At 45.7% G+C, this 72,089-nt stretch overlaps 1 protein-coding gene across 1 annotated transcript; it reads right to left on the bottom strand.

Moving 5' to 3' along the window:
• Positions 1 to 26,174: 26,174 nt before the first annotated feature.
• On the bottom strand, positions 26,175 to 52,310 carry LOC138568729 (olfactory receptor 1f45-like). Its single transcript, XM_069646513.1, has 3 exons — positions 52,070 to 52,310; positions 48,322 to 48,455; positions 26,175 to 27,134 (listed from the first exon to the last, which is right to left on the bottom strand). Exons 1-3 carry the CDS (start codon positions 52,308 to 52,310, stop codon positions 26,175 to 26,177), a joined length of 1,335 nt encoding a protein of 444 aa, XP_069502614.1.
• Positions 52,311 to 72,089: the final 19,779 nt, after the last annotated feature.

The following is a 72,089-nucleotide window of genomic DNA, read 5'->3' as shown; positions in this document are numbered from 1 at the left end:
CGTGGGTCGCCTGAGAACCTTTCTGGTGGTCCCAGGGGCACTGTTCCAGGTAACGTGATCTGTACCGGAGTGGGTGGTATGGCTGGGTTTTGCATCATTGGATTGCTTCCAGGTAGAGGTGTCTGTTCTGCCTGTGATTCCAAGTATTGCCTGCTAATCTCTTCAGTGCGTTCTTTGGTCACTATTAGGTCTCTCCGGAGGGCATTAGTCTCTTGTTGGACAGAATGAACCTCAGCACGAAGCTCTCCTAGTAATTGGGCCAATTGGTCCATTTTTGATGTCTCCATGGTGCCCAGGTGGATTTGCTATGGTAGGCTTCGCGTTCTGTTATACTCACCTGGTATCCACAGGGACGCCACCCAGCCAGGTTACTCGCTGGTATGCTTCTCAGCTTTGCCCTGATGTGGTCTGCGGGGAAGGTTCTTGGGTGTGGTAGTCTAGGGACTACTTTGTCTGGACTATTTTGTTGGGGCTATTTAAACCACACCCGAGCAAGACAACACACGTCACGTTACTTTGCAGCTTGCAACGTGACGCTCACCGTGTCCAGCTATTCCCTCGAACCTCAGAGAAGCAGAACCTGCAAGGAGACAAAAGGAACATCATTAGCAGCAGGATGGGACAGAAATCGCTCCCGGACCAGTAACCCAGTGCACAGCCAGGGTAACCTGCTGTGCCAGGATGTACATCAGGAGTCTATTTCATTTGATCTCATCAAGGCACCTCAGTTTAGGCTAATACTAGGGATGCCATGGTTGGTTGCTCACAACCCTTTGATAGACTGGCAGGCAGTAAAATGAACCTTCCCTGGTGACTGCTCCCCTGCCTGCTATTACCAAGAGATTTCCAAATACATTGCCGCCGCACAGGCCCTATGACTGTCAGATCGACCTTGTTCCTGGTGCACAAATCCCTTGCGGCAGGATCTACGCTCTCACAGAACCAGAAAACCTTCATTTGAAATCCTATTTAGAAAAGTTCCTTGCAAACCGATTTATCCGTCCTTCAAAGTCCCCCGCAGCCAGTCCTTTGTTCTTCGTACCGAAAAAGGAAGGAGACTTGAGAACCTGTATTGACTACCGCGCATTGAACCAGATCACCTGGAAGAACCGCTACCCCTTGCCACTTATCCCTGAGATGCTAGACCAAGTTAAAGATGCCCAGATTTATACCAAATTGGACCTTCAAGGAGCGTACCACCTGGTCTGAGTCAGAAAAGGAGATGAATGGAAAACCACCTGCCGTACTAAGTATGGCTTGTTTGAAAATCAAGTCATGCCCTTCAGGTTATGCAACGCTCCTGCGGCATTCCAGTGTTTCATGAATGACGTCTTAAGGGAGTTAATTGATGTGAGCGCCTTAGTGGACATAGACGACATCTTAGTATACTCAGCCTTGGAACAAGATCATGTCAGGCACGTTCATTCAGTCCGCACCAAGCTCTGTCAACATCGCTTTTTTGCAAAGCTTGAAAAATGCTTTTTTCACGTCACCGAAGTAGAATTTCTTGGTTTTGTCCTTACTCGAGGAGGCATCAGAATGGACGTGCACAAGGTAGATGCCATTCTAAAATGGCCTTCACCGACGTCTCTGAAAGGGGTACAAAGCCTTCCTTTGCTTTTACAAAAAAATAATAAAAAGTTTGCTTTGTCTGAAGAAGCAGAAGAAGCCTTTCAGGAACTTAAACAAAGGTTTACCTCCACCCCAATCTTACGACATCCTCCTCCAAACCTCCCTTATGTTGTTGAAACTGATGCGTCCAGTCTCGTAATGGGGGCTGTCCTTTCACAGAGAGACCCGGAAACCGGCCAGCTACATCCTGTGGCCTTCTGGTCAAAAAAGTTCTGACCTCCGGAGATGAATTATGCCATCACGGACAAGGAACTCCTGGCTATCAAATCTGCCTTTAAAGCCTGGCGGCACTACCTTCTGGGGGCCAGACACACCATTACAGTCATCACAAACCACCAAAATCTGCAATATCTCAAAACAGCCAAGGCCCAGTCCTCGCGCCAATTACGGTGGACCCTTTTCTTCACCGGATATGATTATGTAATCACATTTCGACCAGGAGTCAGAAATGGAAAGGCGGATGCCTTATCTCGCATGGGCATAGATGAACTAGTATATACAACTCCAGACCCAGTACTTATTATACCGGAAGACAAACTCTTGGGTATCACGACAGCCTTAACACAAGCAGAACTATGAAAAGAAATCCAACTGACTATGAATCCTGATAACTACCTCGCATGGCAAACTCAAGGAGAACAATAAACCATCAAGGACCCTCTACCCTTTTCAGGGATCGCCTATATGTACCCAAGAAGGAATTACAACAGCATATTATTTCAAACTATCATGATTCACTGATTCATGATTCACTGATCGAAGGGCATCCTGGGATCATCAAAACTCTAGCTAAGGTGAAAGAGAAATTTTGGTGGCCTACCTGGCGTAAGGACATCATTCAGTATATTCAGTCCTGCGGTGTCTGCGCACAAAATAAATCACAGAAACAAAAACCATCTGGTCTCCTACAACCATTGGACATTCCTCCAGTTCCATGGCACACTCTTTCCCTTGACTTCATCACTGATCTACCTCCAAGCCAAGGGTTCAACACCATCCTTGTAGTTGTGGACTTATTCTCGACGATGGCCCATGTTATTCCTCTCAAAGGCCTCTCATACGCAGCCACTTTAGCAAAAGTGTTCCTGGAGGGCGTGGTTCAGCTATATGGCTTCCCTTTGGTTCGTTCTGATCTCTGATTGAGGCAGCCAGTTTGTTTCAAACTTCTGGAACAAATGGTGTGCTATGGCGCAGATCGATGTTCGGCTATCTATCAATCACCATCCCCAAACGAACGGGCAAACCGAGAGAACCAATCAGTCGCTCGAGCAATATTTACGGTGCATGCTGCACTACGAACAAAGGAATTGGAAAGACCTACTATGGATAGCCGAATATACATCTAAAAATTCTTTGCATTCAAGAACAGGACAAACGCCCTTCTATACCATTTATGGCAGACATCCACAAACCTCTGAACTAGACCTTCCAGCCAGCTTGGAAATGCCAGCTGTAAAGACTCTATGCACAACCGTTACTCAGGCTTTCAAAAGGGCAGAGGAACACCTTATTCATGCCAAAGAAAACCAAAAAAGATTCGCCGACCAACACCAGAAAAAGGCCCCTGATTATCAAGTAGGAGACAAGGTTTGGTTAGCCGCTAAATTCGTACCCATCAAGGGAACCCGGACCTTTCATCTCAGATTCTTAGGACCCTATACCATTAAGGCAATTATCAACTCAGCAGCCGTGAAACTGGATTTACCACCTAATCTACACATCCACGTGTCCCTCCTGAAACCAATGCAACCCAGCACACGGATTGGGACACCACCTAAGCCCATACTTGTTGACAGAGAACCAGAATTCAAAGTCAAAGATATCTTGGACTCTAAATACTCTAGGACCAAGCTATATTATCTCATCAATTGGAAAGGATTTGGACCACAAGATAGATCCTGGGAGCCCGTGTGAATATCCACACACCACGACTAATCAGGAAATTGCATCGGAACTTCCCAACCAAACCTGGGCCAGACAGAAGGAACACCATGGGAGGGGCTTTAGTGCTGTCACCACCCTCACCCAAAACCCGCTCTGGCAAACCCATTGGCCAGGTGGAGTCAGGACCCGGGCCTCTAGAACCTGGCATCCTCTTCAAAAGCCCTCATGGGGCCAGTCCTGGCGCCTATGGCACAGGCTCATACACCATGGAAAACAATGTGCTTGGGAACTACTTTATTGTATTGTCACCCTAAGGTACCAGGGGAATCCAGGCGTAGACCCCTTGCTAACTGTTCTTATAGAGGCACAGCTCCAGCTCACTGATGAGGCCCGACTAGGCTGAAACACGTGTTTGGGTTTGCTGTTGGTACTCTTGATCAGAAAAGAATTTCCTAGCATTTACCGCCACCGTTGTTTCCATACCGGGTGAGTTGCAATGAGGCCCTATGCAGGGATATTTCTCCTCTGTGAAAGGGACAGTGAGTTAAAGACTTGGTTGAGACTCTCCCGGGGGCCATCCACCCAAGAACAGATTAATGGCCCATGTTCATGCCACTAGAGGGACTCCCATAACCCCCCTTGTTTTGCATATTTAGAAACTTTGGTTTTCACCCTAAGTTACCAGGAGAATCCAGACATGGGCCCCTTGCTCACTGTTCTTAGAAAGGAACAGCTCTACCTCACTGATGATGCCCGACTGGGCCAAAATACATATCTGGGTTTGCTTTTGGTACTCTTGTTCAGAGGAGAATTGCCCAGCATTTCGCTGCTGGACTGCCCCTTGGCATGTCAGTGACTGATATGCAGGGATATTTCTCCTCTGTGAAAGGGACAGTGAATTGAAGACTTGGTTGAGACTCTGCCCTTGTTTTGTACATTTATTTTAAAATGTTTTTATTTGCATTTATATTATACAACAAGTAGCCCTTTCAAAGCAACCTGTTACAGTTATCATTCATGGTATTTCAGAGTGACAGCAGTCCAAACATATAACACTAACAACAAAAACTGTCTTCAGTTCCCAGGTGAGATCTCTACTAGACTCATAGATAGGAAGTGCAAGAGTGGTTTGCTCAGTCTTGGGGTGGGGGGGCAGCAAGGGAGTGATTCCGTAAGTAGGTTTGCTCCGCAGCTCTTTTGCGATGGGCTCAGTTTATAGATTCAAGGTGGTTTGTCATCGGCCGGCAGGAACATGTCTCTTAGTAGGGCTTTCCGTGCTTCGAACGTGACACTGATGTCACCCTCTGATCTATCCATTTCCTTTTCCCAGGCTGTGGTCTCCGCCCTTGCCCATCGTTGCAGTTCTTTGCTCCATTTCTCGTAGCTCAGGCCTGCAGGCGATTTCCACGTCATTGCTGTTGCCCTTTTGGCCAGTATGCAAACCAGGTCCATCAGTTTGACCAGGTGTCTGTGTTTGCACAAACAAGGGTATGTTCCCAGGAGGCATTCGGTAGGAGTCCAGGTGTATCTGGTCATACCCGTGCTTCTGCAGGTATTTTCTATTTTTGTCCAGAAGGTCTTTATCTTGTTGCACTCCCAGAACATGTGTAGTAGGCCAGCACCTTCCTTACTGCATCGTGGGCATTTTGAATTTGTGTGTTTTCCAAACCCAGATAATCGCTTCGGGGTCATGTAGGTCCTTTAAAGGATGTTCAGTTGGATTAGTTTGAATCTAGTGTTCCTAGGCACCTCTTTCGGATATGTCAGCGCCCTTTCTCATTCTTTTTCAGGTATGCTAGTCGTCAGGTCTTTCTCCCATTTCTCTTTCAAGATGAGGCTGCGAGGGTTAGGTCTATCCGTTAGTTGGCTATATAATCGGGATATGTGCCTCCATCCATCGCTCAAGTTGTACATTTCGGTGAGCAGTGGATTCTGTGTTGGTTCTTCCAGCCATTCACCCCACTTTTTCTTGGCTACGTGTTTAATCCTCTGGTACCATAGGAATTGTCCCTTGGCGAGGCCTTCTTTTGTGCAAAGTGCGTCAAATTCTCTGTATGTGCCTTCTTCGTACATGTCTCCCCAGGTATATAGTCCAGTTCTCTCCCAGCGTTGGGCTATTGAGATGTCGGCCTGGGTTTTGCAAACATCCGTGAGTATTGGGATATCAGGTGAGTAGGGGTGTGGCAGCTTGGTCAGAAATGTGGTCCTGGTCCATTCCCGCCTACCTAAGTTGACTATCATAGGCGTGCTGGGTGGGCTGTTGGTGGGTTCCAGAGTATTTCTTTAACATGCAAAGGTGCGATCAGCTGCTGCCGGAGGCCAGTTTCGGCTGTGGTTTCATCTGATAGCCATTTAGTCACGTGGCTTAGTCGTGCTGCCAGGTAATATCTTTCTAGGTCAGGCATTTGTATGCCCCCTGCCTTGTAGGGTAGTGTCAGCGTTGCCAGTGATATCCTATGCCTGTTCGGGCCCCACAAGAATTCCCTGAGCACCTTGTCTAGTTTTCTGAAGAATGGTGGCATAATGTAATGGCATATGTTATGGAAGTGGTGCAGGATCCTTGGCAGCATGATCATCTTGGTGATAGCTGCTCTACCCATCATTGGCAACCTGGACCATTTCATTGAGTTGTGCAGGTTCTGCACCGTTACTTCCGTGTTGCGTTCATGTTTGAGCTCTGGAGTGCACATGATGTTGATTCCCAAGTATCTAAACTCGTTTGTTTGCCATCTTACCCCCACCTCAGGCAAGTCCTCGGTATTCGCCTCCTTGAGCCCCGCTATCGGAAAAGTGCTAGACTTTTGTCTGCTAAATCTTATCCCCGAGACTCGTGCATAGTTTTCAAGCACGTCTAATACCACTGAAGCGTTTATATGTGGGTCCCTCAGGTACAAGAGCACGTCGTCAGCATATAATGAAATTATGTTGTAACTCCCCCAACTTTTATCCCCGCGTCAAAGAGTTGTTTCCTGAAGTATATTGCTGCAGGTTCAAGCCCAAGTATGTATAACATAGGAGACAGGTGGCAAACCTGCCTTGTGCCTCTTTGAATTGCCAGGCCTCTGATACCCATTTCCCCATCTTTACCCTTGCTATAGGGGCATTGTACAGTACCTTTATCCATCGTTTGAAGCCCTCTCCAAACCCAAATTCTCTCAGTATATGGAATCAAATGCTTTGATAGCATCTAGTGATAGTATCGCCATGTGTTCCTTGCTCCCAGATGAATGTGCTATGATGTGTTGGAGTCGGCGTAGATTGCCGTTGTGTTGCGTCATGGTACAAATCCGTTCTGGTCCTTGTGTACCAGAGTCCCTATCACTCTGGCCAATATTTTGGCCAGTATGATGGTCAGTATTTTACTATCATAATTTAGCATCGCTAATGGGCGAAAGGAATCACAGTCCTCCGCAGGTTCATTAGGCTTACGTATCGGTACTATTAGTGTTTCTCTCATACTAGCTGGGAGCGTGCCCATCTCATACACTTCTTTAAATACTTCATATAGTACTGGGGTCAGGGTTGACTCGTAGTTCTTGTAGAACTCCAGGGGTCTTGCCCGTGGCTAGGGATTTGATAGCATCTGTCACATCTTCTGTTGTAACGGCTTCATCTAACGCCTCTTGTTGTGTCTTGGCCAGTTTCAGTAGACCTATTTCAGTTTCGGTAGACCAATCTCCTCTAGTGTGTCACAGATTTCTGTCAGTGGTACAGGGGCACTATGTGCATATAGTGTGGAGTAAAAGGCTGCAAAGGGGTCGTTAATTGCCTTTTGTGTCTTATGTGTCATCCCACTTTCTTCTTTTATGCTAGTTATGGTGTGTCTTGGGTGTTCCCACTTGCATAAACATGCTAGTAATCAGATAGGTCTATCTGCCTCCATGTGTGCTCTGGCAGTGTGTGTAGCATAGTCAAATTTAGATAGCCTCCCCATGAGTCTTGGCAAGTGTTTCTTACTTCTCTCAAGTGTAATTCCTCCTCCTTAGTACCCATGGTGTTAGTTTCTAGCTGTCTAATTTCTTCTTCTTCTTTGCGCTCTAATTGTGCTTTCAGCTGTTTTCGCATGCCTGCTGCACTCGCTATCGTTTCCCCTCTAGTGACCACCTTCAGTGTTTCCCATACCGTACCCCAGCTTTTCACGCTGCCCTGATTGATGTTCAAAAATTCAGCTAGTTTATCATTGAGGTCTTTTCAGAATATTGGGTCAGTGAGTGCCGCGGCGGGCATCCTCCACATAGGTATAGGGCGTCTAAGGCCTCTGATCGAACAATTCATCAGTAGGGGTGAATGGTCCAATATTGACCTGCCCAGATATTGTACAGATTCCACTTGTGACATCTGGGCCTTGTCTATGAAAAAGCAGTCAATCCTAGTGTATACGTTATGCAGAGATGAATAGTGTGGGGTGCATGGCTCGCCATATATCCACCAAGTCTAGATGTACCATGGTTGTCGTGAGGGACTGGGTGGAGGTGTTTGCTGGGTGTTGCATTGGCACTGATCTATCTAGTGTTGTGTCCTTTGTGCAATTAAAATCTCCCCCCAGATGAGGAAGTCATCTCTGTGATGTATTACTTTTGCACATATCTGTCTAAGGTGCGCAGGGATTCCATGATTGGGGAAATAGGAATTGACTATGCAAATTTTGGTTTGTTCTATGACACCCCAAAGTATCACGTATCTGCCGTCCCTGTCGATGTCTGTACCTAGGATCTGGAGTGGTAACTCTGGGTTCACCCACGTGTAGACTCCTCTTCCGTATTTAGAGTATGTTGCCCCTTGACCCTGCCCTCTCCAGCAATCTTTCAGCTTTGCCATTGCCTCTGCCGTGAGGTGTGTTTCCTGTAGTAGGGCTACCAACACTTTCTTCCTTTGTAGGAATGATTTAATGCGGTTTCTTCTCAGGTATGTACCCAGCCCTCTCACATTCCAGGTCAGGACTTTAAGCGGTGTCGACATCTTAGCGTTGGCACCCTCCTTTTAGTTCGTATAGGATCCCAATTCGCTGTGTCTTGTGTAGTCAGTATCAACACAGCTTGGCTTGGTCGTGTTCCCTTCTCTCCCTCCTGTTTAATGCTGTTCCCATCTCTAGTTCTCTCATGGTGTTTTGGTATGAAAACATTGTTACAAATAAAACAAACAACTTGAACCAAACAGCTGCACCCAGCAGCTGCTTTCAACATGCAGCGCTCAGATGCTCTCTCGCTATCGCTATCTGATTCGATCTCCGGTTTCCAGCGGGAGTGTTTTAGTGCTAGCAACAGGCTCGCACTAGTCGTTTCGTGGGTTAGGTCTTAGTGCTCCCACGGCCATGTGTTTTCCCATCTTGTTCTCGCGATACACCGCTTCCGTGATACGTTACTACTATGATGGTTTTGTGAGATGGCATCTTCTCTGATTTAGGTGCTGCAATTCCGGGATGCTTTAGGGAGTTGCTTCTGCATCATCCGCTAGGTTATTATGCTCCATCCACATAGTGGCGGCTGCTGGAGTTTCTAGGCACACAGCTCGTCCCTTATGTATCACTTTCAGTCTGGAAGGATAGAGTAACATATTCTTCAGGTTCAGTTGCCGGAGTCGCGCTTTAATTGGAACAAAAGAGTTCCGTGCCTTCTGCACTGCTGGTGTGTAATCAGGATATATTGTAATGTTTGAGTTATCTCGTTCTATCACTCCGCCCTCCCTTGAGTGTTTGAGTATCACCTCTCTATCTTGAATGTTGTCTATTTTCGCTATTATCGGACGGGTATATGAACTCGGTGGTGGTCTTTTTTGGAGGGATCAGTGAGCTCTTTCCACTGTGAATTCATGTGACAGCCGGCCCCCCTTGCTTTGCACATATACATGTGTGCAGTAGTCTTATAAAGATTTCTTTCAGGATACAATGTGTGTAGTCTTTGTACACAGTTAATGGGACAGTACATATACATGTAAACACTTAAAAATGTAGTACATTTGCAAGCTAAATATTTTAAGAACAGGTTTATTCGAGGGGAATGTGGTTGGACAGTTTCTTATTATTTGACTTTCTACACATGTATGATACATCGTTTTCATTAGCCCAATTGTATGTTGTATTATTGTCAATTGTTTATGGAATAGCAAAACCCTTGATATTCAAAGAAACTACTTTAGTTGCAGGGACCTTAAGGTGATCAATACATTGTAACCAAACCTTTGACATTCAAAGAAAAAACTTTAGTTGCAGGGATGTTAAGTTGAGAACAAAATCCCTGAAATTCAGCTAAAGCCACCGTAACTTTGCACAACTTATGACCACAATGATGACATCACAGATCATATCACTCATGACATCACTAATTGCATTAAAACAGTAACTGGCAGTAAGGATGGCCTTCAGCCATGGTCAGTGTGCATGGCCAAATATATTTTAAAACATTAATGCATACTAATCATAGCCTTCAGTCATGGACACTGGCCACAGCCATCACCCATGTGCACTGCATTTTTTAAAACTCTAAGTCATAATGTTTAGTAAATGTAAATAAAATGTATTATCAATAATTATGTTTCTTATAATGTGAAAAGTTTTAATTAATTCAAACACATTAATAAATAAAATAAGTAAATAATACATATTTTACAAATTCTAACATGCCACCAACTGTGGATTTTTGCCTTCACCAGTGGCTACAGCTTTCCACTGTGTCCACTGTATCATACGTTCACTAATCAAGCCGGGAGAAGAAGGCTGCAGAAAAAGGCCAGCGCTCCTCTTTGCAGCTCTGCTGCGAGTGCATCTGCAAGCTGAGGTCCTAACAGCTGATCTCCTTTCTTTCGGATCAGCTGCTACAGAATTGTTGTTTCCCGCGAGCCACGTGGCTTCTAAGATGGCCGCCGCCATCCCCATGACGACCGGAACGTCCCTGCAGCCCGTGAACATCACCGTTGCAGGCCCGGATCCTGATTTGCTCCCCCGACACGCCTGCCCCTCCCCTCCTGTTTTAAATGGAGCTGGAGGGTGCCGTGAGGCGAAGCCGGGAGAAGAAGGCCACAGAAAAAGGCCAGCGCTCCTCTTTGCAGCTCTTCGCTGCTCGCAGCCTGCCGTCTGCCGTGGAACTCTGTTTGAACTACAAAAACCAAATGGACGACGCAAGGGACCAAGGGAAACCTGTCCTGCTCCTTCTCCTCGATCTCTCTGCTGCTTTTGATCTTGTAGATCACGACATCCTCTGCCATCACCTACCTCACCTCCACAGCCAACTTCTCCCAAGAAGCCACCACCTGCATCACCTCCTTCCTCCAAGGCAGGACCATGCAGGTCTTCTCTGACCCAGCCACTGCCTCACCCATCATCATGCTATGTGGTGTGCCCCAAGGCTCCTGCCTCTCCCCCACCCTCTACAACATCTTTACCCGCCCCCTCTTCCTCATCCTTGATGCCATGGGCATCTCTTACACCAACTACGCTGACGACACTCAGATCCTTCTCACATTAACAGGCGACTATGACACTGACTGTGCAACTCTCAATAACATATATAACACAATCCAAATGTGGATGGCTATCAACGGCCTCTGTCTTAACTCTGATAAAACTGAGCTCCTACTCGTAGGATCCCCTGACACCCTCAAGAAACTTGATGCCAAGTTTAGCCACTTTACTATTGACTCAATAAGAATTCCAGTACTAGACACGGTAAAAACATTAGGCGTCTATCTAGACTCCAACTTATCCATGACCAGGCAAGTAAACGCAATCGCCTCCTCTGCTGCTTACTGTTGCATGGCACCCCTGTGAGGGGCCATGGTACATTCCATGGAGTTATGTGGTCACATGGTTACCCATGTGACCAACCTAATAAAAGGTCCGAGCCGCTTCCGGCTCGGGAGTCACGAGTGAACCTGACTCCGCGTGGTGTGTTGTGTTGGTGCCTGGGGGGGTGCCTCGCCACGTGTGCTGGGCCCAAGGTCGGGGCCCAGCTGGAGGACGGTGCCCCTGCCGGGCAACGCCGTCCGGACGGTGCCCCTGCCGGGCAACGCCGTCCCTGTGGGTCCCCCAACCATGTGAGGCGGGTTGGGGTGCGACCCCGGCCTGGGTGCCCCCAGAGCCGGGGCCGCGGTGGCCAGGTGGACCTGGCCACGTGTGTGGAGCTCCGGTGTCCCGGAGCGGGTGGGATGAACCCCCACCCTTCATCAAGGAGGCGTGATCGCCGCACTGCAGCGTGTGTCGTCGGGTGCTGCCCGACCCGAGTACGGGGCTGCCCGGTGATCCGGGACAGCCCCCAACAATGGCGACGAGGTCGGCCCTGCGTGCCCCGAGGATCGAGTGCACGGGTGGGCCCATCATCAACTGGGCCCACAATGCAGATGGGTGCGGCGGTGGCCGCGCGGGCTGCCCCCCCTCCCATCTGGGGGAAGTATGATCTGCGGCGTCGGCCACAGTGAGGAGGCGACGCCACGCCCGCGATCCGCGGGCCGAAATGGGAGCGGCGAGGGACGCCGCATGAAGGAGGCGGGCCCAACACCAGCTGGGCCCGCAAGGAAAACATGGTGGGCGAGCGGCCCGCCCGTCCCCCGAGGGACCCGGAAAATGTTCGCGGCATAGGCCGCGTGGGTGGCTGTACCCCTCCCCCACCACCAACAGGAAGGCAGAGGGCGCCCGCGAGCGGTGCAGTGGAGGACAAGCACACGCGGTGTCGCCGGATGGAGAGGTGAGCGGCCCCTCCCCCAGCATGCCAGCTGGCCGCCCACCACCGCGCGGCGGCCCCATCGGCCCGCGGTAAAGGGAGACATGAGGCGGGCCCAAAACCAGCTGGGCCCGCGATGAAAAAAAAAAAAAAATGTGCTGCAGGCCCGAATCCAACTGGGCCTGCAAAAGGAACGAAGGAGGCGGGCCCAGCACCAGCTGGGCTCGCAAGCACAATAGAGTGCTCGCCCCGAGGAGCGGGCGGAGAGCTGCCTGCCCCCCCCCCCACCCGCAGGCCGCGGCAAACATCGCCGCCGAAAAAAAAAAAAGAGGCGGGCCCATCATCAGCTGGGCCCGCGATGAGAAAAAAACAGGGGAGTGCTCGCTCTGAGGAGCGGGCAGAGGAGCTGCCCGCCCTGCCCCTACTGGCAATGGAGCGGCATCCGCCGCAGTGGGGAAGTCAGCTGCCCCTCCGCTGTCCCCACTCCCATCTGAAGGGGGACGGCCCGCGAGGGTGTGTGTGTGTGCCCACTCCGAGGAGCAAGGAAAAGAGGAGTGGTGGCGGCTGCAGCGGCAACAACGAAGGGGGGCTACCGGCTTTCCCCCAACGGCAAATAAACGGCAGGCATGAAGGAGAGGAAGGGAGGCGTGCGGAGGGGGCCTCCTCCGAAGACTTTGGACTTGGCCGATGTGGCCCCTGGGCCTACCCAGGTGCGGCTTTGCCGGTGTTGTGTGTAATCGTAGTAACTGTCCTAAATGAACTCTGGTGAGGGTGCGAGCTGGTTTCCGGCGACTCCATACTGAAGATGGACATCATAAGTGACATTCCCCGGAAGACTGTGAGCCGGCAGACATGGACTTGCTTAAAATGGTCCAGTTAGTGGGCAATGTTGTGTGGTGCGCACCTGTAGGCTCCGAGTGCTTTATGTGGTGCCAGTAGCCCTCACTGGTGCCGTTCAGGGACATGAGAGCCACTCACCCAGGTTAATAAAGGGTGTGTAAAGTAGTAGAGTGGCTCCAGTAGTAGTAGTGGTAGTCGTGGTGGAATTTTGGAGTTTTTGCATTGTGTTATGAAAAAGGAGGAGTGTTGCATGGCACCCCTGTGAGGGGCCATGGTACATTCCATGGAGTTATGTGGTCACATGGTTACCCATGTGACCAACCTAATAAAAGGTCCGAGCCGCTTCCGGCTCGGGAGTCACGAGTGAACCTGACTCCGCGTGGTGTGTTGTGTTGGTGCCTGGGGGGGTGCCTCGCCACGTGTGCTGGGCCCAAGGTCGGGGCCCAGCTGGAGGACGGTGCCCCTGCCGGGCAACGCCGTCCGGACGGTGCCCCTGCCGGGCAACGCCGTCCCTGTGGGTCCCCCAACCATGTGAGGCGGGTTGGGGTGCGACCCCGGCCTGGGTGCCCCCAGAGCCGGGGCCGCGGTGGCCAGGTGGACCTGGCCACGTGTGTGGAGCTCCGGTGTCCCGGAGCGGGTGGGATGAACCCCCACCCTTCATCAAGGAGGCGTGATCGCCGCACTGCAGCGTGTGTCGTCGGGTGCTGCCCGACCCGAGTACGGGGCTGCCCGGTGATCCGGGACAGCCCCCAACACTTACCATGCTAAATTCTCAACGCAATCAGACCTTATCTGTCAAAAGACACATGCACCAACATAGCCAGAGCCATAACTGGCTCGCGGCTAGACTACTGCAATGTTCTTTTCCTAGGGACCTCCAACAAAAACCTTGAGAAGTTGCAAGTAATCCAGAACAGCGCCCTGCGTGCTGCACAAGGCTTTGCCAAGAGAGAGCACATCACTGCCGCCAGAAAAGCATCCCATTGGCTCCCCATAAAGGAAAGGATCATATTCAAAGCGCTAAGTATCACCCACAAATGCATCCACCTCTCGGCCCCAGTGTACCTATCCCAGAGAATCCACCTGGTCTCCTCCATGAGACCCACTAGGACACCAAATGCCAATATGCTTTCTGTACCTAGGGTAAAAAGAGCTAGAGCAGAGGGCGCCAGCTTCCCTTACCTTGCTGCCTTACACTGGAGCACCCTTCCCACCTCTCTGCGAGCTGAACCTTCACTGACTGCTTTCCGCAAAGCCATGAAAACTTCCTTGTTCACCTAACCAACACCATATGTTCAAGCTCTCATCACTAACATGTATGATGTATTATGCTGTATGATACCTCCCATCGCTGAACACAGGATCCTGCCACACTGTAACCCAAAGCACAACCTGTACCCATTGTAACTAAGTTCCTCTACAAGTAACAGCGCCACAATGCCCCTGGGCTGCTTGCGTGCTATATAAATGTAATAAATAAATAAATAAATAAATGAATAATCAGCCACTAGCCATGGGCTTTAGCACAATACTGGCCAGTGGCCACAATATTAAGCTGTGTCCACTATATATGCTAATATATAAATGGGACACTAGCCATGGCCTTTGACCATGAGCAGTTTGACCATGTCCACTGTATATTTCAAAATACTAACATGCCATAAGAGATGGACTTCGAACGTGCCCACTGTGGATTATACAACACTAACCAGACTCTATATATGTCCTTCGGCCGTGCCCAATGCATATTATATACACTAACCAGCCACTAACCTTAGTCCTCAACACAATACTAGCCAGTGGCTAGGGCCTTTGGTCGTGCTGACTGTATATTCTAACATATTAATGGGCACTAGCTATGGCCTTTAGCTATGGCCACTGACTACAGCTTTTAACGTTGCCCACTGTATATTTTAAAACAGTGACGGGCCACTAGTCATGGCTTTTAACAAGCCGCATTGGCAATTTGCAACACTAACTGACCACTAATACTACCTATGGTGTTAGGTGATGGCCAGTGACCACAGCCTTTGTCATGGCCAAGCCCATGGCCTAATATGTTATTAAGAAAAGCAAAGGTTTTATGAGCTAACTTATTAATCATGTTATGTCTAATGACATTATTGATGTAATCTGTTATATACAATGTAATTAGTGTTCTCACCAGTGATGTCATCAGTGATGCAATGTGTGATGTTATCAGTGTTCTACAACATGTAATTAGTGATGTCATCAATGATGTGATCTATGATGTCATCATTGTGGTCATAGGCTGCTCAAATGGGGGCGCAAAAAAGTTAAGGTGGCTTTGGCTGAATTACAGGGGTTTTGTTGCAATAAGTTCGCACCTTAACATCCCTGCAACTAAATCATTTTCTTGAATATATATATGTATATTCACACTTTGCAGATTTTGAATATGTGAATACTCAAGTAATGATGGAGTTTCTTTAGGAAAAGAACTGAAAACAGTGACCTTCGTAGTGTGGCTACCAGGATCCATTGGCTCAAAAATTGATATGCAAAGCTAGATGGTGCAGGGAAATGATGATTGGATCTCGGATACGATGATGTGTTGGAATGAGTATATTTTACAACTGGATGTAAAGTTTGATGCATTATATTACTTTAACAACTCACTACAGTGCTGCACACCCTGAATGTGTTGCCATGCAAATAGCTGTGCCAGTAGCCACTATGGACTCCACAATCTGAGAATAACCCAAGGCACGTCCAATGTGTACAAGGTTTAGTTCCTTCGTGTGCCACAGCCTCGCATTCTTGTACACAAAAAGGTCAGTAATGGCTCGAGCAGGTCCAGCTTAATCGTGACACTCCCCAGCTGGATCAGTAAGTTGTTGAGTGGGTGGATTGACAGCCAAACAGAGGAGAAAGTGTGCCCCTTGATGGCCTGACCTGCAGTTTTCAGCAGGAGGTGAGGCTCTTGAGGAGGCTCGTCCTCAGCTTCTCTGTGAGTGCTGATTTATTCAATCAGTATGTGATGTTGTCACCTGATACTTTGAGGTTGGCATTAAAAGGTTACTATATGCAACAGTGAAAACAAAATGTACTTAATTTGTATTTTTATTGTTTTATATAGCGCCTTAATCCAAGGCGCTTTACAGTTAACAATAAGTAACACATAAAACATGGAACAGTAGAAGCAAAACAGTAAACATGAATCAAACCATAAAATCGGTATTTAGAACAATTTGCAAGTAAGAAGGGAGAGGCGAGGAAAGGGGTCGAGAAGGATCAAGAGGGAGAGAGTAATGAGTGAAGTGAGCAACAAAAGAGAATAGATCATAGGAGAGACGTGGACAGAAAAAGATAAGGAGAACAGAGAGAGGATAATAGAAGGAGGGAGGGGATAGAGAGAGGGGGAAGGTATATTGGAGGGAAGTGAAGAAGAATTTCTTTCAGTGAGGAGCGGAAAGAGGAATAGGTGGGGGAGGAGCGGATATAGAGAGGTAGGGAGTTCCAGTGTAAGGGGGCAAGAAGCTGAAAGGAGTGGAAACGAGAAAAAGCACATGGTGGTGGAGGAACAGAAAGTAAGAAGAGATCAGCAGAACGAACAGAGCGAGAGGGGTTATAGAATGAGAGGAGAGAAGAGAGGTAAAGAGGAGCAAGGTCATGAAGAGATTTAAAGACAAGACAAAGGAAGTGAAATTTAAGCTAGGAGTGGAAAGGAAGCCATCCTAGGTAAGAAAGTGAGTTGGAAATAGAGTCATGAGAAGAGAGTAGACAGAGAGTACACATGGCAGAGTGATAAAGGGATTTGAGGGGGGCAAGATGGGACGCAGGAAGACCGAAGAAGAGAGAAGAACAATAGAAAAGGCAAAAGAAGACGTGGGAGGAAATTAAGAGTTTGGTAGCATGGAAGGTGAGAGAGGGACAGACTTAACGGATGTTGAAGAGATTATAGCGACATGCCAGAGCAGTGAGGAAGATATGATGAGAGAAGGAGAGGGAAGAGTCAAAATATATGCCTAGATTATGAGCATGGTTGGAGATTGGAAGATTAGAAGGGGGAAAATGGATGGATGGAGGGGGAAATGGAAAGGTTAGGGAGTTGGAAGGAAAGAACAAGACTTCAGTCTTGTCAGTGTTAAGAGAGAGATAGTGAGATGACGTCCAGTCTTTAATGGCAGTAAGACATGAAGAGAGGTTGAGATGTAAGTCAGAGGTGAAGGAGGAAAAGGACAGGAACAGCTGGGTGTCATCGGCGTAGAAATGGTGAGAAATCCAGAAGGAAGAGATAATAGGGGCAAGGAGAGAGGTGGAAAGAGAGAATAAGACGGTCCGAGGACTGAGCCTTGGGGGACACCGTAGTTAAGAGGGAAGGTAGTAGAGGTTTTTACTCCGCCAAGAGACTGCGAAGGAGCGGTGGGAGAGGTAAGACGAGAGCCAGTTAAGAACAGATCCTTTGAATCCAAGAGAGGAAAGAGTGTTGAGAAGTAAGGGGTTATTGACAGTGTCAAAAGCAGCAGAGAGGTCAAGGAGGATGAGGATCGAAGAATGTTTAGAATAGCGAGCGGTAAAGAGGGAGTTAAGAATGTAGGTAAGAGCGGACTCAGTGGAGTGTTTTGGGCAGAAGCCAGATTGAGAGGGGGGAAGGAAAGAGTGGGTAGTGACGAAAGTTGAGAGCTGAGAATAAACTAAGCGTTTGAGTAATTTAGAGAGAAAAGGTAAAAGTGAGATTGGATGAAAGTTGGAGGTGAGAAGAGGATTTGCAGAAGGTTTTTTTAGTATAGGGATGATAGTGGCATGCTTAAAGGCAGAGGAGAAGTTGGCCATGGATAAACAAGTGTTGAAGAAGGAGGTTAAGTAGGGAATGAGAGGAGGGTAAATCTTGGGAATAAGAAGGGTACGAATAGGGTCAGAAGGGGTGGCATTATGATGGGATTTAGGAGAGAGACATCAGAGGGAGTAATAGGAGGGGGTGTAAGGAGGGGGGAGGAGGTGAAAAAGAAGGAGTGCAGACAATTTTTTGGCGAAGAGAAAAACTTTTTTCAGAGAAGAAGTACGCAAAGTCAGAAGGTTAAAGAGGAGAAGTAGAAGAGGGTTTGGGAGCTGGAGGGGAGAGGAGACGAGAGCGAGTTTGAAAGATGCAACAAGGATGAGAGACTTGGGAGTGAAGGAGGTTTAGACAAGTACGCACATTTGGCAGAGTTTGTCAGTACACACAATAATGGGGAAGAGATGTCGACACTCTCCCCCGAACCACAGAAGCCGAATGATGTCGACCCTCCCACCGTGGTTGGCATAGGTACCTGATATAGAATAGACAGGACACCACGTGGCAGCCAGTGGGGGGAAGAGGGTTAGGGAGAGGTTGTGGACGGGGTAAGGGAGTTTAGGAACACCAGATAGATGGTGAGGGAGAACCTAGTTTGGATAGGAATGGGGAAACAACAGGGAAAATCCCTACACTGCTTATACCTAATAACATTTGGGAACACTCACCACTGTGTGTTCTCTATAACATAGTCACCTTGATACACACATAACCTGCACACTTAGCATTCTGGTGATTTGCATAACATGATTAGTTATTACATCTTGATACATGCACCCCCTCTCATTCGCTCCTAGGACAAAATATATACATAGCAAGCATGGCAAGCAAAATGGAAAGTACACTGGGGATTGCTCCCACTATGAAAGACAAGACTCATGGCCCCCTGGGCTGGCGTAAGCATTGCTGACAAACAATGAACATAAACTGAGAATGACCAGTGAAACACACATATGGGTGTCTTGCAATAGTTCATCCCAACCTGCCTCTACCCCGTTCTCAGAACGTGGAGAGCCTAAACGTTGAAAATCTTTCGCAACCATAGGAAATGCGTCTTCATCCCAACAACTCTAACTGAATCAGTTCTTAGCTCAACAAACGGGCATCCTTGTACATAAAACAGTGTTCATTTAGATCTAAGAACCATGCCCGTAAGTAACGTGTTTTGTGCCATTTCATGAACACTCCCTCCGAGCCCCTGCCCGTACTTATCTTTGGTCCGGGAAGCTCCTGAGCCTTCCCGGACTTAGAAGATGTCGCTCGTAGCAGCCTCGTAGCAGCTGCAGAAAACCTCCTTCACTGCTGCTGCAGAATCACGCCCGCAGCCTCCGAGTCCTTGCAGCGTCCATCAGCGGGCAGAGGCTCCTTTCTCCCTTGTACACAGCAACCTCCGGAAACAAAATAAGCCACAGCTGCTATGCGCCGTGGGCCTCTTCAAAAACCGTTGCCAATCAAGATCAGCTGGCCACACGCGCGCACAGCAATTGACTACACAAATTCCCAAGTACTGCTGGGAATTGTAGTTTTACTGTGTTTACCTAATTACAGCCTTTTTCTAGGTCCATGCCATCCGCACCTACCCTTATTCCTGACATTACCTCCTCTCCCAGGGCCCTTCCCAGGACCTGGCTTACCCGGGTGTCGTAGATGAAATTGTCTGACCAACCTCGGGGCATGTACAGCTTCCTCCGGTTCCCAAGAACAGTCCTCAGGGCCATAGCGTTTCCACTGAATCAAATACCATAGTTGTTGATTCCTTTTCCTGGCGTCTTGAATGCCTTTAACTTCATACTCCATTTGACCTTCCTTCAGGATCGCTGGAGGTCTCTTAGCAGTCATTCCCGGAGCTGTGGGTTTAAGTAAAGATACATGGAATACCCGGTGTATAGGTAATGTTTTGGGTAGATGCAATTTCATGGCAGTGGCAGACACACATTTATTAATCGTATAAGGACCAATGAAGCGAGGCAAACATTTCCGTGGACCTATCAAGGATACATTTTGTGTTGATAACCACACTCTGTCCCCCACTTCATATTTAGGACTTTCCTGTCGATGCTTATCTGCTTGGACTTTATACTGTCTTTTGGCTCTTTCCAAATTTGCCCGTACCCTTTGCCTGACCTCAAGAAGCAACTGTTTGCGCTCCTGTAACACTGGCAGGTTTTCAACTTCGGGTAAATGTTCCGGGATCATGTTCTGCTCTTGGCCATATAAACATTCATTTGGTGCCATTCCCAGAGAAGTGTGGTATGTGTTGTTATAGGTAAACTCCGCCAACCATAAGGCCTGCACCCAAGAGTCTCTGCCATCCCCCAAATACCCTTATAAGTATTGCTCAAGTGTTTGGTTCATGCGCTCCGTCTGTCCGTCTGTTTGAGGATGTTAACTGGTGAAGAGCACACAGTTGATTCCTAACATCTGGCAAAAAAGCACACCAAAATCGGGATGTGAATTGCGAGCCTCTGTCTGAGACAATACTTTTTGACAACCCATGCAACCTTACCAGATGTTGTAAAAACAACTCTGCTAACTTCCCTGTCCCAGGTATTCCAACACAAGGAACAAAGTGAGCTTGTTTTGACAAGAAGTCCACCACTACCCAAATTGTATCAAATTGCTTATCGGGGAGGCAAATCCTTGATAAAATCCATAGAAATATGGGTCCAGGGTTTAACAGGGGTGTGTAATGGTTGTAGCAACCCTCTCGTCTTCACATGCTCTGCTTTGTTATGGGCACAATTTTCACACAACCCCAAATAAATCTCCATATCTTGTCTTAATGTAGGCCACCAAAAATATTTGTCCAACATTTTTTGCATTTTTCTCAAACCTGCATGTCCTGCTAATGGAGACTTGTGGCACAAGTACAGTGCTTTGTCCTGTAATTCTTTAGTTGGTAAATACAATCTCCCCTGATGATAAGAAAGTCCTTCCCGGACTGTTCGTGCAGGATGACCTTCCAGCCACTCCTTTAATTGTTGGGAAGGTAAAGCTTTCTTGACTAGCTCAATAACCTGCTTAGTGCTAGCACCAATCATTTTTTCTAATGGAATGATGGCCTTTACTTCACCTACTGCATTCTCCATATTTTGTTGCCTGGATAGAGCATCCGCCTTTCCATTCTTACTACCTGGTCTGAATGTCACAACAAAATCAAATTCATTGAAGTACTGAGACCATCGCAGTTGTCTAGGACTGAGGGATTGGGCCGTTTTGAAATACTGCAGATTTTTGTGGTCAGTTACCACCACTACCTGATGCATTGCTCCTAATAGATAATGGGCCTCAGTCGGGCGGTAAGGGTTAACGGTCACCGGTAACGAGACCGGTGCCGTTAAACCCTTACCACCCTATTCCGAGTTCCCTTTGCGGGTTGGAACTTAACACCTGCTTTTTGCAGGCGTTAAAAAACCAACCCGCAAAGGGACCTTGGAGCTAATTACGGCACCGTAATTTACGGTGCCGTAATTAGCACCTTCCCCATTCCCATTGAGCCCTATGGGGCAAAAATGGGAATGGGGAAGGGCCCATGGTGAATGGGGAATTACCGACCCCGCCAACCTTGGAACGGGGCGGTAATTCCGCCATTCACCATGGCGGAGTCGGAAAGATAACGGCGCCAACCAAGGCGCTAATAGCGCCTTGGTTAACACCAGGGTCGGAATGAGGCCCAATGTCTCCACTCCAGAAATGCTGCCCTAATGGCCAACAATTCCTTGTCAGTGATCGAATAATTCTGTTCACAACTAGACAATTTTCTGGAGTAAAATGCCACTGGGTGCCAAATTCCTTTCTCATCTTTCTGCGATAAAATCACTCCTACTGCAACATTACTGGCATCCTTCTCAACTTGAAACTCTTTGTCTGTATTAGGATCTTTTAGCACAGGGACATTAGTGAAGGCAATCTTTAACTTCTGAAAGGCTTTCTCTGCCTCAACACTCCAAGTAAATCGCACCGCTTTTTTTAGAAGTTGTGTAATAGGAGTGACAATTTTGGAGAAATGACTGATAAATCGCCTATAGAAATTGGCAAACCCCAAAAAAGATTGTATGTCTTTTATGCACTGCGGAGACGGCCAATCCATCACTGCCTGAACCTTTTTTGGATCCATCACAATCCCTGTGTTAGTGAGTATGAATCCCAAAAACTCCACTTGCGACACATGGAATGCACACTTTGTCAATTTAACACATAATTGATACTCCTGTAACCTCTTCAACACCGCCCTCATGTGTTGAAGAGGTTACAGGAGTATCAATTATGTGTTAACATGTTGTTCTAGGGAATCTGAATAAATCAAAATATCATCGATGTAAACAATAACAAAAACATCAATAAACCCATGCAATACCTCTTGCATAAAAAACTGAAAAGCTGCTGGAGCATTACATAAACCAAAAGGCATCACCAGATACTCAAACAATCCGAACTTGGTTCTAAATGCAGTGTTCCACTCATCTCCTTTTTTACTCGTATTAGATGGTATGCACCCCTTAAATCCAACTTAGTATAAATCTTGGCAGCCCTCACTTGATCTAATAGGACCGAAATCAAAGGTAATGGGAATCTGTTCTTAATTGTGACTTTGTTTAATGCACAATAATCAATGCATGTGCGTAAGGTCCCTTCCTTCTTAGGGACAAAAAATAATGGTGAGGAAACTGGAGAAGTAGAGTGTCTAATAAATCCCTTACACAAGATCTCGTCTAGATACTCTCGCGGGTGCACATTTTCCTTTTCTGTGAGGGCATGAATTCTACTGCATGGTAATTTTGCTCCCACTTCTAAATCAATCTCACAGTCATAGGTCCGATGAGGGGGAAGTTGCTCAGCCACTTTTTTGTCAAACACTCTAGCAAATTCCAGGTAGTGCGCAGGAATTCCTTCTCCCACTGCTCCCACCACATGATCCACTGCACCCTTCTCAATTAACAGTGCAGCTGGACCTACCTCTGTTAATATGTGCTCTTGACACCTTTGCTCATCGAACCATACTGCCTGTTTTTCCCAATCAATCCGAGGATTATGTCTTTTTAACCATGGCATTCCCAGAATCAAACCAAACTGAGGGGCTGCAATTAAATCAAAAGTAATTTCCTCGTGATGACCACCCACACAAATCATTTCCAATCTTTGAGTCTGCTTCCTTATGGGTCCTGATACCAATGGTGAACCATCTACTGACTATACTCCTTCCACCTTTTGCTTATCCACTAATGGTGAACTGTGCAGAAAGTGTAATGTCCACAAAATTGCCTCTAGCCCCTGAATCCACCATCGCCATCAGTTCCCGTTTTGTCAATGCAAAACATAATGTTACCAGAATGTATAAATGAGAAATCTTACCCCCTACAGTATTTGCAATCCATCTGGGGAACGACACTTCACTCGGGCCTGTCACCTGTGTTCCCCCTAAGGCCGGCCCAATTCTTTTCCCGCTTCCTTCGTACTCTTCTGTCCTCCCCCACTTTTCTGAGGAGTATTGGGGCATGTTCGAATAAAGTGTCCTGCTTGCCCACAATACAAACAAAACGTATTCATCTTGTGTTGCTCTCTCTCTGCCACCAACAATGGTCCCCTTACACTCCCAATCTGCATGGGTTCCACTTCACTTGTCTGTCCTCCTCTACTCCTACCTAGCCACACAAATGGCACTGCTTCTGGTCTTTTCTTATCGCCCTTCCTCTCATTAATTCGAGGATCCAACTGCAAAGCCAGATCTATCATGGCAGTGCAAGTTCTTGGCTGCGGTTCTACTTGAGCAATCGCATCTTTCAGTTCCTCCTGTAAGCCTTGATAAAATAACACTGTTTGTTTGGCCACCGGCCTCTCCGTCTCAATTACCAATCTGTTAAACTGTGTTACATACGTTACCAAATCCCGGGCTCCTTGCTTTAATCCCAATAACTCCTTATCCTGTGCTAGGGACACCTCCCGTCGGTCAAATAGCCTACCAAATTCTGCTAAAAACCCATCCCAATTATACAATAGAGGGTCATCTCTTTGTACCAATGGCATTGCCCATGCTGCTGCATCTGCTGTCAAATAAGAAATCACAAAAGCCGTCCTAGCCTGAATAGTCTCAAACGCTGTAGGCTTGCACAAAATATGTAATCTACATTGCGTAAGGAACATCATGTACTTCCTCGGATCCCCTGAGAAGCGTTCTGGAGCTGCTAGCGGTACACTACTGGGATGTTGTACAATTACTGTAGAATTCTGACTTGCTGAAGCTCCCATACCACTGACCCCTTCCAACAGAGTCTTTTGTGCAATCAAACTTTGTACTTGTGTTTTTAAGTTATCAGATTCTTGTCTAGCATGCGCTAATTCTACCTGAATGTCTTGGAGTGCCTTAAGCACACTGGCCAAAGGCAGAGGTGTCACTTCCATTTGGCGTGGGTGGTGGAAAGTATCCCAATATGGGGGTGGCTTATTTTGTCAGTACACACAATAATGGGGAAGAGATGTCAACACTCTCCCCTGAACCACAGAAGCCGAATGAAGTTGACCCTCCCATCGTGGTTGGCACAGGTACCTGATATAGAATAGACAGGACACCACGTGGCAGCCAATAGGGGGAAGAGGGTTAGGGAGAGGTTGTGGACAGGGTAAGGGAGTTTAGGAACACTGGATAGAGGGTGAGGGAGAACCTAGTTTGGATAGGAATGGGGAAGCAACAGGAAAATCCCTACACTGCCTATACCTAATACCATCTGGGAAACTCACCACTGTGTGTGTGTTCTCTATAACATAGTCACCTTTATACACACATAACCTGCACACTTAGCATTCTGGTGATTTGCATAACATGATTAGTTAGTACATCTTGATACATGTACCCCCTCTCATTCGCTCCTAGGATAAAACATACACATCGCAAGCATGGCAAGTAAAATGGAACGTACACTGGGGATTGCTCCCACTATGAAAGAAAAGACTCATGGCCCCCTGGGCTGGCGTCAGCATTGCTGACAAACAATGAACATAAACTGAGAATGACCAGTGAAACACACATATGGGCGTCTTGCAATAGTTCATCCCAACCTGCCTCCCCCCCCGTTCTCAGCACGTGGATAGCCTAAACGTTGAAAATCTTTTGCAACCATAGGAAATGCTTCTTCATCTCAACAACCCTAACTGAATCAGTTCTTAGTTCAACAAACGGGCATCCTTGCACATAGAACAGTGTTTATTTCGAACTAAGAACCATGCCCGTAAGTAACGTGTTTTGTGCCATTTCATGAACACTCCCTCCGAGCCCCTGCCCGCACTTATCTTGGGTCCGGGAAGCTCCTGAGCCTTCCCGGACGTAGAAGATGTCGCTCGTAGCAGCCTCAGAAAACCTCCTTTACTGCTGCTGCAGAATCGCACCCGCCGCTTCCGAGTCCTTGCAGCATCCATCAGCGGCCAGAGGCTCCTTTCTCCCTCGTACACAGCAACCTCTGGAAACAAAATAAGCCACACCTGCCGTGTGCCGTGGGCCTCTTCATAAACTGTTGCCAATCAAGATCAGCTGGCCACACGCGCGCATGGCAATTGACTACACAAATTCCCAAGTACTGCTGGGAATTGTAGTTTTACTGTGTTTACCTAATTACAGCCTTTTTCTAGGTCCATGCCATCCGCACCTGCCCTTATTCCTGACAGAGTCAAGGCAGGAGTCATATAAGGAGTGATACGAAAAGTAGGAGGTTTGGTTAGGACGAGTGGGGGATCTCGGCCAGCAATGCTCAAGGCGACGAAGGTGACAAGGCATGGACAAGAGGTGAGGAGAGAGCCAGGGTTGGGAAGGTTTACAAGAACGGCGGAAAGAGGAGAGGGGGTAGAGTTGGTCAAGACTAGATGAGATAGAAGAGGATAGAGAGGATAAGGCAAGGTCAGCTGGGAGGGAGGAGAAATCAGAGAGGGGAGGAAGAGAAGAAGAGCAGGTATCAAGGAAGAGTGATGGGCAAAAGTTCTGGAGGTCGCGTCGAATAAAAGAATTGAAGGAGGGTAAAGGAGAGGAAGGTGAAGTGCTGGAGGTAAGGGAGAACGAATGAAGGAATGAATGAAGCAGTACAACCAACTTTATTATCCATAAACAAAATCCCCTTAACAGTGTTATTTTGGCACCCCTCAGCCGAAACAAAAACATGCTTGCCTAAAATACAAAAAACCTGCAACGCACTGAGAGTAATTGCCACATTTATACAGACTTCTCTCAAATTCCGGTCATTTTATGTATATTCACTTTAGTTTTACATGCACTTTATAATCAAGTGTACTATTTAAAATTGGCATCTTCATCAGCTTGTCACTGAATATTGTAAATATCAGTTGTCCATATTATTCCTGAAAGTCCTCCAATGGTTTCCCAACGATTAATTGAAATTCAAGTTTCGGCAGATAACTCTTTTCATGGCTGCCTTTACCTCTCGGTTCCTGAAGCTATAGATGATGGGGTTGAGCATTGGAGTAAAAACAGTGTAGAGCACGGCTACCACCTTGACATCATTATTCATAGCCAAGGTTGAAGAAGGCCAAATGTAGCTGAATATTCCACTGCCATAGTACAGAGCCACCACAGTGAAGTGTGAGGCACAAGTGGAGAAGGTCTTCCACCGCCCCTGGCTAGAGCGTACCTTCAGGATGGCCAAGATAATGTGGACATAGGACACTAAAATGAAAGTTAGAGGGAACACCCCAGCTAGAACTACCGCTGTAAGGAAAATGGCTTCTGCCAGGCGTGTGTCAGAACAGGAAAGCTTGAAGAGTGGAGTGGCATCACAGAAGAAGTGGTTTACTACATTGGGTCCACAGAAATCAAGTTCTAAAACAGACACAGCCTGAATCAGAGAGTTAACAAGACCACAGATCCAACAGCCAGCCACAAGTTGGATACGTACACGCCTGTTCATGGAGATGGAATAGTTTAAAGGGAAGCAAATGGCCACGTAGCGATCATATGCCATGACAGCCAAGAGGTAACACTCAGCGACTACAAAGTACTGGAAGAAATACAGCTGTGTGATGCAGCCAGCAAATGAAATGGTTTTCCTACTAGCTACAAAGTTGTCCAGTAGCCTGGGGACAGTGATAGAGGAGAATATGATATCAATGAGTGCCAGGTTAGCTAAGAAAAAGTACATTGGGCTGTGCAGGTGCTGGTCTATGGTGATCAGACCGATAATGGTCAAATTCCCCACTGCAGTGATGAGGTAGACAACAAGAAAGACCAGGAAAAGACTATAACTCGGATCTAGGCCTTCAGAGAGGCCAACAATGAAGAATTCCTTAACTGATGACTGGTTCCTCCATTCATCCTGCAGCATGATTAGTGTCTAAGGAAACAAAACAATTGGCATAAAGATGAGTGCTATGTCATTTAAAGTACACATTGTGAAGGAGGCTTGGATGGTTGTGCACTGACATCAACAAAACAAACATGATTTTCACATTTGACATTAGAATAGGACACCCATACTCAATATTTACTGTTGATGAATCCAGCAGAAATGTATTTGAAGGGACAGCATGCAAGTGGCAGAATTGAGAAATAGGGAAGTGTTGAGGGTGTATCATGTTAAGTATTTGAATTGAAACTTAATGTAATGTTTTCCAGGAGGCATTCCATGCCGCATATGCATTGACCATGATCCCACTAATGTATATACATTGTATTTCTTTTACAAACATCCAAATTATATAGAATTTCCTAAAAATACAAAAAGGAACTTATTTTGAGGGGACCTCTATATTGCATGTATAGGTCCCCTCGCATATAGGTAGGTATACGTTTAAGCAGTCCTCTGCATACGAAATGTATTGCTTGCATATGTAGGTGTAAATAATGCATGGACATCCAGTTCGTTGTGGGCATCTATTAATGTTTACAGCTAAGCATGCACGCAATCCTAAATGTTTCTCACCATGTCCATGCATAGCGGGGACATTTACATGGATTCTCATGGAAACACATTGATTTCTGCATTTGAGCCAACATGTAGATTGCATAGGAATCCAGATCATCATTGTCCACATCAAAATCAGATCCAGGTGGAGATGATCGCAGAAATGTCTCATGGAGGTGAGGGAGAAGAGTCAGTGTTGACTATGTTCGCCCTATCTCACTAAAAGAAATTAAACAACTTTGCATGATGTATAACATTCATGCATACAACGTTTTATGCATAGCTTTCATGCACCATGACTCTGCCCCACTGACATTAATATGATCAGCAGTGCATTACAGCTTTTAACCAGAATAAACTATTTAGATGTGGACTCTACTTGCCGATCCATGTTTCCTTTCTTGGTGTTTGACATGAAGTGGAAAATGGTAGACCTAGGCTCTGACTTGTGGGCACATATTCTATTTGTATTTGCAATTAATTACTCCACCCCAATACCAACAACATGGAGTAATGTTCTCGACTGTGTTTCAGCTGAACAACATATTTTAATATCCTTCCTCAGCAATAAATATACATTTCAAAATGTACAACTAAAATGTATAACAAATCCATAATATATGTCTGAATGCAGTTCCTTAGATGAGATAAATGATATGTGAATGGTTCAGAAGGGGCCTGAAGCATCAGATTATCTCATTTAAATTGTTAATAAGTTGATTAAGAGTATTATTACCACAGTACCTTCCAAGAAAAATAAGCCCCAGTATACATATCAAGACATTTATAAGTTAAATGGCATGAATAGTATCAGAAATCAAAATCTCCTTGGGACACATGCAAATTATTAATGGTTAGGAATGATTTTCAGAGGTACCAATGGTGCAAGGGTTTCTGAGACACCAACCTACTGGATAAGCAAGTGTTCTTACCAAACTCTTTTTGGGTAACATAGGCTGAGCACTAAGGCTTAGACATAGGCAATCAGGGTTTTGGTATGCAGGTACAATTAACAACACCAAGAGAAAATCAAGCAATAGCGTTCCACAAAGATATATGCAATATACTGTTTATTAGGCCAAAACATATGCAGGGAAAGATCAAGTATACTGTATAATGCACACACTGATATCTTCAAACATATGTACAAAATAGGTAGCAGAACTATTTTAGGTAAAGTGGAGAAGGAAAAAGTGGTTACACATGTATCAAACATTATGCCTTATAATTATAGGACAAATACCTTAATGTAAGCTGTCCTTTCCTTGCCAGGCAATTAAGGTACCAGTGTGCTAAAGGAATCAGCTCACAGGTAAGTACATGACTAGAGATTTTGGAAATCACAAAGTCCCCATTTTACAAGACTTAGCTAAAGCTAAAAGAAAGTTATTATGCAAGTTAAATCACACTTTGTTATAAAAATAGGTTACCAGAAGGAAGGGAGTCACTCCAAATTATTACACACCGAGGGTCCCCAAAGAGAAATGCCCAACCAGAACTCCACCAGCTACGTTTAGGTATGTTCGATGTTAGGGATTGGACTTTGCCCATTTAATCCATGTTGGATGAGGGGGGGGGGCTAGAGTGGTATATGCACTCAGCCCCTCAACTCCAATTCTTAAAACGGTGTTGTGGGTCGGCAGAAGGAGCCAGATGTTTTAAGGTCATTCTAATTTGCTTTTATTCAAATATTTTTTTTAAAGGCCTATCTTTCCCTATTTCTAGAGAAAGACCCCTACCTATCTAAAGGAAATGAAGGTGCCTGTCTGTCATCAGGGAGTCCCAAAGAAAGAAAAGTCCTCAGTCTGAATTTAATTCTACCTGACCCTATCACTAAGATAAGTAAATTAAACAAGTCCAGGAGATTGGCTTGATTCTCCTGGTGTGCCATATCTTCTGACAGTCCCTTTGTATCAATGTCTCTATTCCTTCGGCTGCTTGTCTAGCACAATCTTCTGTAATAGTCTCCCTTTATCCCGTGGAGAAACCCTTGTAGTTCTTCTAGAACAGTCTTTGGTTTTGTACTCTCGTTAGAGATGTATCTGTGACAACTTTCTTCGTAATGCTTTCTCACCTTCTTGCTGGAGATTTTAGACCTCTCACAATCTATTGATCAAGGCTTTCTCAGCTTGACTGTGGTTTCTTCCCACTTGGTATTTCTCCTCTCTGGATTCTTTCTTGGAAACTATCTTGTGTACTTGATAGTGTAACGTTCACCTGGTATCCATGGGGATGTCACTCAGCCTGTTCTGACCTCTTACGACCTCGAACCCTTCCCTGGAGTCTACTCGACTGGAGACTGGGCCTGAAACACAGGATTGGTAGAGTTTAACTCCCTATTGTCTCTGTGTGCTTGAACCCCTTCTTCCCCGGGGTCCAACCCTTCCCTTGGATCCACAGCTCACCTTGTTTCACCGCAGGGATGCGTCGATTGATGCGGGCTCGTTTCTGCCTAGTTAAATCACTGGCAAGAGTCCGACAGGTAAGTATAATGAGTCTTTTGAACAGTTCTCTAACTTCGTTTCTTTCCTTCGTTAGATGATGGCCGGGTCCGGGGATGGCGACATGCTGCTGAGATGAGTAGCGCTGAAGGTGAGTGAGAGCACGATGCGCGATGCGACCCTTTCGTATTTGTATTGAACAGAGTTATTTTTCAGTGTCTTTTAGGTGCTGCGACTTTTTCAGCGTGGATGCCGGTTATGAAGAAGAAATGCGGTGAGTAAGCGTGGTATGCGGCGCCTCTAGATGTTTCCACGCTAACATGGAGTGTCTTTTCCCTCTTGCTGATGGATGAGAAGTTCCGGAGACAGAGTTCCCCCAGAGCGGCTGGGATTCAGGTAAACGTTTGAAGCTCGTACCGTCTTTAAAAATAAGCGAAGATTTGCCGAATGCTTAATAATGCCTTTTTCGGTTCTTTTCCCTTTTCCTTAGGAAGCAGCGTGCCGGGATGGGAATGACACCGTCGAAGATGCCCGCAGAACAGAAGGAGCGATGAATGATGGGCAGAAGCGCCGCAAGGTAAGGCTGTGCCTAACGGTGTTCTTGTTCTTGCAGGAGCTGAGCGCAGAAGAAAGATGCAGGCCTACTGGAGACCGATCCGAACACGGTGAGTGTCACGCTGCAGGTGCAGAAAACACAAAGCATGTTTCTCAGCCTGGGCGTGGCTTAAATAGTCTCTGGGTATCCCAGGTGTCTCTGGGCTGAACCACACCCAAAACACTAGACTGCACATGCAGTTCTGGGAATTGAAATATGTGGGGGCAATCATCTTGTCCCCATCAATGCACTACAAGTCCAATCCCCAATGTTATCCTATGGGAGTGAGTGAGTCTGGTGCCACAAGCGTCAAGTCTGACTCCAAGTGGGTCTTTGGTTGGATGGAGAGGCCCTTGAGGGCCATATAGGTGATTGTGGCCTGGCTCCTGCCCGACATCTTGGAGGGCTGGGGACATGAGGGGCAGGAATCATGACAATAGTCTTCTCTGTCCTTTGTTATTACAAGATTTTATGTCACAGTTTTTCCCCTTTTGATCTGGGAGCTCATATAGTAATGTCTCCTTTTTCAGGTAGTTGTTTGGAGTCTTCATAGAGTTCCCACACAAGGTTATTCAATCTCCTCTTTATAAGCTTCACACAGTTCCAGTTACACAGGTTTATATTAAGTAACTCGTCATGGGTACTGCAACAAGTTTCTCTTCTTGTATTTGGCTGCCTCAGCTGCCTCCGGCTTCTCTCTTTCTCTCCATTACCAATCTATATGTCAGGGAATGTTGTGGGCCATGGCATTGGCTTGGGTGATCCTCTTTGATACTGTCTTTCTCGTTTCTATTTTCATCATGCTCCCGTTCTTGGCTTCCCTTCAGCCACTTACAGAAATTGATGGTGGGAAGCTGCTTGTGTTTCCCGTTGCCTTCTCATTCTGCGTTTTAATTGGCCTCTGGGCGGAGTGGGAAGACGAGTGATCCAGCCTCTTTTCTGTGGTTACTACATGGAAGGCTGAGTCTCTGTGCAGCGTTCACCCGAACAGTTATAAAATATCCAGTTCAGCATGGAGCGCAGCGCGGAGTGGTCTTCTGTGGTCATCGGCAGTTTCAGCGGGACCGGAGCTTGACGAGGGCTCAACCAAAATGTCACCGGGAGGCCCCTTGACTCGTCAAAAATCACTTTGCCTAGATGAGTATGTGACCGCTTCCAGTATTAGGATGACTGAAGCTGACAAGGTGAGTCCCTCCTTCCAAGCTGTGCTCAATGTAATTAACCAACCACACCATGAAAGTCCTGCACTCTCCTCACAACAACCTCGCATGCACTCCAAACTAGCATTTGATGTGTTACAGAACCCTTCTACAACTCACACACTAACTCGACCAGTTTCCTCAACACAACCAGTCGTGACAACTGAAATGATTCAACCGCCCAGAGTTGTGTTGACACCCTCCATGCGAGAATCAACAGTGCATGATTCTTCCTCTTAATTAACTGACATGGCACATGCAGACCCAAAAGACCTGTCTATATTGGACCAGAAGCCAACAAACATGAACCCTCAAGTGAGCAGTGAGGGCCTGGGACAGCATCATTTGATTACTCCGACACACTCTCCCGCAAATCAGGACACTACCCGGACTACCGTGGCGTGTCAACACATGGAGTGTATATCTCCAGAATGACTCTGTTCAGCTTCCAGCTTCCAGGAGAAACCAGATATTGATGCAGCCCTCAAGGCTGCTAGTGACCCTAGAGGAAAGCTCCGAATCTCACTAGATAACCTAGAAATTCAACACTCCATGCAAGCAGAGTGACAGGTGCGTGCTATTGAAGAAATCAAAACTCACTTGGCCTCCCATAAGAAAGCCAAAGGTTCTCAAAGCACCAAACGAGCCATGGTGCAAATGATGAACAGAGACCTCACACTGACCTCACCCACACATCACACTATACCAACACAAGATTTAATGATTGAAACACCTTGCAGCCATACAATGGGAAGAAAGTCAACAAACACTAACCAAGGACGAACAACATAAGCACCTCAACAACACCTCAAAATAATTGCCATGATAGACTAAGAAAAATTACAAATCAACAGAATACCACTGCTCACTCCAACAAACAAGACAACTCAAATGCATCCTTGTGCATCCTTGTGCAGCGGACTGAGTGTGGAAACAGAACGCAAGCATGAACATGATTTGGTCTTCCACTATGACTCTCCAAAACACTAATTACAACTATCAGCTGAAGCGATAACCTAGCTGCAAAACAACATCATGGCAGCCTTAACATTCTCAATGTCCCCCTTCAACAATTGTATCAATTACTGAATTATACCTTAAAAGATCAGGCGACTCTTCCGAACATGACACATATAAAACTGGCCTTTCTAGAAAATGTCATTGCCAAAGTGCACAAAAGACTTGATAAAGAGGTAGAAATATTGCAAACATGGCAAAATAGGTGTGTGACTTAGCGAGACGTGAAGAATGTGACAAAATGTGACAAATCTACACTTATGAGCAGCTTGCTAGAAAATTGCAAATGGATGAGAGCTCAAACAATCTGCCAGAAACCCTCTAAACCAACAACAAAGGTGTTCAAAACTTGCTCTACCCAAACTGAGATTATATGTGAGAGACCAGATAAAAACAAACACGAGAGAGCAAACTGTACTCCAGAGTCGACAAATGAGGAAAATTCAAATCAGTTGGCTATTGCCACGCAAGTTGCATCAGAATCAGGAGACAAATCATCAACTCTAGTACTAACTGGAGCTCCCATGATAGCAGACTTGACAAATAAAGCCCTAACCATTGCGGCTGACCCCAGAGTGCAAACGCAGAACAGCAATCTGGTCAAACAATTTCCTATATTTGGAAAAAAAAACAGAAACAAAAGGAACCTAATCTCAAATACCACCCTCTTGTAATGGCACAAGAAATCCAAAAACCAACCGATGGCACAAAACCCCAAATCTAATGGACCAAGAGCCTTTATGCGAACATAAGAACTCCCCCACAAGACAACTTTTGAGAAAGCGACACAAAGCAGACGGCAAAGAACATAATGCCTGCAACGATTAACAAAAAAACTATAGACTCACTTTCTAAGGTCGACAAATTGCAAAACAGCACTGATCCTGAACATAGGAACAAAATTAGGGGCAACTCCACCACTTTGTTCAACAAAACTATAGTAGATGACGAAATCATAGCTCTTCTTAATGAAGTCTCATACTATGATGAGGAAATGGAATCGAGTGACATTGTGGAAATAAATGAACCACGCAACGACATTTCCTCATCAATAACAACAACCACTGCACCCTCATCTCTGATGTACCTGACAAAATAACGAAAACAGCAAAAAACAAAGGGCTATTTAGTGAGTTTTTAACTGTTTAACAGAAAAGAGTGGCTGCAGAGGACAAACTGAAGAGACAGATGAAGAAACCAAAAGAAGAGTTTAGCCACTACCAAAAGATCCACTCTAGTCATGGATAATAAAGCAAATCCAGACAACATGAGCAAGAACTTAATAGCTGTCGAGAGGATCCTTTGTGCTAAAGACAATTTTATATTGAATTAAAGAAACATCATAAAACTAATTCTCAACAGCCCAAAATTAAGACATATCACAACAGATGATATCAGAGTGGTTCGTTTTAAAACGAAAATGGGATGCACTGGGGTAATTTTACATCCGGATTCTGCACTAATACAAAAGGCCTCCTACAGGTGACGAGTGGCTTTTTACTGATGGGGTTCGAATTTACGAACAACCCAGTACAAGAAACTCCCACAAATATTAATAAAGACACAACCCCACTGCAAAGAACAAGGAGACACCCCAGAAACAGAAGTGAAAACAAGCAAACCAAAAGCCATGACTCAAAAACTAAAATCCAACATTTTCAACCTTTGAAAATATGATTGAGCAATGAATGACACAAATATTGCCCCCATGACAGTGAGACAAGTAGAATTAAACTCCTCAAGATTTAATGAGCAAGACTGGTCATGTATATCAAAAGCACTATCATCTACTTATGATCATTAGAGCCATGTAAAGCCCACCCAATGGGTCTTAACAATTGGATCTTGGAACTCCCGTTACTTTGTTTGTCTCTTTAATACCAAAAACCTGGGTCTGGAGAAATATGACAACCTGCGCCTTCAAGAATCGTGGTTTAGGACGACACCTTTCTATGAGGGATACGACTTTTACCTAAACTGCGTCCAGAAAGGATGAGCCGGTAGACCTTATTCCAGTGTGCTCATGCTCGTGAAGAGGGGCATGGGCTTGTGTGTGTGAGAGACCACAAATCCTAATCTTTTTGGCCAAACAGTCACCATTGAAAGACAGGCTAATGACAACTCGCTGAACAATGTAATGGTCCTCCTGTTCAACACAGGCATGTGTACATATAAAACATTTACCAGAACAGTAACGGACAAGCTGGATGAAGTATTGATGACCTATAAAAACCCACACATATTCTTGTGTGGAGATCTAAATATGAGATTCAAAAATGAACAAGGTAGTCTATTGTAGAAAATGAACCTACACACAAGGGCACACAAATAGTCTGAAGAAATGTTAGAGCGCAACCTACATATGCTAAATGCCCAAATCAGGGGAGACATTCCAGCCAACTGGACCTGCTCAAGGGGGAAGCAACATCATACCTAGATTACATCTAATAGACCAATTCAAAATTGTCCAAAGGCCCACGAGCTATCACACCTACTTGAAGCAACATGCAAAATCACAATGGTGAGAACTAATCATCATCTTAAAATCCTGCTTCAAGTCTCAAATGGACGAAATAGACCAAAAATAAGACTCTATGATATTGCTACAATAACCCATGCATTGGATAATGGCTTAAAAGAATCAACTGAGAGCCCAGAATACACATGGCTACTCCATGAATTCAAAGAAATTGCGAAAACCGACAAAAAAGTTAAATACACACTAAAGCATACGTACAATATGCTAGTAGTAAAAGCGAAAAAAGTCTTGCACACAGACCTAAGGAAGATCAAACACAGCACTCAGATAGAGAAAAATCTCCTGCTCAGAAAAAGAAAAAAAATATATAAAAATTGGCTAATCTCCACCAAAGCCCTCAGATTCGAACATGATGCTGAACAAATGCTGAGAGCGGCCGCTAGTCAGAACACGAGAAATCTGTGGGAACTCATCACCAGTGATGACACCACCCAACTGGCCCTTCATTCCTCCAAAGTCCATGATTCCACATGAGTGACACATATTACCACCCTATTTGCCCTCAAGCCAGGAATAACAAAAGCATTAGAGATTCCACTTCAATGGGATATCGGTTGTGTTAGGGAAGGCATTGAAATGCGCATTGATAAACTCATCTCATCAAGGGCCCCAGGACCAGATGGTCTAACCAATAGCATGCTGATAGAGGCATGGGGACCATAGTCAGAATGCATCTTGCTCCTGTTCAAACAAATTCCAAAAAACAAAATAATTCCAAACTCTTGGAAACGAGCCATAATAATACCTATATTCAAGAAGGATGATAGAGAAGATCCACAAAACTATCGACCCATCGCCCTTCTTGATATTATAAGCAAACTTTTTTGGTCTATATTGCTGCGTGACCTAAACAAGTGGTGCTGTGGCGAGTGGACGCTTGGATCTGAGACAAACAGGATTTGTGAAAGGTGTGGGAACCACCTTGAACTTCCTACTACTACAGTGGAAGCTTCGAAAATGGGGATGCCTGAGTTCCCTCTTGGATGCCATCATGCCCTTTATTCAGCAACCTCGGTTGAAGTTAGATTGAACAGAGAGGGAGATGTCACTCAACAAATTAACAGGCATCATGGTTTAAAACAAGGGTGCACACTAGCATCATCAATATTTAACCTGTTTCGGACCTACACGAATCACAAAACCTTGTCCCGACCTTTCCACACAAGATTCAGAACCAACATGTCACGTGGATACTCTATGCAGACGATCTGGTCATAATTGACCAAACCAGGATTGGCTTACAGTGCAGACTGACTGAATTGATGTTATACACTGATGCCAACGATCTAAAAGTAAACATTAAAAAAAACTTGTATATTGGAAATTGCCTCCCTGGCTAAAAGAAAACTCAAAACCAAAAGAAAATTTACCTGGAAAATTGATGGATAAAGACTTGTGCAAATGCAGTCAATCTGATATTTGGGAGTTCTAATAAATCACAGCACAAATGAAAGTAAGCGGTACAAAGTATTAAGATAAAAAACAAAAAGACAAGTCTGGGACAAGCTATCCTTAAAACCTACAGAAATCTCACGGTCATACCTCTCATACAATTCTACATACAAAAAGTTCAGCCCACACTAACATATGGTGCAGAGACGCTCGTCAACCTGAGATGGCAAACATGGGCGATATTGGAAGGCTTCTTCTGGAAACGTGTTTCAATATTACCAAAAGGGCTGCCTGTAGCCTCAATCAGGTAAGAGCTAGGACTCCAATCCATTGAGGGGATAGTCCTCTGGAAGACTCTATCACTGTACAGGAAACGCATCATGACAGATCATCTCCCATCCTTTGACATCATCAGAACTACACATGTTGAAAGGAGAGAGCAACTATTGGAAACATGGAAAAATAGATGTGCGCGCTGGCTTCCAATCATACAAACCACGTCTGAAACCCTGGTACATAATCCAAACCTGACTAAAAGAAAATCAAAGAATATGGGCCTCATTGCACGGATGGCGGTAAGGGTTTACCGGTACCAGTATTTTACCAGTACCGGTAAATCCTTACCGCCTTACTACGAGGTCCCTTTGCTTTTTGCAGGCGTTAAAAACCAACCCGCAAAGGGACCCAGGGAGCTAATTACCGTACTGCAATTTGTGGTACCGTAATTAGCGCCTTCCCCATTCCCATTATTCCCTATGGGGCAAAAATGGGAATGGGGAAGGGCAATGGTGGAAGAGGGAATTACCGCCCCACCAACCTTGGAATGGGGCGGTAATTCCCCTTTCCGCGAAGTCGGTGACGGTATTTTACCGGCATGAACCATGGCGTTAATAGCGCCATGGTTCTCCGCCATCAGTGTAATGAGGCCCTATGACTGGATAACCACCCAACAAATGAGAGCAAAATAAGTCCTAACAATTCCACACAAATATGAAACGAGGACTATTGCGTCCCAAAATATTTGATCATGTTTCCCTCCAAGCATTATCGTGACCTATTCTTGGGTTTCCTACTGAACATCGTACCTGCTGTAGACGTTCTACAAAAGCAGAGACAGCAGACCAATTCAGAGCCACCGTGCAGATTTTGCAGCCAAAAAGAGGCGACTGAATCTCTCTACCACCTAATGGTGGTGTGCCCAAACCTTAGACATTCAAGAACTATATGCTTGACACATTTCATCAATCAATCATTGGCAGCACAAGAATGGTGACATTTGCTTGTAAAAGGAGGAAATACAGGCATGATCTTAGAAGCAATGAAATTCTTGGAAATACCTCTAAGTAGACATTCGGAGGTGGGAATTGTTAACATACCAAATTCTAAATGAATACATTAGAAAGACTACTCCTCCAGCCTGAAATAAGGGTAAAACAACGATGAACTAATCTGTGATGCCTGCCACTAGAATTGGATCTATGCACAGGTACTGGAATAATGATGAACGATGAGTGATGTATTGCAATGATTTTCTTATGATGTTTTGTTTTATAAGGTTTATAATAAAGCACTGCTAAAGAAAAGAAAAAAAAAGAATTGATCTCCCTTTCACGGCTTCCCTTCTGCTGTATACTACGTTTAACATTAGGAAGCTGTTCAATTCTCTGATGGTCTCGGCGTGTTTCGTCGGGCGTCTTGTTCACCACAGTGTGGATGTAGTCTTGCCACCACCTGAAACAGGACTCTCCTTTCCGTCACAATGGTTCCTCTGTTGTTGAGTATGCTGTGCCTCCAGTGTCTTACTCCAGTGTTCTGCAGCTCTTGGAAAGTTGCGGGCTCTGCGGCTTCTCTCAGGTCCTCCTCTCTAAGGCATGCACACATCAGGGGGCTTCCCCGGCATAGGATACACTCTACTTCTTCATGTTGCTTCACTTGTCCCGGTTAAGTATAGGTCTTCTCTTAAAGAGACATTGGGCCTCATTATGACCCAGGCGCTAAGTGTTTAACAGCGCCGTAATAGGCTGTGGCACCGTTAAACACCTAGCGCCTAATTACGAGGTCCCTTTGCGGGACCCGACCTTAACGGCTGGTTTTACCAGCCGTTAAAGTAGGGACCCGCAAAGGGACCTTGGTGCTAATGACGGTACCGCAATTTGCGGTACTGTAATTAGTGCCTTCCCCATTCCCGTTGAGCCCTATGGGGCAAAAATGGGAATGGGGAAGGGCCATGGCGGCATGGGGAATTACCGCCCCACCAACCTCGGAATGGGGTTGTAATTCCCCATTCTGCCATGGTAGACTCCGGCATGGACCATGGTGCTAATAGCACCATGGTTTAGCGCCGGAGTCCTAATGAGGCCCATTCTCCTTTCCTTCTACGGACTGATTGGTTCCAGCATTACTGTCAGCCAAATATATAGAGGTTGCTATGCTGTGTGGCTTAGGGAGTTACTCTCAGGAACGGGTATCCTTGTCCCCTAAGGGGCAGTCTCTCCCAGTGAGATCCAACTTGTCCAGACCCCTTGGGAGGGTCTTGCAGAGCAGTCTCACCTCCTTAGCCTCAAAGGGGGAGGCTCCCGCTTGGGGAGAAGAGAGGAATACCTTTGATTCATCACAACAAGTAATAAAGAATGGCTGGTGCAAACTACTCAATCCATTTGTACTGTTTCGGGTGGATCATGGGTTGCAGGTCCAGTGGCTGAATTTGGTGTCTGGCTAAACATAATAATGACTGCAAGATTCACTGAGTAACATGTAAATTCCCCATGCCACTGTAATAGTCATAACTTGCCAGCAGCTTATACATGAGTATGCAGCATTTTGTCAAACCATACATTTTTGTAAAGTACGCAAAGATGTCAAGTAAAAAATGAACAATTTGTGAGCTTTACAAGTGATAGGCTGCCAAAATCTATCATGGATAAACTCACTCATGAAACCCACTGTAGCAGTCCATGAATAGTCTTTGCAGCACTTCTTAAGCGTTACAATCCACTGATCTTCAGTTCTGTAACTCTGAGATGAGATCTTTAGAGGAAAGTAGATCGAAAGAGATACACATTGCAAGACTGATGCATTGCCACACACTCGAATGGTGAGTCACACATTAAATAAGGTGTTCCTGGCCTTCATATATTTTCACAAATGTGAACCCAGAAATTCAGCAGCGCAACCCACGATTCCATTATCGCAGAAAATATAGTCACAGTATTAGACCAGAATGACAGTACAATTCACAGGCACGATTAGTTTGCTGTGCCATCCACATTTTTAAAAAAAATGAAATCTTTTAACATTGGAATTAATAGCTGGTCTCCAATATAAACATTAAGATTCCACATGCGTATGGCAGATATCTTCATGCATGTTATATAAACCCACCATCCAAACATCAGTGCAGAAACAATAGCCAATAACGGTCACTGTAATGCACATTACAACCCCAATCAAAATGCCTGCATATTTAAAACAGCGCAGTCTTATATGATTTGGCAACATGCTCCCCCATTACCTTCAAGTAGTTCTGTCAGCCGCAATTATCCGATCAACTTAACCGGCATTGATGTTTATATCCCTTCCTCATTGCCTTTGATCGGAAAAAGTGTTCTAGCACCACTCTGTACACAGCAGGTTACAGCATGTGGTATTTTAAGTGCTAGCTTTGTCTCTTACCAGGTTGAAAGTATGCACTTTTTCTAGAATATATTTACATAGGTCAGCAAAAAACATTACCTTATTACCGCTCCACACAATATCTCCCTGCTCACGGGCCTTTTTAAGTATGAGCTCTTTAAATGGAAAACTTGAAAATGTGACTACACAATGTCTTGGCCTCTGTCCCATAGCAGGTTTGGGACCTACGGATCTATGAACTCTCTCTATTTCACAATACAGTTTGGGATCCAAATTAAGCATTTTTGGCAAATTCTTCAGTAAAAAAATCAGTTGAGTTGCTACGCTCAGCATTTTCAGGAATACCAGAAATGTGAATATTGTTTCTTCTTGAAAGGTTTTCCTGTTCAGACAATTTTGTAGTCAGCTTGTCATTCTGAATGTTTAAATTGATATGGATATTGATATTGATATTTTATTTATATCATGCTCATACACAAGTGTTTGAGAGCGCGACAAAGCAAAGGGAGGGGAACAGGGGAGAACAAAATAACAAAAATAACAATCTTACTAGGCCCAGTGACATTAAGAACGCGCAAGTGCATGGAAAGGGGAAAAGGGGGAAAGTGCGTGGAAAGGGGAGAAGTGGAAAGTGTGGAACAGAGGGGAGAACAGAATAAATAGTAAGTGAAATAAATAAATAAATACATAAATGCAGTGAAAAAAGGTAGTGCAGCCAGCAAGTGGCCAGTGCATGATTAGTCAGATAGGGTAATTTTGATAAGTGCAGAAGAAGAGTGAGGACTGTAGGGGTACCGATACAGATCCCAGTGCCAGGGGTGGCCCGGAGGCAGTGCAGGTGGGAGGCAGAGTGAGCAGGTACCTGTGTCCGGGACAGAGGGTGGCCAGGTGCACAGTGCCGAGAAAGAGAAGCAGATCAGCAGGGGAGAAGAGGGGCAAAGGCAGAAGGGAAGAGGAAGGTCTTGAGGTGCTTACGGAACCGGAGATGGTTCTCCTCAAGTGTCAGGGTGGTCAGGAGGCTGTTCCAAAGGGAGGTCCCATCAGAAGACAGAGATCTGCCCCCAGCTTGTTTCTTTGAAAAACGACCGACTCTGAGGGAGTAAGAAGTGGAGGAGTGAAGGGCTTGAAAGGGGAAGTATTTACAGAAGGATAGTTGAAGGTATTCTGGACCCAAACCCCAGAAAGCCTTGTAGACAATGCAGAGGGTTTTAAATGTAATCCTTGGCTCCACTTGGAGACAATGAAGGGATTTCAGAGCTGGAGAGATATGATCCCAGGGCTTGAGGCCAAGGACACGTCTTGCAGTACTGTTCCGAATTAGTTGTAAAGGGCGAAGAGTGGAGGTAGGTAGATTAAGAAAGAGGCTGTTACAATAGTCCAACCTAGAGAAAACCAGAACTTGGGAGACAGTGAGCTTCTGGGAGAAGGAGAGGAAAGGCAGAGTACGACAAGGGGGTGCACTAAGAAGTTTGACTTTTTAGAGTCATCAGAGATATGTGAGGAGAAGGAAAGTGTGGAGTCAAAGATGACCCCGAGGTTCTCAGCCTCGTAGGTAGGGGTAGGAGGAGGGCCAAGGGAGGCTGGTCAGAGAGTGAGGGGATAGGATGTTGGAGGTGTACTAATGAGGAGGATCTCAGTCTTTTTGGAATTTAGATAAAGATCGATGGCGGCACACCAATTTTGAATGGCGATTAGGCAGTCAGAGATGAGGAAAGGAGAACAGGTGCCTGAGGGGAGCCTGAAAATGAGTTGGGTGTCATCAGCATAGTACTGGATGTTTGGGCAGAAAATGGAAATGCAGTAGGCGTGGGTTGCCAGGTATTGGTTGAAAAGCCAGGGTGAGAGGTTAGACCCCTGGGGAACACCACAGGTAGAGAGGGAGATAGAGGATAGGAAGAACCCAAGTATTATCTGGGAGGGTCGATCAGAAAGGAAAGAAGTCAGCCAGGCCAGAGCCTGATCGGTGATAACCAGGTTGGCATGGAGATGATAGAGCAGGATGGCATGGTTGACCGTGCCGAAAGCAGAGGAGAGATCAAGTAGGATGGAATGTTAGAGTCAAGGTTAGAGAGCAGGTCCTCACGGATGTTCAGGAGAACAGTTTCCGTGCTTCTGGCAGCTCTGAATCCAGATTGGTGATAATGGAAAGAGTCAACAGAGTCAGAAAAAAGGTTAAGCTGAGAGATAGCCAGCTTTTCCAGGAGCTTCCCAAAAAAGGAAATTGTTCGGTAGTTAGCCTGACAAGAGGGATCAGCTGTGGGTTTCTTGCAGAGAGGATGGACAAGGGAGTGCTTCAGGGGGAAAGGAAAGATCTGGAGGCAAGATCAAGTAGGATGAGGACAGAGGGAATGTTAGAGTCAAGGTTAGAGAGCAGGTTTGTTACTGCTTGATGCCTCTCTTCCTTCAGACTCACATGAGATTCAACAGTAACAACGTTGGCAGATTACTCCTGGAACTTTTCATCTGAAGCAAAAAGTGTTGTCTTGATCTCAGCAATATCTACAGTGACTCTTGTCAACGGCTCCAATAATCTATCTTCCCTCTCTGTTCCAGTGTGTCCATCTTGTCTCTTCTGTCTTTTAGCATGCTAGGAAATATCCAAAACAGCAGAGTCAGCCACAATGTGGGCAGTTAAATCGGGAAACTCAGGAGCCCAGCTCTCAAGCTGCCACCCCCGAAGCCAGCAGTTCTGGAATGTGTATCTTTCCTTAATGTATTGTGTCTGCAGCAGGTTTTCAAACTGTAGATTATAAATGAATGTATGTCTTGCTCAGAGCAACTACCAGAGAACACCTCTTTATAATTAGCATTGAAACTGAAATTGTTTCTTTCATCATCTTCAAAAGAACAACCAGCTGGAAAACATTTACCTTGTGTTTCCTTATAAATGTGAGAAGTTCGCCCGACTCGGACCCTCTGAAATTATGCTATATAGACGGATAAGGTCACAATATATAATCAGTAGATTAAACGTTTAATAAATGTAGTATGGCAAATATATGAAGACATTGGGCCTCATTACACGGTATGCGGTAAGGGTTTACCGGTACCGGTAAAGGCACCGGTACCGGTAAACCCTCACTGCCTTACTACGAGGTCCCTTTGCCGGACCCGACCTCAATGGCTGGTTTTACTTACCTATATCGGTGTGTGAAGAACTTGACTACATCCTATTCACCTTTTAATACTTCTCCTCACCGCTTGATCAGGGGAAGACTCATACTTCACCCACTTTAGATTTAAGTTTAATCCACCTGGCTCAAGAAGAAAGGATGTTGATCCCGAAACACGTCAGCCAATATTTTATTGTATACATGGACTATCATTACTTAGCATTTTGTTGACAGCAATCTTAGCTTCTTTTCAGTTCTAAATCAAATGGGAATTATTTGTGACTACAAATGAAAACCCTTTTTGTTTTTTTCTTATGAAACTATTGAATGTTGATTCTTATTCATATAATTCATATATTACTGAATAATTATAACTATAATTGTTTACTTTGTTGAACCATCAGTTGATGGATTTATAATAGAGTGCAGGGGACGGGAGGGTTCCCATCTTTGGATCCTTGTTTCTTTTCCTACATATGTTTGTTAGTGATTCTGTGCCAGGATCACTTTTTCCTCCCCCGCAACTTAAAAAAGTTATCACATTAGAAGAAAATTGACTTTACATTTTTTTTACATTTTTTAATACTTGGGAGTGCTCCTACTTATCCCTTCTTTTCCTTCATGTCAAATTAGGGCTAAGTTTGGACCATGACAGTTGCGGGTCCGAGCCTTTAATACACTGAATATATTAGTGTTATCTTGTGCTGTGCACACACCTTCCTGGAGGTTCTGGTTAGGATTGCCATCCCATTACTCTTCTTCGGGATCTCCTGGAGTTTAATCAAATTTGCATTAGGTCTACTACTATGCCTGGATCTTGTACAGTGCTCAGGTGCCCTGACACCTTTGGTCATCTCCAGATATGGTTGGGGGAGCTCTAGTGGTTCAACCAGGCACTCCCTCTTGCCTAGCTCATCGTGACCTTCCAAGAGCGCCAATGCTTTGGAATGGCAGTAAAAGAAGTGACTTCATCACACCATGGCCTCACAAGCTATGTGAATGAAATCATTGTGTAAGGCCAGACACAATCATCTGTGATGCTGTGATCCTTATATGGTAGGGCAGGGAGCTCAACAGGATGCAGCAGAAGTTATCTCTTTACTTCAAAATATGTAATGTTATGTTAGTTCAGTTCCAGACCAGGGATTTTTTATTACTATTGTGTATTTTTGTATCCAAAAAATGGCAGTCACCTAGAGGCTGATTCATGGAATTTGAGCTGAAAAACAGTGATTTGTGCGCCATTCTGCCCGCAAATCCCCATTTGTTAAACACGGATTTGGCGTGAATGGCACACAAATCCCTGTTTTTTGGCAAAAATAATTCCATGAATCAGCCCCTTAAGTGTTTTGTGACCTTTACTATGCACATATTCACTGACTCCCTTTGGATCACCACAGAGATCTAGACCCTCAAAACATACAAGCCTATGACCTATGACATTGGCATCTACCCTACTCCGTGTCTATAAAATGCCCCTTGCTGCTCTCTACTCTGCACTGGGCAGATCCACTTACTTCTCAAACATAATTACCTCCCCTCACAAAAACCCGACAAACTTTCATCTATCCTCCAGGAATTTCTTACACCTTCCTTGCAAATATCTATTTCATCCTCCCTCTCTGCTAATGAATTTGCTCACTACATTTCCTCTAAAATTGATAACATTTGTCACAATCTCACAGATCTTCTCTCTCTCTGCCTCGGTGCACCTCTGTCTGTCCACCACCTCTGCCCCTACTCCTGAATTATCACCCATCCGTCACAGCACCAATCCATCTTGCCCTTCAATTGAGCCATGTGATCCTCCAATGTACGAAGACTGTGTCCCAATCACCGGCCCTTATCTCTCTGAGATCTTTAACCCCCCTACTAGGTTGGTCTCTTCCCTGCCGCCTTCAAATCTGCAGCTGTCTTCCCATTTAAAACATCCTGATAAACTATCATCCAAATTCCCTCTTAGCCCATTATTCAAACTTTCTTGAGTGGGTGTCTTCCATCGGATCACTAAGTACATTGAGCATAATGGCCTTGGTGATCCACTTCAATATGGATTGTGTAGTAGAACTCCACAGAGAATGTACTCATGCATCTCTCAAATTTTCTCTCTGATGCTCACCACTCCAAGCTCTCATCATTTTGGACCTTTCTGCCGATATCATAATTGTAGACCTCTCCTCTCTCCCTATCACTGTCCAGGTTCTGAGATTTCTCAAATCTGATCCTACCTGGACTGTCCAGGAATCAGTCCTTGAACATCTGCATTTCATCTACTATACCTCTGCCATAGCTAGATTTATCTAATCCTTTGGCCTTCAATACTACCTCTTAGCTGATGATACTCATATCTATTTATTCCCCCCGCCATCCACCCCAGCCATCTTGGAATGGATTACATGCTGTCTCACTGTAATTCTTCACTGGATGTTTCTCTGCTGCCTCATGCTGAAGCCTTTAAAAATGGAAGTTATCTTTCTCCCGGATTTCTATGCAATCCCTAACTTACCCTCTCCTATCTCCTTCCTGCCTGAACTTCTTGCCCCCTTTCCCAAATATTGCATCCATGGAGTCGTATTTGATTTGCGTACTCTGACTGAAACAATCCCTCACTCCCACCACGTATGCCATTCATATTTGCTTTCTCAACATTTTGAAAATTCATACATGTCCTACTCACCACTGTAATACAACTCTAAGCTCCTTCTGTGTGCTCAGCAAACTCGAATATGGCTTTTGCCCACTCCTTAGCCTTCCACTCTAACCCAGTCTTCTTTTAGACAAATTCCTGAGCTTTGCCACCGATACTCTCTGCAACCTACTGTGACAAATCGAGGGAATTTGGCTCTTCTCTACAAGCGGGAGCCCCTTCCTGTGAGGCTCGGGAGGTGAGCCTGCTCTGAACTACCCTGCTTAGGGGTAGAGGCAATTGGGACCTTACTGGGAGAGACTCCCCCTTATGGGACAAAGACTCTTGTTCCCAATAGGAGATACCTCAGGCTAGTTATACTGTGGCCTACATGAGATGTATTACAACACAAGAAGACATGAACTGTTACAATTGGAAAAGGATCAGGACCCTTAAATTCATGAGATTCACCATACTGGGCCGAGTATGTGAAAAGACAATGCAGAGAGTGAAACAGCTGATACCGAGAGAGAAAATTGCAGTTTCAAGCTGAGTGAGGTATTCAGCTGCGTGATAGCTGACGTGGAGAGTGAGAAAGCCGCGAGTTTCAAACTCACTCGGAAGGGCAATATGGGGCGCCAAAGTTATAGTAGTCCTGAACAATGAAGAAGCAACAGGGCAGGAGCCCAAGAAGTGGTGGTGGCAGGACCATGGGCACCAATCCGTGTTGGACAGCTGGTCTGAGGAGCATTGCAAACACCACCGGCAAAAGGAGGTCTCACGGTATCCAGGCGTTGAGCACCATGATCCCAAGAGATAAGAAGAGAGAACCCAGAGCCATAAGTCTGAGAACAGATGGTGTTTGTGACACATAGAGAGAGTCTGAATCTGTGAGAGAGAAAGACTCCGAAAGCATCCTCCTGCAAGACCGAAGGTAATCGGGAGACCAGGAGGTACGGAAAGATTCAGAGCAATCATTCTCTCGCCCAGCTAAACCGTCACAGTAGGAAATGTGGAAGAGGGTTATTTTTGAAGCCAAATTACAACAGAAGTTGTGAGTCAAGAGAAAATCAATAAAGAAAACAGTTAATTTGGCGCAGCAAACAATATGAAATGGAGTTAACTTTGAAACAAAGAAGATAAGAAGATTGCGACTCCAGGGACAACCATTATTACACACCCTTAACTTGTCACAGTGAAAAACAGAGTTAATGTTGAAACCAGATAGATAACAAGCTTACGAATCAGATGAAAAGCTGGATATGAATCTGGAGAGAGAGTGAGAGAATCAAAGTGAGATAAAACCCTTGGAAAGATTAAAACTAACTCGCTATCCTGTAGAAGAGCAATTTAATAATAAAGACAAAGAAAGGGATGATGCTAAGTATGAAGATGGAAACCAGTCACAAAAGCAAGTGACCCAAAAGAAGTGGAACTGTTTTAAAATGAGGGTGAAAGATTTACAGCAAGATCATATTCCCTCAAAAGGGATGATTCAAAGGGAAGAAATAAAGTTCAACAAACCACTACAGGAGTTAAGGAGATTAATACGAGACATCTGTCATGATGCCTACCCCCGGGCATCAGGACCAAGCCCATCAGCTCTGGGAGCACGCATCCAGACACTTATTAAAACCCCAACAGCCCCGGCTGGGGGCTGTTTGGGTTCAGTCCTGGCGCCTTAGGCGCCAGGCTCATCATAGGAATCAGTCCTGGCTCCTTAGGCGCCAGGCTCATAGACTTTACTTACCTGATGCAGACCATGCTGCAAGTGAGTCCAAGCCAACGTGAGGCTTGGATGGGACTATTTTATTACAGGGACTATTTTTTACTCGGGCGTGGTTCTGGGGAACTTCTTACCTGGAACTACTTTGGAGGCTATTTAAACCACGCCGAACAGCAGCACACGCTTCGCGTTATTCTGCATCCAGCAGCGTAACGCTCACCGTGCCTGCAGCCAGCATCCAGACTTCTGCCACGCCCGCCTCGAATCTGGAGCTCCTAAAAACAAGAGGAAAGAAAAGGACAAGGTTAGAAAATGAACTATTTTAGAATTCCTCACCTGATTCCGGATCCATCTCGCCTCCGGACCGGAAAAGAACATCATTTCATGCAGCGCCACGCGATACTCATCTGCCCTCGCAGCATCTTCCGATTCGGCGCTGCCTCCATCATTTCTTCGCCGAACTCCGGCACCTGGGGGACAAAAGAAAACAACAAGGTGTGCTGAGAAAACCAACAAATATAATTCTTATCACCATAGACTTACCTGAATTACCACCGGAGGCATTATTCTATAACTCTCCACATCTTCATGAGCTGCACCTGCAAAGAGAGAGAAAACAAAACGTTAAACACGTGCAACATTTACCGGACAGCGTCGGGTAATACAGACTCTTAACTGAGCGCCACCAGCTACCACAAGAGCATCTTCTCACAAACTCAGCTGCAAGACAAGGAAGGAAGGGGGGAACAAGAGTGAACATCGGACATATTGAACTCTATGAACTTGATACTTACTGGTTCTAGCCAGGAACCTCAGAGTCAATACTCTCTGGAATTCTCCCACGCCTTCAAACCAGTGAAGTAACTGGCATCAACGCGCCCCTGCAATCCATGCAGGATGGAGAGCTCATCTTTCAAGAGTATAAGGTGAGATTGCTGAAAGGGCACTTCGGAGTGATAAGTGGGGAGGACAGTGGGGGGGTGCCATCACTTGAATCCACTGGCGGCTAAATCCATCTCTCCACTTGCAGGAGAATACTTCTACGGGTCAAGCAGACAAGATTCGGAGGGCCAGTCCAGTCAGTCATCTCTGCTCTACGCATCACATTGGTGGAGACCGCAGCCATCCGGGTCCGACCGACGCCCCTGTGGGAGCCAGGTGAGCGTAACAGAACGCAAAGCCTCTCTATAAATCCCCACCCTGGCATTATGGAAACCTCGGAAACCGACCAACTGGCCCAATTACTGATGGAACTTAGGGCGGAAGTGCACTCTGCTTGCCAAGAGACTAATGCCCGCAGGAGAGAACTAATTTTTTCGAAGGAGCGCACTGACGATCTGGCTAGGCAGCTGCTGCAAAACCAAGCAGGGCAAACACCTTTACCAGAACTTGGGGGGAATCCAACTCCTGTTTCATCGAGCAATCCGGTGCAAGTGGTTTTACCAGGGGCTATTCCTTTAGCTCCACCTGAACGCTTTGCTGGGGACCCAAAAAGGTTTGCCGTGTTTATGAACCAATGTCACTTGCACTTTCTATGCAGACCTGGAGCTTTTCCAAATGACCAAGCCAAAGTAGTTTTTGTATTATCATACTTGAGTGGCAGTGCAGCTGATTGGTCGATTCCATTGGTCAATCAGGATGACCCTCTCCTTCGGGACTTTCAGGGTTTTCAAATGAGCATGGAAAGACTATTCGCTAGACATTCCCAGGGACAGGCCCTGGATAACGAACTTTTATCCCTATGACAAGGTAACCAGGATCTGTTAACCTATATCGCAACCTTTAATAGGCTGGTGGTAGAAACCGGATGGCCAGAGGTAAAACGAATCACACTATTTCATCGTGGACTCAGGGAGAACTTAAAGATGTTTTGGCCCAAGTTGTGAACCCACCTCAGGATTGCGCAGAATATATAGACTTAGTGGCCCAGTTAGACCATGGGCTTCAGAATAGAAAGTCTGACCGAGCTAAGTTCGAGAATCGGGTATTGGTTAAACCCAACGAGAAAGGAGACGGCAGATGCAATTGTGTCTATACTGTGGGGCCTTAGGACCTTTTCTACGGGATTGCCCTATAAAACCATCCAAGAAAATAGTCGGAATCGCTGATAGAAATCAAACAGAACCTGATTCGGGAAACGACCACGCCCGACAAGCGTAGAGGTCCGCTTGCTGAGCTTGAAGAAGGACACTCAGACCTCGCACCTAATCATACCAATGGTCCTTATTGATCCAAGGCAGCCATCACGCATGCATGCAGTAAGGGCATACATTGACAACGGAGCCGTAGGGAACTATATGGACCACAAATTGGCTTCTAGGATGAATCTACCTTTCTGCAACAAAACCTCTTCGGATGTCATCACCACAGTTGATGGAACTGAAATCGCCTCTGGGCCTGTAACTCATTCCACCACAGAGATGACACTGTTGGGCCAAGATGGGCATCGAGACTATTGTGTTTGATTTAATCAAAGCCCAGCAGTTCCAAATAATACTGGGAATACCTTGGTTGGAAACAGATAATCCTAGTATTGATTGGCGAGAGAAGAGAATAACCTTCCCGGATTGTGCACAGACCTGTTACCCGGAAAAAAACCTTGAACAAAGGCCTGGCCACAGTTGCTAACCCAGTTGCGCAGTTACCTCAAGAATATCAAGAATTCCAAGATGTTTTTCAAAAAGAACAGGCAAACACCTTACCACCTCACAGATCATACAATTGTCAAATCGACCTCATACCCGGTGCACAACCCCCATGCAGTAGGATCTACGCCCTTACGGAACCCGAAAACCTTCACCTACAAAAATACTTGGACCAATACCTTGCTAATGGCTCTATTCGTCCATCCAAGTCCCCTGCATCTTCAGCTTTGTTCTTCGTGCCTAAAAAGGAAGGTGACCTCAGAACATGCATAGACTACCGCGCATTAAATCAGATTATGGTGAAGAACCGATACCCATTACCTCTGATCCCCGAATTACTAGACAAAGTAAAGGATGCTTGCATCTACCCTAAATTAGATCTCCGAGGGGCATATCATCTGGTACGTGTAAAGAAAGGCGACAAATGGAAGACTGCCTTTCGCACCAAGTACGGATTATTCGAATATCAGGTGATGCCCTTCGGGTTGTGCAATGCACCAGCAGCCTTCCAGTATTTTATGAACGATGTCCTTCGTGAACTCATTTACGTCTGTGTTGTCGTATACATAGACGATATTCTAGTGTATTCCTCCTCAGAATCAGACCGTGTTAAGCATGTGAGTGCAGACCTTGAGAAACTACGCCAGCACAAGTTATATGCAAAATTGGAAAAATGTGTTTTTCATACTACGGAAGTTGAATTCCTTGGATTTATCTTGTTTGTTTGTTTATTTTATTTCTATAGCGCTCCGGACCCAGGAGTATAGGGGCGCTTAGTACAAGGTTACAAGGCACAGTACATGGTAATAAACAGTGATGCTAGAGCAATTTTAATAGCAGTTATATACAGGCAGTGGGGGTGATAGCACCCAATCGTGACATAAGTGAGGCATGAACAGTCAATACATTATATAGCAAGGTCTGACTTCAAAGTTGACTATTTGTCAGAAGCCACCCAATGACAAGTTTCCTGAATGACTGGAAGGAATTGGAGGATTTGATGCTCAGTGGCAGGGAGTTCCAGAGTTGGGGGGCGAGGACAGTAAAGCTCGAGCCTCCGGCTCTTTTAGAGTTAAATCTAGGTACTGTTAGGCATAAGGTGTTGGAGGATCTCGTGGTTCTAACGGAGGATTTCATGGTCAGTTTATTGGTTAGGTTTGGGGGTGCTAGATTGTTGAGAGCTTTGTACGTCAGGCAAAGTGTTTTTAGGTCAATTTTATGTTGGATGGTGAGCCATCTGCATGTGGTTCTGGTGGTCGAGATGTGCTCACGTCTGGGGATATTTAGCGCTGCCCGTAGCACGTTATTTTGATGGACTTGGAGCTTGTTAATCATCGCTTGGTTGGCACCTAAGTAGAGACTATTGCAATAATCTAGTTTCGATTGTATAAGGGCTCTGGCTAGTATGAGGCAACTGTTAGGGGAGAGAAATGGTCTACAGGCTCTAATGAGTTTTCCGGTATATGCAGTGGCGGAGGCAGTTGCGTTAATTTGTTTAGTGAGGTTAACGTTGGCATCAAGATAGAAGCCAAGTGTTTTCACATTTTTGGTGACCGGGATGGTGTTGCCATCGATTATGATGTTAGTGTAGTTGGGGCTTAATTTTTGTAGGTTGTTGGGTGAGCCAACAATGAGCAGTTCGCTCTTCTCGTCATTGAGGCAGAGGCCATGTGTGGCCATCCATGCCTGAATGACGGAGAAGATTTCATTGATCCTGGCTACATCAATATCGTAGTTGCCCGAGATAGTGAGGAGTATCTGGGTGTCATCCACGTAGTTTGTATAGGTGACACCCAGGCGGTCCAGTTTATCAAAGAGGGGCTTTGTAAAGATATTGTAAAGGGTAGGTGAAACACATGATCCTTGTGGGACACCACAGGAAATAGGGATAGGGTCTGCTGCTGCCTCCAGAGAGAAGACCCTCATGGTTCTGTTGGCTAGGAAGGACTGTATCCACGTGACAGCAGAGGGGGAGAAGTGGACGGCAGAGGAGAGGTGGTTACAGAGTATTTTGTGGTCAACCAGGTTGAAGGCCGCTGATAGATCTAAGATGAGTAGGATGGTAGCCTTGCCCTTATCTTTAATTTCATCAATCTGACTTTTAAGGTCAACAAGGGCAGTTTCTGTTCCATGCTGAGGCCGAAAGCCAGACTGACGCAATCCGAGTAATTGGTTAGACTCTTGGTAATGCTGAATTTGCAGGTAAGCAACTCTATCGCGAATTTTCAGCAGGAAGGGAACAGTTGTGATGGGCCTGTAATTTGTGGGGATGGAGGGGTCCAGAGTCTGTTTTTCTACTAGCGGGAGGACCCATGATTGTTTCAGATTGTTGGGTACTGAATTGGTGGAGAAAGATGCGTTTATGAGCTTGGATATGAAGGGGGCGAGGTCTCTTGCTGCATCTTTTATGATCTGTGCAGGGCAGCTGTCCCCTTTACAGTTTGATGGTTTGAGGGATGTTATCATTTTTTGCACTTCTAGTGCGGTTACGTTTTTGAAGGTGAAGCCCTGGTTGGTGTTAGGGGTGGTAGGTGGGCTGGGCATGAGGGGGCTAAGGGTGGGGCTACTATTAGAGAGTTGAAGTCTTTTGTTTTCGATTTTAGCTTGTAGGCCAGTAATTTTGTTTGCCAGGGCATCTTGGATACTTGTACACCAAGATTGGTCCTTCACAGACGAATCCATAGGTGGATTGGGGTTTTCTAACTCCTTCAGGATAGTGAATAGTTCTTTGGTACTGGAGCTAGCATTACTTATTCTTGTGTTGTAGGCTTCCTTTTTTTGTGCAAATAATTTATTTTTTATAAAGGGAAGATGCATTTGTGAGATTGACTTTATGTTCCGCTGATGGATTCTTTTTCCAAAGGGTTTCCATTTTGGACTTATTTTTTCTTAGTATTTTGAGTTCTGGAGTATACCAGGAATTGAGGTGTGCTTTAGATTTACTTTTACGTAATTTTAGTGGGGCAACACGGTCAATAGCGTTGGTCATGGCGTTATTGTAGGTGTCTACTAGTAGGTTAGGGTCTGATGTGTTGGGGATGTGTAGGGGATCATGTTAAGGATGGGTAGAACCAGTGGGATGAGGGCTTCAGCGGTGATGTTCTGTTTGTTTCTCGTCAGGCATGCTGGTGCTGGCGGGTGTTGTCTGTGGAGGGGGTTATTAGTACTGATATCAAATGAGAGTAGGAAGTGGTCGGTCCTTATCAGTGGTTGTGGGTCTCTGCAGATGATGTGGGCAGCAAGCCAGTCTAGGGTTCTGCCTTTACGATGTGTGGGTAAGGTGTTAAGTTGAGTGTAGTTGTGTTCACCAAGTACATTGGCGAGGGAGGATGCTGGAGTGTCATGGGGGTCATTGTAGCCCAGGTTGAAGTCACCGAGAATAATATTCTGTGATAGAGGTTTGGATTTTTCGGCTATGAGGGTGGTTATATCTTCCTCGAATTAACCTATGGGCCCAGGGGGTCTGTATAATAGATCCAAGGTAATGGAATTCTTGGGGGAGGTTTGAATTTTTATGGATAGATATTTGCAGGACTTTAAAGGAGGGGCGGTCACAGATCTAATGTCAAGCGAGGATTTGAAAATGAGTGCTACACCTCCTCCACGGGCATCCGGTCTGTCGGCCCTGAGTATGGAGTAGTTGTCTGGAACTGCGAGAGATAGAGAGGGGCCTGCTGCAGTATGGAGCCAAGTTTCTGTGGTGGCGAGGAAATCCAGGTCTGCTGAGCAGATGATGTCGGCAATTTCCGTGGGGTGGGCCACAGGGGATCTAACATTGAGTAAGGCTCCTTTAAGTGGCACGGAGTTTGCAATGGTGTTTTTATTGGTGATTTTAGTAATATGATTCATGGTCATTTTGCTAAGTAGGGTAGGGAGTCTACAACCTAGTCTATCGTTACGGGTCATGAGGTTGGGGTGGGCTGCAGGGTAATGTTCAATCGAGCTGCGCAGGTTCTGGATGTTGTCAGAGTGGTCATCTGTAACGAGGCTGAGTGGGGTGTTACCTAAAGTAATGCTCATTTTAGTACTATGGTCTGTGAATGCGCTGTGGGAGAAAGGAGGTAGGGAAGGTAGGAAGGATGTTGGGCAGGGAATGGGGTGATGTCTAGGACAGCCAAGCTTAGCGAGTCCATTACTGAGTGGGATATAGCTGTTTCTGCTACATGGTGTGCAGTCGGACATAATGCAGAAGGGGAACATGATGAGTATTAGCCAGGCTGGCATAGTTTGAATATGGATTTGGGTAGTATCTGGCTAGCAACCAGAGGGCACAACACAATCAATGTGGTCTATTAGCGACCAAAGGCACAGCACAGTGAGTGTGGTCTGTTAGCGACCAAGAGGCACATCATAATCAATATGGTCTAGTAGCGACCAAAGGCACAACACAGTGAGAGTGGTCTGTTAGCGACCAGGGGGCAAAATACAATCAATGTGGTCTAGTAGTGACCAAGGGCACAACACAGTGAGAGTGGTCTGTTAGCGACCAGAGGGCACAATACAATCAATGTGGTCTAGTAGCGACCAAAGGCACTGCACAGTGAGTGTGGTCTGTTAGCGACCAAGAGGCACATCATAATCAATATGATCTAGTAGCGACCAAAGGCACAGCACAGTGAGTGTGGTCTGTTAGCGACCAAGAGGCACATCATAATCAATACGGTCTAGTAGCGACCAAAGGCACAACACAGTGAGAGTGGTCTGTTAGCGACCAGAGGGCACAATACAATCAATGTGGTCTAGTAGCGACCAGCGGCACAACACAAATCAAGTGTGGTCTATTAGCGACCATAGGGCACAACACAAATCAAGTGTGGTCTGTTAGCGACCGTGAGGCAGACCACAAGTCACCTAAATTTGGCATTCCTATTCACAAGTAAGGTACAGGTATAATATGGTGAGACATCAAGAATTGGTATTCCTATTGCGACTTGTTCCGACAATGACAGGCACTAAAATGCAGTAAGGTAGCAGTTGATAATCATTGGGCAATTGAGGCAGGCATAAGTCCTAGGATTCATTCTGAGTGATAGGGTAAAGAAGATGCAGTACTCATAGGTGAACATGGAAGGTATTTTCGCAAGAGTACACGTCAGTTCAGCTTAGGTATCATTCTGACTGTAGTTACAGTGGTCATTACAGTAGAAGTAACAAGATGATTGTCCCCAGTGGCGTCTGTGATCTGTTCTGGGAGAAGTGGTCTTAAGCGGTGGGCAACGTTTTTATAGTCTTAACATTAAACTAAGGAAAGAAAGACTAGACTAGGAGAGGGCATACATCAGAAGCGGAGTAGTATAGCTGAGTTCTTACCCAAGAATCAGGAAGATTTCACCAGGGGGACCGTCCTTGGCCTCTGCGTTATTTCGCGTTACAAATGTAGTACTCCGGAGCACTCGTGCACGACATGCCAAGACAGGCACAGACAGGGGGGTAGCCTTAGTTATGGGGCCTTTGTTGGTGGAGGCCGGCTTCCGCCTCCGGTGATGCCTGGTTGGTTAAGAAGGCACACGGGGATAGTTGCTAAGCAACGTATCAACAACGATCCGAACAATGGATCAGATGGTCTTGACTCCAAAAGGAGTCCGAATGGACTCTCGAAAGGTGGACGCAATTCTCAAGTGGCCATCACCCAGTTCAGTTAAAGGGGTACAAAGCATGCTCAGATTTGCTAATTTCTACCACAGATTCATTCCGGATTTCTCACATGTTGTACACCCCATCACAGCACTTTTGCGAAAAAACAAACGCTTCTTGTGGACAGAAGAGGCTGAAAAGGCCTTCCAAGAGTTGAAAGCAAAATTCACGTCTGCACCTGTCTTAAAGCATCCCCACCCTGAACTTCCATACATAGTTGAAACTGATGCATCCAGTTTAGCCATGGGAGCTGTCCTGTCCCAGAAGGATCCCGAAACCGGTCAACTTCACCCAGTAGCATTTTGGTCCAGAAAGTTCTCCGCACCCGAGTTAAACTATGCGGTTACCGATAAAGAGTCATTAGCCATCAAATCCGCCTCCAAGGCTTGGCGGCATTATCTTCTCGGTGCCAGGCATACCATCACTGTAATCACCGATCACCGGAACTTGCAGTATTTAAAAACAGCCAAAGCCCAATCATCGCGCCAACTTCGATGGACATTCTTCTGATCTATGTTAGTTTTCTCTTAGTGCTAGGGTCAGTTAGGATAGTTTTGGACAGCAGTGTTATATTCTTTGAACAATCACGACTGACAAATGAGCACAGTAGTTAGTTAAGTAGGTAGGGATCATCCACAGTCATAGGGAAAGTTAGACCTTCTATCTTTATTTTATTAAAGGAATTAACACCATGTCATCTGAGAGTCTGTGTCCTTCTTCTCACTTGCCACAATACCCAGTTCTCCCTCACCTCTCCCAAACAACACCATGCCGATGGCTCTCTATGCATAAACACTCCCTTTTTAAATGCATTCTCCAAGTCCACAAAGCTATCACTTGTCTTACTAAGACACTTGCTGACTGTATCTCTGTCTATTTACCAACTTGTTCCCTTAATTCATCCTCTGCGCTCAATCTCATTGTACATAGCTCTCACTGTTCCTCCTCCTAATTTTTCTCCTTCTCCCTACTTACTCCCCCTCCATTGGAACTTGTTGCCCATCACAATGAATCAAAGGTAGCCTAACCACGGATCTTTTCAAAGCTCAGCTTACACTTCAACTTATGGGCCAAGGAGGGAGCACCCAACACCTGCTCCTCTATCCTCCCTACCTTACCTCAACACTCCCTACAGTGTGGCATAATAATATACTTTTGTATATTTTACAGTACATACGTTTAATGTTCTTCCCAGAGTTTAATGTTTCAATTGTAATTCAACAGTTTTCTCTTTTTTCCCTGCTCAGCGTTCCCCTTTCCGTTTTTTACGCCGTCAGAAAAAGGATCACCAGTTGTTCTCATCTTTCTGCTCATCTGCAGGCACCCTTCCTGGGAATACCCCTGTGATCTGCAAAAGTGTTTTTTTAAATGTAATTTCCGATTTCAATTGGCATTCCTTTTTTATCGTATAACATTTCTTGATCATTCTGTCCTAAGGTTTGAATAAGCCTGTGTGAATACATTTGGCTGAACCCTGAATCATCTGATTTTCACTGTGTTCAGGTAATTTACTTTCTGCTGAACGTTTTAGAGATTTGGTTCATAGATTCAGTTACGCTCATGACTATTAATGCTGATGAACTGTTTCTGTAAACATTGGTTTGTAGAGGACAGTCTTTTTTCCTGCCAGCACATGTTGAAAGCAAAGTATAAAGTTAATGTAACAGTCATAAGCTCAGAACCTTTCCTTTTAGGTGTGCTCAAAGAATGCATAGGACCTCATTACGAGTTTGGAGGTAGCCATGGAGCTATTAGCAAACCGGGCTCCATTACCGAGTTCCTGCAATGCGGACTTACCGGCTCATTCCGACATAGGAGGACCCTGTAAATCCTCCTTGCAGGAACCATTCCCCATTCCCATTTGAGCCCCTATAGGGCTCAATGGGAATGGGGAGGGAGGCAACAACAGGCACATTACAAGTGTCCCATTGTTACCTCCCTCTTCCCCTCGCAGGACCCGGAAAATACGTCTGGTTTTACCAGACGTCTGATCCGGGTCCCGAAAAGGGAATCTCGTAATCAGCCCTGACGGAATGAAGGGGGCCGGTCCCATACCGGCCCCCTTCATTCCATCAGTGCAAGGGTCGTAATGAGGCCCATCGTGTCTAAACAAATAATGACTTCTGTTTTTTTCTTAAACATAGAAACCAACATTAACTTTTTGTTTGCAACTGACAAACATGTGTAATCCTTAAAAAAAATGTTGTGCCAAATTAAACAAACAAAGTAATGCGAATAATAAATGTGCAATTGATGCTTTTTTGTTTGCATAGCTTTGAGAAATGTGCGGGTTACCTTTGCTTACTGACCAGCCCCATGGCATACATTAGTGTTGTGAGCATATATTAATGTCCCTCTGCCCAAGTGGATGCTTAGAGTACATTACATCATGATGTGCCCTTTAAGGGTCTGTTACTGTCAAAAGTGTAAAAATAAAGTGTACAAAAAGAAAGAAGCCTTTCTATCCCTGTTTGGGGTAGTTTAATGCAAGTGGGACAGCAGAGGCTCATCTGAAAAAAAATAAAAGCATGGATTGGTCAGAAATGACCTTGTCATGCATTGCACTCCCCCTGTGTCTTTTCCATAGATGCACAGGGGAGTGTGCAGAAATACCCACTTACTTGTGAAAATGTGCAAAGAGGATGGAAAACATAATTTGTATGTGTGCATCTATATGACACACATTCAAAGGATACGTGTACATTTTTGTGGCACAAGTGATAGAATGCCTGCATTTTCAAAGGCCCTTTGGTGTACAACATCTTGGTGTGAGGCTGGATCTTGTTATGCATAGTCCGTCAGACTATCAGCACTGGGAAATGTAGTTTCCCTTTTGGATTCTTGTACTTTTACATTGCACACAGCACCTCAAATGCAGTGCAATTGGGATACTTTTGTATCACTCTAACTTTTTACACAGATAATTTTTGCTTACTTTTAGATGCGCCTCAAGACAATCCGGTGGCCTCAGTTACTGCTTTTGCATTATTTCTGGTGTGCACATTTATGTTTACCGTGTTTGGCTATTAAATGTTAATAGTTCCGTAAAATGACTGTGCCATTAGATGTTCACTTGTTTTTTTGGCCATATTGGAGTTTGGCCTTCTTCCTGCCCACTCAGGTCAAGAAAGTTCTTATAGGACCTTGCACTTGCACGGGAAAGCAGCTGTTTTCAGGGGCAAGTGAGACTTTGGGCCTCATTACGAGGAAGGCGGTGGGGGTTAACGGGGCCGGTAGAACTGGCAGCCCCCGTAAACCCCCTACAGCCTCATTACGAGGTCTGCTCGCGGGACCCGCTAAGGACGCCTGGTTTTACCAGACGTCCTTAGCGGGTCCCGCGAGCGGTCCAGCATGCTAACAACAGGCCCGTCATTAATGGGCCCGTTGTTAGCAGGCTCTCCATTCCCATTCAGCCCTATGGGGGCTCGAATGGGAATGGGGATGGACCGGGTCTGGGTGTCAGGACCACTGTGATGGGGCACAAGTTGTGCCACAAGCAGGCTCCCACCATAACACTGAGGGCCTTAAAACCACCGCAAAAGAGCTCCTGGAGCCAGTCCTGGCGCATTTGGCACTAGGCTCATATGTAGGAAGGAAGGGCTGTTCAAACTAGGTCCCATTTATGTACATGGGCCTTTAAATCCAACATGGAAGCACCCACACAGTCTAGTTCTAAGAACCAAGCCATGGGGTCTAGTGTTTTGGGTGTGGCAAGCCTGGAACTACTTTCCCTGGTACTACTTTACCTGGGCTATATAAACCACACCCTGACTGCAGAACACGCTTCGTGTTATTCTGCAACCAGCAGCGTGACGCTCACCGTGTCCAGCTCCTGGTCTTCAGCATCTTCCTGTAATCCTGCAAGAACAAGAACAAGATTACTCTGTTTTACCTGAGAAAACACCATCAAGCTCTCAGCACCTCAACTGGGCTCCAATCTGCGGAAACCGAGAGAAGAAGAAACATCACTCACCTGTGAATACTAGCTAAAAGACTTCCGGCGAACCGCTACCACAGCTGCTGTTCGAACATTGCAACCTGCAATAACGAGAAAGGGAAAAACAATATTAGAACGTGCGCTTCCAAAACATGAAATTCCATCAGTCTTACCTGAATTCCATCGCGCTTCGCCACGCTTCCATCCGGAGCACCAGATCCACATCTGCAAAGGAAAAGAGACATATTCAGGTTCGCTTTCAATATTAAACAACCGCACAGTGCTGTACTTACCTCAACGGATTCCGGGGGCCCGTTTTTCATCGGGTTCTCATGCACTAGCAGCACCACAGCGGCCTGTGAGGAGAAGAAGAAGAAAACACAGGTTAGCTTTAAATGGGTAAAAGGCACCATTCATCTTAGGGTTTGGACTTTTAAAGTTAGGATATTATATTCCCATTCTTTTATTGTATTTACAGTATTTAACTGCATTGTTTGATAAGTTGTTTGATGATGTCTATTAAGTGAACATAATGGTACTTGCATATGTTTGTATTATAGAGTATTGAGAGGTAGTACTACCTGCTAGTTTCATTTTCCAGTGTGTTCTAAAGGCGTAAAATAAATAACTGTATTTTTATAACTGACCATCTAAATTGAATTATTGTGTGCTTTTCTGTGTGAATTAATTGAGGGCCTCTGACTCCACTCACACTCTCCTTAGACTAAGCCTTGACTCCTCATCCATGTACCTTGATTGGGTTTTGGCTATCCACTAAGAGCTCCCTGTTCATCATAACTAGGGTGGCCTCCTAAAATCAGACCACCAGGCCAGATTCTAGAAATCCATCTTAACAGTCACCATACCACAACCAAGGATGGCTTATTCTTGGAGTGTACCTTACCCCCAGACTGATATAGCCCTAATGATATGGTTTTGGATCAGAGGTACAGAAGTTAAATGCTGCGTTTGTCTGCAGTGTTATTGGGCCACATCAACTGTAAGCAACTACCTATGACCTTTGAACCTGCCCTGTGCCAGAGAACAGGTGGTAGAGATTTCAACAGTGTCTGATGCAGCAGGGAACATATGAACACTATGTTTTTGACATGGAGATTTGTGAAAGGGGGGTCTGAAAAATGTTCTGGCATTCTCACCCTCAACAGATGACAATCCTCCACACATTTTGCAATTTCCCCTTACATAATCCAAGGATAAAGTGGTAGCAGAGCTGGACAAGGGACAAAATAATCTAGTAGGGCACATGGACACTGCATTCTCTAAGCTAATATGCACATTTTAATAATGTTCTTGCTTAGTTCACTGGGTCTAGCTCTACATTCCAAAACTGTTGGAAAATCCATGCAGCAATCAAGAAAGTTCATCCAAGGTGATTCACAAATTACCTGATACTATTCTAACCCGTGGCAAGTGGCTCATGATGGACACCCATCATATCAATACACACTTGCACACCAGAAAGGAATGCTGGAAACTAGGTTTCTCACTTAAAAAAACAGTTGCCATAATCTGCAAAGCGTAGTAGGATAGCTCCTTAGAATTCTGCATGTGTTCATGGAGTTCAAAATGACATGTAGTTGTCAAAATCCCATCCACTTTCTGTATTAGGAGTGGGAGGGTATGAGATCACAACCCCACTGCACACCATTATAGCCATAGCATTGTGCACAAAGCACAGGAGGAGCATAACTAGTTCACTTAGGGAGTGTCCCAGTCTGGGAAATCAAAAGGTTCTTTCAAGACAATTGGATGTGCTACAACACCTATATCTCCAAACCAAGCTTTGATGTATGCTTTTAACATGCAAGAGGAGGTAATCAAACACCCAAGAGGAAACACAAGGTAGATGATGTCAAGATGCAAAGTGAACATAAGCCTGATCTAGGAAGACCGACATTCCTGAGCCCAGTTCCTCTTCTATTTCAATCTCTTGGGGGGGTCCAAACCCAGGATAGTTAACTTCAAAAACACTCACCAGTACACCAGTCATTTGCCATTGTCGTTGCCATTACCTCTACCATGGTTCCAGTGAGTATCACCACCTGGGATGGATTTGTTTCGAATCTGATACCGGTACAAGACTTGTAACTTTCCCTGTAGTCCCATGTGTTCATTTTGGCTTTTACAGATAGGAATTCTGCCCCCTTCTAGTGTGTTTACTGGTTGAATGTTCTCCTCTCCCCATCCTGGTTTCTCAATGGTCTGTACGCTTCTTATCTTGAAGTGCTGGTAACGCAGCTTACCCAAAGATCTGCACAAGAGCTTGTATGTGGCTGTAATTCTCTGTTTCAGATTATGGATTGTTCCTCGAGGCATATCGCCCTGCAGCGTTCATATTTTGGTACTATAGTGCACTTCTCACTTCTCATCTCGTGTGTATAGAGCACCCGCCTCAATTGCTAGCATTCTTCTTATTGTTGGGGATATTGCTCTCCACTTGTTTCCAACATTGTTGTGACTCTCTTGGCTTGGCTACTTCTGATATATTTTGTTTTCCTATTGGTTTGACAACCTATGGTTTCTTGTAGGGTCCTCTTGTCTTTTGCCAACTCTTGCTTCCTAGCCTAACTTTGGTATAATCCTCTTAACTTGGCCAGCTCTGATTTCTTGTGTGACCCCTTATTTCTTAGTGTATTTAATGGTCTCGTCAACTTTAGAGATGTCAATTCAACAGAATGGCATCACAGGAAGTGACAACATGACTTTTGGCCCTGATGGCATCACAAGAAGTGATACCACATAAGTTAAAACAAACTATAATGTTTAAAACAATAAAATAACAAAATAGTGCCCAAGCGCACAAATGGCTGTCTTAGTTTTGAACCATATGTTAAGAAGAGTGCACCCTCAATATGAAACCAGTGCAATCATTATATACAAGGAGCAAAACCAGCAGAGCCATAATATGCAAGGAACACCCTTTTCTTAGGCCAGTACAATGGGAACTTACTGCCATCATATATGTCTTAATGCCTAATATGACAGGCATAATAATAGTATGCTAAATACTGTCTCACATGCCAGGCACTGGTATTCTATAATACGTTAAGATTCACATACCCAGGTAGACTCATCTAATGACATATGCTATGCATAGCCATCACAGACAAACTACAGCCTCACAAGCCTGCGTGATCTAATCACATGCCAAGTGCAGCCACAATTGCACATGCAGTGTCATCGTATGACTAAATCAGTATGGTTTTCATTTATAGTGCAAACTAACCAGAATTAGTTCGAGGAGGTCTCGATTTAAGAATGTAATGACAATTAGATCCTATAACGCAATTTGCCCAAGATCACCAAAGTTGGTCAAGTGGAAAATTCAGGATGCATGCCCAGGTGCCCTGTTTCAATGTCCCCAGTTTACTCAGAAGAATGCATCTCCTACCATCCGAGCTTTACCTTTACATTGGCACATTAGGATTCCTGTCCTGTGTCCTTTGAGGTAAAGCACTCGCTTGTGTTTCATAAAGCGGATTGGCTGAGAACCACACCACATTCTGAATTAACCTAAAAATATAAAGGACATCTTAATCAAAACATGATGGGGAAATTAATTATGACTTATTGTGATGCCATGCAGGATACTACAGTTATCAGTGGCAGGCTCTTAACTGAGCTGTAATCATCCCTTTGTACATAATTCATTAAAATGAAAGTTAGTAAATGTACACACATGCATAGAGATACATGTTGTGAATGGTTTACAATGAAGTGTCACGTTTAAGACATACAATGTCATTATTAAACAACACGCAGACAGAGATGACACAGACATGTACACACCCACACAAAAACAGAAGATGAATACATGGGAATACAGCTGCCTATGGAATAATAAGTATGCCAAGTGCTATTCATGAAAAAAGTTTACTTTCCTTAAGACAAAGGGCAAGGTATGGACGTTTACATTAATTAATTTTGATGGTGGCTCCCACTGAACAAGCAGTCATAATTTTGAAAATGTGAATGGGGCCAAACACACTTAGAATGTCAAAACCTAAGAGATTTATTTCAGCCAACAGTGCGTTTTCACTGAGCAATACATCATAATTTCAAATATATATATATTTTGAATGCTCTCCTTACTCCACCAAAGCCTGCAGGCTTCTGCCTTTTCTTTTGTTGATAGAGTAAGTGCGTGAAAGCTTGTTCTTGCTGGTGAATCTAATTCGCCATTTGTCACTGTGTCACGCTTGGCTGTTCCACATCTCCACGGGCTGCAACACGGGCTGCTTAGCCCTCATTGTTACTGAAGGCATGTGCACATGAAAATCAGGCAGGACTTTTCCTTTTGAATATGGCCACCCTCTTCCTCAGCACCGGAGTGCCTCCAAGGGTTGATGAGGCAAACAAGTCGCCTTGCATCTGATTGGCCAAACTTTCTCCTCATCTGGCCTACTGGTAGCCAGTAGGCGGGGAAGCTGGCCTCCAGCACAAAGGCCCCTCACATGAAGGCTCCTGTCTGTGCACAGCCTTTCTATCACATCAGTGAGCACGGCGGTTGCCGTTTAGCCCACCCACTAGCACTAAACTTGCTTAGCAGGGGAGCCCTCCATTGCACACCCATTGCAGTGCCTGATCATTGTCCTGTGTGTGGCAAACAGAATCCTTCCTGCAGATGGTTCTACATTAATAGGGACTGCAACACAGGCTACTCAGCCCATCATTGCGGGCGGATCCAGCTTCCCATATTTCGCACCCACTCACTGGAACGCCCTACCTCCCACAATCCGAGGTGAGGCCTCCCTCAGCACCTTCCGCAAAACTATGAAAACCATCCTCTTCACATAAGGTGCTTTGCATCAGTTGAATACCTATCATATGACCCACTGCATAAACTGTAATGTAACGACCAATTGTACCAGCAGTAATATCAGTATTATGCCTGCAGTATTCATATTGTGCCATTGAATGCTACTATTCCTGTGTCCTTGTAACTAAGATCTTGCAGGTAACAGTGCCTTAATGCCCTTGGGCTGTTTGTGCGCTATATAAATATAAACAAATAAATAAATTGTCACTGGAAGCGTGAGCACATGAAAATCAGGCAGAACTTTTTCTTTTGAAGTTGCCCGCCCTCTTCCTCGGCACTGGAGTGCCTCCAAGGGTTGCCGTGGTGACCAAGTCGCCTTGCATCGAATTGGCCCAACACGCCCCTCATCTCTCCTGCAGCACCTCATGGAACAGCAACCCGACATGCAGCCTGTTACCCCACAAACTTGGCTCTCTGGAACTCTCTGCACCCCTCAAGAATACCATTGAGTCATGGCTGGACATTGCTATCGCTTTTCCACTAACCAAAACAATTGTTGAACCTAGGTGTACCTATGCCATTTTGCCATACTTAATCCTTCTTTTCAATGCATTACTGTGCCTCTTCTGCAAATTCGAATCTTGGTGTGTTTTTTAAAATCTCTGCACTCCATTTTGCTATGCATTCTGTGCTTCTGATGTAATTCGAATCTTGGCGTGTTTTTTAACATCTCTGCAACCCATTTTGCATTCTATTCTGTTCCTCTTGTGCAAATTCGAATCTTGATGTGTTTTTACTTCTATGCACCCCTTTTTGGTACTAAAGTGTTCCCATTGCATTTGTTTTCTTGCTTCCTTTGGCTACTAGGCCACTTGTGAAGTTGTGCTTGTACTGTGCTGTGCAGCCCCTCCTCTATCTTCCTTCTATCCTCTGCTGCCCTTATGGCACTAACCATCTCTCCTATCTTTTCTAACTGCTATACTATCACCTATCCTCCCTCTCTCACAGAGTCTGGAAGACATCCTGACCACTGACCCTGGCCTACCTATCGCAAACACCTACGGCAGGAAAACTTCCAGACAGGTTTTCACTGATATCCTCTTTTCTGTCCTCTTTCCAGGTCTATGGACTCCTCATCTCATCTCTACTCTCTCTCCTCTCACATCCTCACTGATTAATGGTGGCACTAGATGGGAAGTACTCTTGGTGGGCTTTTCATCATCCAAGCGTATCATTAATATCCATCACAATGGCACTATCTTGGTTCAGGGTCCTCAGCCCAACCTCCTTCTCTTTGTGCGGCGCTTGCCGTCCCTCATCAACTTCCTTCCTGCACCTGCCACTTCTTCTTCTACTCTCTCTGTCCCCCTGTCATGATCTCTGCTTCCAAAAGATCAGGACTTGCCCGACTCCCTTGGAAGCAGACCCATAACCCCGGTTCCGAGTGCCAGCCAGTCCCAATTGAGACCTTTTGGACCCTGTCCTGGCGCCAGTGGCACCAGGCTCATAAAGATGCCCAGTCCCAGCGCTGGAAGCAGACCATGCTGCTTACTTACCTGCCAGTTGAACCCCTGATCCTCTTCTGTTTGGGACTACTTTTCCTGTTGGGTGGGGCAGGAGCCACTCCCTAGGTTCAGAACACTGGAACTCTTCTGGAAAGCAGGAACTCTTTTCTTACCTAGGCGTGGCTGTGGAAGGAGAGACCTAAGCACTACAGGAGGCTATTTAAACCACACCCGATGGATGAATCTTGCTTTGCCTTATTCTGCATTCTCTGCAGCAGAACGCTCATCGTGTCTTCTGCTTCTGATCCTGGGCCTAAGGGAACAAAGGCTTACCATCCTGGAATCCAGTCTTCAGCAGCACCTGTAAAGACAAAGAAAGAACAGGTTAGCACTACGGTCTTCAGTGGCAGCGCATCTCTTACCTGGTCCATCGGCTGTCACCAACGCCTCGCGCTGCATTCCGGCATCTGAAAGACAAAGGCTTACCTACTCTTCGCATGCTCCGGAGGTCTTCGCACTGCATTCCGGCATCTGAAAGACAAAAGCTTACCAGCTCTTCGCACGCTCCGGAGGCCTTCGGCGCTGCATCCCGCATCTGAAAGACAAAAGAAGGTGCGTTTAAAGACATTGGGCAACTTTATTACTCACGTGCCATTACTCCTTCCCACGCCGAATCCAGTGGGTATTCCAGCACCCTTCAGCTTCTCTGAAGCTCCGAACTTGTACCTGCAAGATAAAAGGGACAGTTAGTGCGCATCGTGAAGCAGGCTACAAGCGCTTACTTACGTGCTTCCAGGCGCTTCTATTCCTCACGCGGGTTCGATCCTCAACTCTCATCAGCCCGCCATCCGCCATCGCCGGAACCCTGCAAAACAAGAGATATCATTACAAAAGACTTTTAAGACATTTGAAGTGCCCAGAACTTACCGTTTGTGCAGTTAACGACGGACAGCAGTCCTCTGAGGTCAAGAGGCCTGCACCCTTATCCAGTGAAGAAACTGGTTACGGCACCCTGCCCCGAGGCAGATGGAGAGCTCGGCGTTCACTTACCTAAGGTGAGGGCGTTAACCTTTGGGGTTCTACAGGAGAAGAGAAAGGGAAGAGGAGAGAGGCACCCAATAACCCCAGTTCATTAATCCCATATTCTCTATCTGCAGACATCTTACTCTTCGAGTCAGACATACAGTGCACAGAGGTCCAGCCCAAAGAGCCAACCGTGTGTTATACATCACCTTTGAAGATACGGCATTCACCCAGTCAAGACCGGCGCCTCTGCGGGAATCAGGTGAGCGTTACACCCCCCCTCCTCTGACTGGTGTACCAAACCCCTGTACCCTTCCTCGGAAAACTTTCAAAGGCAGTGACCTCTTGCACCTAGCCACGCATAATGCGTGTTCTGCTATCAAACACTCTGCTGACATCTGTCTCCTCCTTGAAGACCTTGACCTTGATATCTCACTCTTACATAGACGTGGTTCAATGCCAGCTCAGTCACTGCCTTTGACTCCCTTCTCCCTAATGGGTAAAAGATCATCTCCAAGCCACGCCCTAACCGTACTGGTTTTAGTGTTGCCCTGATCTTCCCATAGTGGGTCCCTTGGTCCCTCATACCCACCACCCTTACTCTTCCTTCGAGAGCCTGGTATGCAAGCTCGTCATCTCTACCACTTCCTCCCTGACTATTGCCACTATCTACAGCTACCGTGCTCTACCACCCCGTTCCTCTCCGATTGGCCTGATTTCTCCTCCTCTCTCCTCTCAACTGCCTCTAAACTCCTTCTCGTGGGTGACTTCAACATCCACCTTGACTAATCAATCACAGCATTCACTCTCTTCTGTGACCCCTGCAACTCGCTCTCCCTCTCCATTCTCCCCTCTGTTCCAACTCACTTGCTGGACGCACTCTAGATGCCTTCATCCACACTCATCCTTTGCTCTCCTCACACCTCATCACCCCACTCTCCATTCTCTAGACCATTCTCTCCTCTCCTCTCACCTGGGTCCTGTCAACCGTCTGACCGCAACTCCTCCATCCCTGTCAACCTCATTCATGAACATCTGTTTGATGAAACGAGTGCCATCTGCTGCCTTGCTGCCTTTGCATCTACTTTCATCCGACCTCTCTCCCCACTGCAGACACTACCTCTGACTCCACTCTAAGCAACCACAATCTTGACATCACTAATACTCTTGACACTCTTGCCCCAGTTATGAGGATCTGCCTGAAACATACAACTCTGAACTTGCAGCCCTGAAACTCAAGAGCAGAGCTGCAGAACGGAAGTGGCAGACCTCAGGCCCACCCTCTGACAAACTGGCCTGTCGCCTGCTCCAAAGGCAACACTGACTTACCATTCGCTCCAAGAAAAGGGCCCACATTCAGGCTCGCATCTCTGGTGCATCCAACAACATGGCTGAACTCTTTCAAATCTGCAAGGAACTAGCCAACACTACCGCAGACTCCACCTCACCTCTTCCCTCCCAGGCCTCTGCAACACACTGGCCACACACATGCAGGACATCCTGAGCAACCTTGCTTCCATTTCCCCCTCCCCTTCCCTCATCCCCTGACTCCTATGGCCACCCAGCCCCCCTCTGCCTTTCTCTCCTCCTTCTCTCCTATCACACGTGATGAGGTCACCAGAGTTGTCCGCTCCATGAAGGTCTCATCCAAACAGGTCTCCCCAGGCTCCTCCATAACCATTAAGGACAATATTGGCTCTCTTGCCCCTGCACTAGCTGATTTCTGCAACCACTCTTGTGCTAATGTATCTTTCCCTTCCTCCCTCAAGTACTCCCTTGTGCGCCCCTCCTGAATAAACCTTCTGCAGACCCTTCTTGTCTGGCTAATCACTGCCACATTTCTATCACCCCCTTCCTTGGGAAACTCTTGGAGAATCTGGACTTCCCCCAATTGACCAAGCACACTGAACTTGTTGGTTGCCTAAACCACCATCAATCTGGATTCCAAGCATCCAGAGTCACGTAAACTGCTCTTCTTACTCTCCAGCTGTACTCATTCTACTTCATCTCTCCTCTGCATTTGACATGGTCAACCACTGCAACCTCATAAAACGGCTCCACAATGCCCTAGGTATCTTGGAGCAGGCACCGGACTGGCTGACCTCATTCTTCAATGAGTGTCCATCCCAGGTTATTCATGGCTCTTTTTCCTCACCCATCTCTATCTCTACCTGCAACGTCCCCAGGGCACCAAACATTCTCCCTGGCTCTTTAACATCTATCTTGCTCCGCTTGCACACCTAATTCCGCCTTCTCCCCTAACTTCCATTGTTATGCATATGACATACAAATCTTCTTCAAACTTCCCTCTGATCCTCTACTAACTCCCTCCACCATTTCTAACGGCCTACCTGCCATCCAATCCTGGTGTTCCTCCAACGATCTCTGCCTCAATCCCAGCAAGACTGCGATCCTTTCTATTAGGACTCCTGCTCCCTATTTTTACCCCTCTCTCTGGCCAGCTATGATGGGCTCTCCCCGCTCTCCTTCATTTGAAGGCAGAAACATTGGAGTCATCTTTGCCTCCTCTCATTCCTTCCACCCTCACATTCAGGACCTTGCCAAGAAGGCCCACTTTTAACTCCACCTCCTCAAAGGAATCATACATTTCCTCACTTTCCCCGACAAGTCCTATTTCTAGAACTCTGGTTCTCTCTAGGTTAGACTACTCCAATAGCCTCTTCCTTAATCTATCCTCCTCTTCTCTACGACCCCCAAATTGAATCCAGAATAGGGCTCCAAGACTTATCCTTGGCCTCAAGGCTAGGGACTGCATCTCTCCAGCCCTAAAATCTCTCCACTGGCTCTGTTGCTGCAAGGATCAAATTCAAATCATTCTGCATCGTCCATAAGGCTGTCTGGGGCCAGGGACCACACTATCTACAACTTACTCTCACTAAATGCTGTCCCTCCAGATCTTTATGTTCCTCTGGCACCAACTCTCTGTTTGTCAATTGCTTCGCTAAACAGTGTGCTGGTGGCCGATCTCTTTCCTCAGCTGGCTCCCTCCTATGGAACAGCCTCTCGCTTCCTCTTCATCTTGAGCCGCATCTCCTCAAATTCCAGAAGCTCCTCAAGACCTTCCTTTTCACCTTCTCCTTCCCTTTCTCCCTCCTCTGCTAAATCACACAGTTGCTGAGATTGGTGTCCAGGGCCCTTATGTGTCCACCCGAGTCCTGGCCTCACACAGGCAATAGCTTTCAGCCTCCGCCCGCTCCTAGTACTTGCCTTGGTACCCACTGGCCTGTGCTATCGCAGACGTGCTCTTATTTATTAGCAGTTGACCACTCTCACCAAGTGACTTAACAGCTGCTTACTCCCTAGAACTTCCCTGCATGGTACTCCTACCATTTACCACCCATCATCCTGTCTCTCTCTCCACACTTGCACATTTTGAATTCTCACAAGGCCTAGTAGGACCGGCTCCATCTTCCATTTTTAAATTTGCATTTAATTTCCATGTTCCCTCCCTGTTGCCCTGTGGGTGCTTTGAAACACAATTTACTTGATGTATAAGTGCCTTACAAATGCACCAAACAATCCCTTCTCCTAATTGTCATGCCCATATTTTCTGTTTTTTCCTTGTCCCGCTGTTCAGTGATTGCTGTGCTCTACCATGTCAATTTAATAACAATGGTAATGGATCCATGGGCTACAGGTAGACTTTGCCTGTTTTTGGCAATGGCTTCAACGGTGTCAAACATCGTATTAACATCAGCTATTATTTTAAGGACAGATGCGATTTTAAGTTCAGGTTCTAGTTAAGCTTCTTTTGGGACCCTTGAACTGTTCCTTGTGGGCAGCTGTCTATCCCATGGGATGTTTTTGCCCAGTAGCCTTGGGAACCTGATCATCGCCATTTGTCTGTAGTTTCATTTATGTTTCATTGTATTTGATTGACATGAGGTTTGCCAACTTTATCAACACATAATTACACTATACATTTTTTTTTAAAACTGCAGAAAAACCAACACATCATAGTTCATTCATTACACATATAAATACCTTCATATTAATTCCCCAAACTATATCATAATCACAAATTAAATAACATGGTATAACCATCGAAATACAAGTTAAGACTTCACTATAAACAAATTAATGTAATTTCCGTGAAAAATATTTTCAATTAACTGGGCCTCATTCCAAGTTGGGCGGTAAGGGATACCGGGCACCGGTAAGGAGACCGGTGCCAGTAATCCCTTACCGCCCTACTACAAGGTCCCTTAGCGGGTCCCTCTTTTAATGCCTGGTCCGACCTGGCGTTATGGACGGAACCCGTTAAGGGACCAGGGCGCAAATAACTGGCTTGACATACGCCAGCCTGTTATTTGCGCCCTCCCCATTCCCATTGAGCCCTATGGGGACTCAAATGGGAATGGGGAATGACATTTTCAATGGGGACTTACCGGTCCCGTAAAGATCGGACTACACCGTTAAGTCCCCATTGAACTAGACCGGTCCCGGACCCGTTATTGGTGGCAGTCATGGCGCAAATAGCGCCATGACTACCACCAACCTCGGAATGAGGCCCATTGTCCTACTCTGCCATCTCCATGCTCACCAAATATACTGGCTTA

This window comes from Ambystoma mexicanum, chromosome 2q, assembly GCF_040938575.1.
Source record: "Ambystoma mexicanum isolate Mex_15411 chromosome 2q, UKY_AmexF1_1, whole genome shotgun sequence".
Taxonomy (NCBI): domain Eukaryota; kingdom Metazoa; phylum Chordata; class Amphibia; order Caudata; family Ambystomatidae; genus Ambystoma; species Ambystoma mexicanum.
The sequence above is the reverse complement of the archived record's forward strand: the minus strand, read 5'-3'. Positions and strand labels throughout refer to the sequence as shown.

Bases quoted from the DNA above. Each gene is read 5' to 3' on its own strand.
- LOC138568729 (XM_069646513.1), bottom strand. From the start codon at position 52,310: ATGGCCACACATGGCCTCTGCCTCAATGACGAGAAGAGCGAACTGCTC. The intron at 48,456-52,069 runs GTAGACCATTTC...TTTGTCCCCCAG, and splicing joins CGGAAAACTCATTAGAGCCT to GTGCCGGAGTTCGGCGAAGA. The intron at 27,135-48,321 runs GTGAGGAATTCT...TTGTTTCCTTAG, and splicing joins CGAGATGGATCCGGAATCAG to ACACTAATCATGCTGCAGGA.